Source organism: Perissodus microlepis, chromosome 16 (assembly GCF_051167445.1).
Source record: "Perissodus microlepis isolate ML-2025 ecotype Zambia chromosome 16, ASM5116744v1, whole genome shotgun sequence".
NCBI lineage: Eukaryota > Metazoa > Chordata > Actinopteri > Cichliformes > Cichlidae > Perissodus > Perissodus microlepis.
The window spans coordinates 28,021,824-28,093,444 of NC_140476.1; the positions used below are offsets into that span (position 1 = coordinate 28,021,824).

General features: G+C 43.2%; 4 protein-coding genes and 2 pseudogenes across 4 annotated transcripts; 2 read left to right on the forward strand and 4 right to left on the reverse strand.

Moving 5' to 3' along the window:
* Positions 1-9,894: 9,894 nt before the first annotated feature.
* Positions 9,895-12,845, forward strand: LOC146371107 (sterile alpha motif domain-containing protein 3-like). Its single transcript, XM_084955044.1, has 5 exons — positions 9,895-10,359; positions 10,617-11,462; positions 11,585-11,752; positions 11,987-12,082; positions 12,531-12,845. The coding sequence occupies exons 1-5, from the start codon at positions 9,895-9,897 to the stop codon at positions 12,843-12,845; spliced, it is 1,890 nt and encodes a 629-aa protein (XP_084811170.1).
* Positions 12,846-15,912: 3,067 nt separating this feature from the next.
* On the reverse strand, positions 15,913-18,180 carry LOC146371108 (uncharacterized; annotated as a pseudogene).
* A 4,823-nt stretch (positions 18,181-23,003) lies between these two features.
* On the forward strand, positions 23,004-24,969 carry LOC146371109 (uncharacterized). The gene is made up of 4 exons (XM_084908561.1): positions 23,004-23,436; positions 23,519-23,680; positions 23,769-23,863; positions 24,151-24,969. The coding sequence occupies exons 1-4, from the start codon at positions 23,140-23,142 to the stop codon at positions 24,458-24,460; spliced, it is 864 nt and encodes a 287-aa protein (XP_084764687.1). The 5' UTR covers positions 23,004-23,139; the 3' UTR covers positions 24,461-24,969.
* Positions 24,970-33,646: 8,677 nt separating this feature from the next.
* On the reverse strand, positions 33,647-34,485 carry LOC146371110 (uncharacterized; annotated as a pseudogene).
* A 2,411-nt stretch (positions 34,486-36,896) lies between these two features.
* On the reverse strand, positions 36,897-37,826 carry LOC146371111 (olfactory receptor 6N2-like). Its single transcript, XM_084907992.1, has one exon. It carries the CDS (start codon positions 37,815-37,817, stop codon positions 36,897-36,899), a length of 921 nt encoding a protein of 306 aa, XP_084764118.1. The 5' UTR covers positions 37,818-37,826.
* Positions 37,827-53,839: 16,013 nt separating this feature from the next.
* Positions 53,840-54,787, reverse strand: LOC146371112 (olfactory receptor 6N2-like). The gene has a single exon (XM_084955045.1). The coding sequence runs from the start codon at positions 54,785-54,787 to the stop codon at positions 53,840-53,842; it is 948 nt and encodes a 315-aa protein (XP_084811171.1).
* Positions 54,788-71,621: the final 16,834 nt, after the last annotated feature.

Genomic DNA, 71,621 nt, shown 5'->3' on the forward strand with positions numbered 1-71,621 from the left:
AAATTCTTCAAGGAACATATTAATAATTTTGGAAGAGTTGGATTGCCTACCAGGCTTATTTGAGGATCAATCCAGCGGCCCGAGCCAACAATTAAAATCGCCACTAAGAACCAAATAGTGGGAAGACAAGTCAGGAATTTTAGTGAAAAAAGTGCTAAAAAAATTTGGATCGTCCCAATTGGGAGCATAGACGTTGGCAAAAATGAATTTAGTGTTCAAAATACTACCACTTACAATAATAAATCTACCATTCTGGTCTGCTATAACATTAGAGGAAACAAATGGCACTGATTTGTGTATTAAAATAGCAGCACCACGAGCTTTGGATTTAAATGTAGAGTGATAGAGTTGGCCCACCCACCCCTTACGAAGTCTAAAATGATCTGAAATTTTTAGGTGTGTTTCTTGTAAAAACACAACCTGGGCGCCCAAAAATTGCAAATGATGGAGGACCTTACTCCTTTTAATAGGTTGGTTCAGACCTTTATAATTCCAGCTACAGAACTTAAACGAGTGACCTGCTTGTTGATTATTAATATTTAATTGCGATACCATGTTAGAACATAGATTGAAAAAAACAAAAGCTGACCAATGAAAAACACAGGAAAAACAAAGTCAGTGTACAGAACAGTACAACATAAAAAACAAAGAACACCCAAACTTCCCCCTAAATGCTGAAGCATCTTCCCAAACAAGATGCACGCACCCCCCACCAAACACACCCCTGAGCACTTCCTCCCAACCATTCGAAGTCCCAGTTGAGTTCAAGCTCCATGCAATACAAGACAGAGACAAATCAATGATTGAATTAAAACATATTAGAACAAGACACATCCTATAAATCAAGCTCACCTCAAATAAGCATAAGTATGTTACTTAAAAAAACTACAATAAGATACAATAAAAAATAAAAAACAGTGAAGAAAGAGAAAAAAAAATAGAATAAAATATTTCACAGAAATTAACCAAGATGGACATATCAGCCCAATGGGCTAAGACACTTATGTGCCCTGAGAGGCAGGGCCCCCCAGGATCTTATTGGCAAAGTCCGTGGCAGATGCAGGATCAGTAAACTTACGTAAAACTCCATCTGGAAGTGTCACCCTCAGTTCCGCAGGATAGAACAGGCCAAACTTGATCCCAGGACAAGAGTGCAGAAGGCGCTTGACACCAGTAAACTGTGAACGTTTTTTAGCCACTGCAGGTGTGAAGTCTGGAAAGATGGAGATCCTTCTGCCCTGGTAAAGTAGAGGAGAGTTTGCCCCTGCAAGACATAGCAGCTGTTCCTTGACATGGAAGTAGTGGACTCTAATGAGCAGTGGGCGAGGAGGCGCTCCCTCTCCGGGCTTTGGTCCAAGGGATCTGTGAACCCGATCCAACAGAGGTGCTTCATTCAGTTTCAGAAGATCTTGCAGGAGATGGGAAATAAACTCCCTAGGGTTAGAAGTCTCCAAACCCTCGGGGATGCCAATAAGGCGAATATTATTGCGCCTTGACCTTCCTTCTAGATCCTCACATTTAGCTTGCAGTTGTCTGACCTTCTCCGTTAGGACACTTACAGCAGATTGAAGAGAAGTCAGGTCGTCACTGCAGGTTGTAGCTGAAAGCTCCAAATCTTTAATGGTGGTCCCTTGAGCATTAACGGTGGCCTGTAGGGTGGTTATTGCAGCTTTAAACTCAGCCTTCACAGATGATATTTCTGACCACAGTGTATGGGTAACTGTATCAATCTTGCAGTCAAGCTTGTTGCAGATGTCCCGTTTCAGAACCTCCAATGCTCTGGTAAATGTGACTTCGCCGAGCGGTGCGCCCGCACCCTGCTCGTAGCTGCTCTCCGTGATAGCTGCGTCACGTTGAGAGTCGTGACCCAGCTCCGGGCTCTGTGAACCACCCGCACCGGCCTGGCCCCGTTTTCGACGTTGCTCCCTCTTATCTGCCATTATGCAAAAAAAGAAGAAAGGGCAAATGGTGGGACTTTTAGTGAAAGAACTTGATTGTCCGGACGCAACCGCTACGGTCACCACAGCCAACCAGGAAGGAAACTCCAAGGCCTCAGATGCGGCCTTTCTCAGAAGTTGTCAAAAGCAGGTTTCCGGACCTCAAAGAGTGAAAAGTGAAAATAAATAAACAAGCGGGCGCCCAGCAGCAAAAAGGGTTACTTAGAGCCCACAGGGCTGATATAGAAAGTGCGGATGCATCTTAAAACAATATTTTTGTCACTGCTTTGTGGAGCCCCGGGAAACATGTCTTCACACCATAGTGTCTAACAGCCCCCCCCCCCGTAGTGGAATACATTTTAAAAGTAACCTTCCCAACACTGGTCGTACCTTGAACAATGGATTGTATCCGGGCTCACCCTTTTGCTTCACATTGGTATTATCGTTCATGTGGATGTATGTACGCAGATTATCAAATCGCTTACGTCCCATGACTGTCGCAATTGGGTCGTAGCGTGTTGCCGTCTGCCAGTACATGCGGTACGATGGCATACGCACTACGGTCATCAAGATGTGCAAACCAATGAATTGCTCTATTTCAGATGGGGTTGTTTTCAGTTCTGGGCCATTCTTCATATCTGCATACAGGTTAGATTGGTGAGAAATATGTTCAAACATGGATTTGTCCATGAACTGATCAAAATACCACTTTGGACTTGGTATTTCGTCTGGTGGAGGTGAGAATGCAGGTCCTCGGAATGAAGAGTCTATGTCAGCTGCTGGGGGTTTCGTCTGCCTCCAAGAAAACTCCTTGTTGACAGGAGCTGGGCCTTGCTGAGGTGCATTGTCATCTGGAACCTCAGTGTCACTGTCTGCATGTACGTTATGAATTTCAACATCAAGGTGGTTGGGATTAGCTTTTGCTATTGCTGCCAGTGGCTCATCATCATCAAGGCTGGAGTCAGACTCGTATGCTTCAGAAGTATCCTCAAAATCTGGATCAGCAATTTTATCGTCTGAAATGGATTCTGTGTCAGATAAAGCCCCATCAGGAAGGCAAATCAACTCAATGGCTTCCCTCACTGAGTAAAATTTTCGTCTGCCTGCCATAACACACTGCAAATCCTGCAAAGAGAGTATTCTGTAAGATAGTTTGCCAAAAAATGCTTTAACACATTGATCTGTAGTAATATATGTGCCATGGAATTAGGCTACATCAGTTTTCATTACTGCACAGTAAAATGAACATCGTATTGTGCCATTGTTTTTGATCAAATCTGCCTCCAATTGTTTGTAACTTCACTCTAAATTATTGAATTTTCCAAAGGATATACCCTCAGTGACACCTCAAAGTAATATGTAAACATTGGTGATATGAAAATAACCCTAGTATGAACTGTTGCTCACAATATAGGCAAACTATTAGATAAAGCATGTGGCATCCAGTGGTCCCTATCCGGCCACACGTTGCAAATCTGCTACGTTGAAATAAAGCTGCCCCAGGGGAAAAATCCAGAAGAGATAAAATCCACTAATTTGCATTTACTGTATCTATATAAACTCATGATTCTTCTGATGCAGTTTTGGTTTCAAATTAATGGAGGTTGATAGTGATACTTACATGAAATTGACGCCAAGAAAATCAGTGTCAGTGAAACCAAGGAAGCAGAAATGTTGGAAGTGGGATAACACTGCCATCTGGTGAGCAAGTGGGAAACTTTTTGTTGCTAATGCACAACAAAGTCCTGCAGTGGTACTTCTGAGTAAAAAAAACTCATGTGGGGTAATCAGGTTGTTAGTTTTTAACTGTTGCAAATCGGCAACGCCTGCCTCGAGAGGGTTAAGGTTTCCATTAGGTAAATGTTGAATGAACTGATTCTTATATAGCACTTTTCTACTCTCCTGGAGCACTCAAAGTGCTTTAATACAACATGCCACATTCACCCATTCACACGAGCACTTTCCTCTGGATGCAACATAGAGCAACTTAGGGTTAATATCTTGCTCAGGGATTTTTGGCATGCAGACTGGGGGACCCAAATTAAAATACCAACCTTCTGATCAGTAGAGGACTTGCTCTACCTCCTGAGCTACAGCCCACCAATTTTCCTGTGGGACTCCCAGGTACTTTTAGCTATCCTCGATGTCTGCAGTGTTGCCTTCTTATAGTGCAATCCCCTCAGTTCTGATTACTGTCCCACTCTTAGTTACCATCCAACTACACTTCTCCAGTCCGAATGATATTGTGCTATCATGGCTGTAGATCCTAGTAGTGTGGATAACTGAATTGATCTCTTATTCACTCCTGGCATATAACTTGATATCATCCATGTAGGTAGTAGAGGATGGTTGACAATGGCTTCATTCCATTGTCAGTATATGGAGCTAGTCTTGTTGATGAGCTTATTGAGGGGTTCAGGCTTATGCTGAACAGTAGTGGGGACAAAGAATCTCCTCGGTAAATCCTGAATTTGATGGTGACTTGTACAATTAACTTAATTAAAGCAATGAGATATAGGTTTAAAGTTTAGTGGGGATGTGGTCAAGTAAATAAACTGTAAGATCATGAGAGGTTCAAAGAATTAAAGACATTTGGATTTGTGGTATAAGAGAAAGAGTTTTCAAGCTATCTTGGAAACCCCACATTACTTATGTTAGGGGGAAATTGGCACTGGAAAAATAAAGCAAATCTTGAATCAGAAAGCACTGCACATATTATACTGTGCTTTACTATTACCTTATATGAGCTATTGTGTAGAGATCTGGGGAAACACATGCAAAAGTAATACACAAACAATAATTATAAAGCAGACAAGACAGGGCAATTAGATTAATAAATAATGCAGGGTACCTGTACCACGTTCCCACGCTACCTTCCTGGCGAAAGCGTCATCGTCACAGGGGTAAACAAAGCAGTCAGCTGGTGAAGGTAAAGGTTTCTCTAAAGAATTGTTCTGCTGTTTTCCGACCAGGGCATGGATTATTCCCAAGATTGTTTGTGTCTTGGCATTTCCTGGATCCTTTTGATGCCTGCTTGGTGCCTGTGGTCAGCTTTGATGATGCTCCTCAGCCTCACTGCCCATGCCCTCTTAGGCTAAACCTCCGCTGTGAACATTATTGAAACCTGAGATCGCCTCGTCGGGTTTCTCAAATTACTGAACCCCGTGCTGCAGCTCCAGCGCCTTCCAGGATTGGCCTGGTAGATGCCAGATCACTTTTAAACAAAACTTTTATTCTTCTGGATTTTTTCAGTTCCCATGATCTAGATTTTCTGTGTGTGACTGAGACGTGTTGATGAGTCCAGTGCTCTATCTGTACTTTTACCAGTGGATTGTTGCTATTTTAACTCGCAAGGACGTCAGGCAGAGGCGGCCGTATAGCAACTGTTTACAAAAATGTTTACAAATGTAAGCAGTCTTTCCTACAGCTTTCATTCTCCAGCTTCGAACTTACCTCGTTTGAGGTGAGTTGCACAAACCCAGTTTTCTGCACTGCCATCTATCGCCCCCCGAAAGACAATAAAAACTTCACAAACAGCTTCTCCGATTTTTTAGCTGGGATTATGCCCAACTATGATCATGTTCTTATTGTTGGAGATTTTAATATACATGTATGTTGTCCTGATAAACCACTGGTAAAGGGCTTTTTAAGCCTTATTGACACTTTTAGCCTGGTACAGTCCGTGTTAGGTTTATATTGTTGCATTGTCATTTATGCTTCGAAATATATACTCATACATGCTTAGAGTTATATAATTGATTGCATAATGATAGAGGTCTGGTCCTTAGCAGTCTGCAAAGACTCTGTGTGCCTCCCAGAGCACTCTGGCATACACACACATCCTAGGGTCATGAGAGAGGTCATACCTTCTCTTACTGATTTATGGTATAGGGGGACACCTACTCTGTATCTGTTTAAGTACATTGTAAAAAAAAATTGTAATATAAAAGTATTTTACTGTGTATTTTACAGTTTTGTACTGTTCTTCTAGAATATCATTAAATTTACATAAATAGACATGAAATTAACATAAAATTACTGTAAATGTAATAAAACAGAATTTTCTTGTTTTTTAAATGTATTTGTCTGTACATATGCATATGTTAAAAAACATTCACAAATGTACAATAATTTCACCAATATTTGTCCGTTATTTGAAAGATTGAACTGTTAAATTAAAATGTAATGCTATGGAAAAATATATAAAATGATTCTTATAAACTTTTTTTTTTACATCAAATAATAATTATTATTATTGTTATTTAGGGCGATCGTGGCTCAAGAATTGGCAGTTCGCCTTGTAATCAGAAGGTTGCCGGTTTGAGCCCCGGCTCGGACACTCTCGGTTGTTGTGTCCTTGGGCAAGACACTTCACCTACTGGTGATGGCCAGAGGGGAATTATAAAGTGGAATTGTAAAGCGCTTTGAGGGTCTCAAAAAGCGCTATATGGATGCAATCCATTATTATTTAAACCAACTGTTAACTGTATATTTCTGTACATTTAAATATTATTATTCATATTGCCGCATTCATTTACCTTGTTTATAGGTAATTTCATTGTTTAATCACATTAAAATGTTCCTAATTTAATGTTTAAAAGCACTTGAAAAAGGCAAAATCCCATGTAAAATTAGGGCAACAAACTGTATTGTCATTACTGAAAATAACCGTATTTTCATGAGAAAGTTATTTTCTGTTATTTTATGGTATTATTTTGGCGCCCCAACTGCCGGAATATTACTGTTTTCTTAGGATTTTTTTTTACGGTGTATAAGAGCCTTTTGTTTAGGTCAGGGGTGTCAAACTCAAATACACAGTGGGCCAAAATTCAAAACTGGAACAAGGTCGTGGGCTAACATTAATATTTACTGAAAAAAAAAATCTTCCTCCAGATTTAAGAATGAATCTCTTCTTATGGACTCAAACAAGTTTTGTTGAAAAACTGAATATGGAACAAGCAAAGCTTAATACTAAACAATATATATATTAGCTGTATAATACCAGTAGGCCAGCTCTAATAATAATTTGGTATGGCTTCGCGGGCCAAATGTAATTAGGCTGCGGGCCAAATTTGGCCCGCGGGCCAGAGTTTGACACCTATGGTTTAGGTGGACCGCTGGACTCCTGGCACCAGCTTTGGGGAGTCGTTCACAGGGTCACATCTTGACACGCACACACACACACACACACATGCATACCTACACTGTAAACCCGAATGTTCAAAGTAATTAAATAGATTAAGTAGTGTATACTCAAAGTCTTTAAAAAGTTCTGTTAACTTAAATATGTCAAGTTCGTGTAACATGTTCTTCTTTTTGAGTAAATGAAACTAATAATTTTTGATTGAATTGAACTATTTCTATATTAAGTAAGCATCACTTAAAATCATAACTTAAGCACAACGTAACACAGTTAAGTTAGGACATATAAGAATGGTAAAGTCCTGTTATTTTTGTTGTTTCAAGTAGGTAGGATTTAATAATAAACTTAATGTATGTAGCACATGCTAAAATACAATAAAATCTCAAAGTGTTTCACCAAATAAGTAAAATCAAATTGTCTTAAATGCATTAGTGGAAGACAAAATGTATTTATTTTAATATTCATTGTCTTATCAATATATATATATATATATATATATATATATATATATATATATATATATATATATATTTTTTTTTTTTTTTTTTTTTTTTTTTTTTTACATTTTTTCCGTAAGTGTTGAGCAGCTGCAGGAATCAATTTTTATTCTGAGTTAATCTCTGATTCACCCTCCGAAGTGGAAGGCGGCGCTAATGAGCATTATACACTGATCGTTTACCGCTATTTGGAAAAAAATACAAAACACAGAAGAAGTAAAGGTATATGGGCGGGAAACAGCACCAAAGAGGCAACACCGACGACTGGAGAAAGTTGGACCTAATGGCAGCAACTAGCATCACTGGACTTAGTAAGTGGACTTAGTAAGTTTTCAATGTTGATATTAGTTTATTGTTAAAATACGAATATTTAGTTGTATTTTGGGTGCGTGTCGAAAAGAATAGCAGAAATGTCGGATCCGTGTTTTTTATGTGCTTTGCTGCTCTCCCCGAAGTAAACTTTGCGCTAGCATTAAGTTGTTGTAATTAGGGTCGCAGGCTGTTTAAAAAGTTAGATACTACTTGTTCTAGAGGTGGCGCCCGGTCGCCTAGTATGAAACAAAGTGTTTTAATCTCTCTAAATTTTGAAACCCCCTCTCATGACTCAGAATAGTTGGGTCCAAACAAGCCCGTTGTCCCTGCAGTTACACAGCGGAGATACCTGTCTGCAGTGAGAGTGCTTTCAAGCCGTTTTCTTGTTAGAAACGCTATATTTTAAACTATATGTGCGAATAAGTGATGCAGGTGCATTAGGCGTTTGAGCGACGGTCTCGATAGGTGTTTTTTATATATATCAGTCACTTTACGCCGTAGAATGATTGGGAAACTCATCCTTCTAATACACCTGCTCTGACGATCCACGTTGTTCACAAGCCAGAGTTAGAGGGCCAATGAAAGAGCACGGCGCACGCATCGTCTCTTCTCACTTTGCCTAATTAGTGGAATCACTTGTCAATCAACTTCTGCCAACCAATTGGCACTCTTGGATCACTAAGGTCCAAAAAACCAGAATCGTTCGGAGAGAGAAGCAGTGATGAGGAGCCTGACATTTTTGACATTAACTGTGTATGCACATTAAATAATTTCAAATAACATATGTTTGTGGGAACTTCTCATCAGTAAGGCTTTAGTTTGTAGAAATGGCGTTGTTGTTGATTTAACCATGCCGTTAAATTTCAAGTGCTGCTGCTTGTCTTCAGTATTGTAATATTTGCTCGATGGCTTTAGTATCTTGACTAGAGATGCATTCACACTTTGGGGATTAAATGAAAAGATCATTAACAGGGAAAAATTATAAATAGAAGTATTTATAATTTGTCACCGTTTGGATGCTTTTTAATTGTTCATCAGTTTATGCCTTTGGATCTCTCCCTTCCAGCTCCAAGAATTAAGACAGAGTCAAGGAAGAGAACTGGGGATGTGATAAAGATACCAGGTAATTCATTTTGTTTGTGAATTCTTCTACCAATCACCTCTCTCGCTCTCGCTCTCTCTCGAGTTGTCTTAAAAATATGTTAAACTAACTACTAAACCAACTTTACTTATGCTATTTTCCACCTATAGATTCTTATATAAAACAAATTGTTTTGAGGAAAACAGGTTGCCATTTTAAAGCAGTGTTAGCTGTAGTCCATGACCATGTCTTTGTGAGCTGATAGTAATTCACTTATTGTTATTATTTATCACTTATTAATATAACTTAACTGTTATATTAAGTTGTAAGTATAAGGAGTTCTGTTTTGTTTCCAACATGATCTGGCAGTGTAAGTTGTGCGCAGCTTCCTTCACCTCCAGAATACAGTTATTTAGACACTACAGGCTGCAGCACAGCCACTATTCCCGAATCAGCCCTCTTCCATGCCTCTACACTGATTGCATTTGTACATTTCAGACACTTAATGCACTGAGTACTCATTTGTCAAGATATCATACAGCTAATACAGGTAATGGACATGAAAATGCCACTCTGCTCCGACTTCTTCCATTGCTTGTTGGCAGTGTAGTACCAGAGGGTGATAAGGTATGGGCAGTTTTGATGGAGCTGAAAGAGGTGGTAGAGTTAGCATTGTGCCCATCATTTACTGATGAAACCTTAGACTATTTTGTGTACAAAATCAGTGATCATAGACAGGCACTGCTAGAGGTTTTCCCTGAGGTTAGGCTCCGTCCTAAACATCACTACGTGGAGCATTATCCTGCTCTAGTTAAGTGCTTTGGGCCCCTGCTGCACGTTTGGACCATGCGGTTTGAGGCCAAGCACCGCTTTTTCAAAAGAGTGGTGCGTGACACTCAAAACTTCAAAAATATTTTGAAGACAATGGCAGTCAGACACCAACACATGATGGCATATCATCTTGCTGCGCCATCATTTTTCAAGCCAAAAACTCAGGCATCCAGGGTTGACTCTGTTCTGGTTTCAGCTCTACCAGAGGTTGCTCAAGCACACATTAGAGAACAAACAACTAGTGACACAATCTACAAGACATCAAAGGTGACCATTGATGGCACAGACTATGTCTGTGGAATGTTTCTGTCTGTAGGAGTCAGTGGTGGACTGTCTAAATTTAGCAAAATAAAACAGATCTACCTTGTGAATCACAATGTATCTTTTCTGTGTTGTGACTATGAGTCCTGGTATGTTGAACATCTGCGGTCCTATGAGCTGTCAACTGCTGACACAAGCCTGTCAATCCACCTGCAGTCTGATCTCAACGATACAGTCCCTCTCTCGGCATACAAGATAGACGACTCGCTGCTGCTGACCCCCAAGCGGTTCCTTCAAGTGAGACAGAACTGAGTTCAGGTAATAATGAATGGTTCTTTTATTTATCAGTTATTGTGTTTGTATTCACTCTCTGTATAATTGAGCAATTAATATATTCTATATCGTACCTTTTAACATCCTGATTTTGTCTTTTCATTAGTACAATGGCAGCTGCACCTCCCCAACAACCAATGCTTATTCGTGTTGTTGAGACAGACCGGGCTAGAAAATTAAAACTCAGCTCATGACCAGCCTCTGTTGATGCACTGATCAAGATTATAAAAGAACAGCTAGAAATCGACCTTGACTTCAGTTTGCTTTATGAAGATCCAGACTTTGACGGGAAACTTACTTCCCTTGCAGACATTGAGGAATTGCCAGAAAAAGCTGTTGTGCACATCTCACTTTCAGAAGACTCCAGCTCTATTGCATCTACTGATCTACTGTCAGATGTGTCATCTCCAGAACGTCTCAGTAGGTGGCCTCAAGGTCCTTTTCCAGTTCCCACATTTGCATTTGATGTTGAACTGAAACTTCAACATGGAAATGCCGAATATGAGAGGAGCAACAGACACCTTAAGCTGACTAGAGACCTCAAGCACGGCATTTTAGAAAAGCTTGCATCTACTATGTATAGTTTTAAGGGTTACCCAAGTGATAAAGAGATTGCAAAAGCTGCTGAGGCTCTTGTAGCCAAACATCCCTGCTTGAAGGAAGCAGGATCTGAGACTGGCTGGAATGGATGGAAAAATAGCATCAAGTTTAAGATGGGCAATTATAGGACCAAGATGAGACGGGCTGGATGTCAGGAGGTCACTGTTAATGCTGGAAAAAGAAGTAGAAGTAATCCTGATAATGAACCTTCACATTCCAACATTAAAAGACCCAAGCGAGCAGAAGTCAACTTCCTACCAAACTTTCCCCAAGGAAAGGATCCTTCAAGCCTTGACCAGTTGAGGCAAGCAATTGTTGAAGAAGTCAAGAAGGCTGAGAAGAACCTGCCCCTCATTAGAAAGTTGATGGAGACCACATTTCCCCTGCGCAGACAAACCATAGTGATGTCCTGCCCACCAGTGAAGGAGCTCTTGGACCTCTGGCCTGCTCTAAAAATGGAGTCTGAGGTAATATGGATCAGCTCTCTTTAAAATGAAAATTGTAATTCTTACTCATGTGGCAGCTTTTTGCTGCTTTATAAAGGTGTGTGAGATTCTTCAAATTGAACTGTATTGTCCTTCTGCTGTAGTTGTATGCAGAGTTTCAGCGGATTACAAATCAGAACCTGCCCAATACATTCTACGCTGAACTTGACCGCCATCTTCCTCGACTGATGACCTTATTCAGACAGAAGGCATCAAAAACTGGGAAGACAGCAGATGCCCTGGCTGAAATTCTGAGAATTCACGATGAACAGGTAATAATAGATTGTTACACATTTCATAGGTTGAACCAGTGGAACATTGGACAGGTTCAATGATTTAAATGAGCTTTTTGAATTTTGCTATTAGTCCACTTTGTGTTTGCTATTTGTCTGACTGTATTAAAGATGTGAACAGGTTATTTGTGGACATATGTTCTGATTTGACTGTTGTTGTTGTTGTTCAGTAAACTCACCAGTATATACAATTCTGTTTTTATCTGGCAATAGGAAATCCATGATATCCACACCAAGCGCACTACCGTTCTCCACGCCCTTCCTGTCTATCTGCGTGAGGATGTCTCTGGATTTTTCAGAACCTGCACTGTGAGTGTCCTTAAGTATCTAACAGATACTATTGTGTATATAAACAGTGCATCAAAGTAGAAACATGTATTTTGATGCACCGTTTGGACTTACCTTTGTTTAGTCTACCCATACGGTTTCCATGTATTGTCTTTTCTGTCTCCTCACTACGAATGAACTGAATTGGTGTTTTGTTGAAAGTCATAAGATGTTTAGTAAAACATTTTCCTGTGTATTTCCTTTAGCTTAGTTTCAGTCTATTTCACACCACTTGATTCTCTGGTGAATTAGCTGATTTATGTGTGCAGAACATGGATCTTCTGTTTTTCACCTCTTACAGTGAGACCCAGGTCTCCCTTGTAAAAGAGGTATTGGATCTCAACGGGAGTTGGTAAAATGAGAAATTATATGTCGTCTGTTGTATTTCTTGGGTTAGATTGTGATTAGTATCTCTTTTTCATTCATTCAGGACGAATCTGATGAGTTGGAGCTTGATGGTGTTGAAGTGGCCCTCTTCACTGTCATCAGTGACCATGACACGACAAGTCCAGTTCACTACCAACCTGTGAAAATCTCTGTCGTCATTGAAAGTGATGCCGTGGTCAGTCTCCCCAGATTTGGTGAAGCCTTCCTGGTAATGTTTGGACTGATCTATGCACTTCACCTCAGCTACCCCAAAGCCCTGACCAACACTTTAGAATTTACTCAAAAGATTTTACTTGGTCTAGAAAGTGGTAAACTGTCACCCAGGTTGCAGACCCTCAAGAATGACTTGGTTATGTAGGAACTCATCTGAAAGAAGGATGCAGGGTGAAGCATTATAAAAGGCTAGTTCAAAGTTCTCTCCTTTTATCTAAATAATGCCTCAAAACGTTATTGCATTACTCTACAGGTGTTCAGCCAATAGGTCCAAACTATACAACGTGCCTTTGTTCTCATTAACATAATGCAAAGCAACACTAATGTTTTGTATGTTTTAATGTTTTTCGTAATACTATTTCTAAAACATTGTGGGCTGCGCAAGATGACCTAAATTTCACTGTTTGATACTGGTTAATGTAAAACAAATAGCATTGTAATTCACTCAAATTGCTGCCCTGTTGCCTTATTCAGATATTAGCCAGAGAGCCAAAAGCACATTTTGATATTATTTATTATTATTTGGCATTATTTTTTATTACTCTGACAGTTTTCCTGACTAAACAATTTTTGGTCTACTTATTTTAATTTATAAATGTTTTTGTTAATTATTTTTAATTTATTTAATTTTTTTTTAAAAAATGTATTTAATTTCAACATAATGTGCTAAAAGGGAGCAGGCAAGATACTGTTCAATGGCAGATGTTTATGACTTTTGCATATTAAGTTACCGATACTCAGTGTAATTGAGGCAATCAATTGCCTCAAAAATTTTAAGTTTTGGGTCACATGTTTTTAAGTGTCAAGTAGTCAACATATTTGACTAACGTGTACTTAAAATAATGACAACACAAACTAATAAACATTTGAGTTTTGTTAACATAAAAATGTTGTGGTTGTGTACTTATTTTTTATAAGTTCTGTTGACTTATTCCTTTGAATTTGTAAACTTGAAACTTTAAGTCATATTAACTGCAAATATTTGAGTTGACCATTCTCAAAAGATACAAGTACCATGTAATCCAAACTTTTATGTTCTGGAAAAATTTGACTTTTGAGTTGATCAACTTTAAAAAATTGAGGCAATCGATTGCCTCAATTTTTTTGAGTTCTGGTAACTTATTCGGGTTTACAGTGTACGCATACACACAGACGGTACTCTTTGTTCACATGTATGCCTGTGTAAGACGTCATATATTAATGAACTTATGCATATTCATGTAACCACAATAAAGAGCAATGCTACGAGGGAGCAGACGAGAGCAACTGGGGTTCGAGCGTCAGGAACAGCGCTCGTCACAGTTCTCTCTCTCGTGCACGAGTAACACAAAGAGCTCTGGTGATTTGCGTCGTGCTTTTGCCATTGCAGTAGAATTGTCTCGTTCCAGCGGTGGGTCTGTGCTAGACAGACCCATCAGTCCATGCCTGACCCCACACATTTCTGTCATATGGTCTGCCTGTCACTAACTTGGCGATTTGTGACAGATCATATGCCTTTATTATTCAATGTTGGTTTTATACATGCTGCAGTTAAAACTCGTGCTGGTGCTCAGCGCTGTCGGATTATTAACCCCTCTACTGCCACGCAGTTTTCTGCTGCTTTTAATCAGCTATGTGGCCCTTCTGACTTTGTCTCCTCTGACACAGAAGAGCTTAATTCCTGGTTTTATTCTTGGTGTCAAACCGTCTTGGACTCTGTGGCTCCTTTAAAAACCAGGCAGCCTAAGGCCAAACCTGAGTCTTCGTTTAATGAGAGTACTCGTGCTGTTAAGAGGGAATGTCATCGAGCAGAACGGAGATGGATAAAGGATAAAGACTGCTGGCATCACTACCAGAACACTGTTAAACAGGCAAAAAGGGAATATTTTGCAAATATTATTTCTTCCAACTGTCATAACCCACGTGTGTTATTTAGGACCATTGACACTGTTCTTAATACTCCATTAAATGTCTGTTTGGAAGTTTCTCCTGATATTTGCAGTAATCTTACCTTATTTTATTGAAAAGGTTGTCACCACCAGGGCTCTTATCACAGCTCCTGACTCTGACCCCTCTGTCTCTGTCCCTTGCACTGCTGTTTTTGCTCAGTTTTATCACGTGAAGCTCTCCACTTTAGAGGATGTGGTTCGTCACGCAGGTTCCTCTCGGGATTCTTTCCCTTCACAATTTTTTAAAGAAATTTTTCCTAGTATAGGGCAATATGTTCTTGACATTATTAACAGCAGTCTGTCTTCTGGTGTGGTTCCTGCAAATTTCAAACATGCAGTAGTGCTCTTAAGAAACCTGGCCATGATCACACAGTTTTAGCTAATTATAGGCCTATTTCCAAGCTGCATTTACTTTAGGTTTTAGAGAAAATAGTTTTTAGTCAACTGAAATATTTTCTAGATGATAATGGCATCCTTGAGGTTTTTCAATCGGGGTTTTAAAACCCTTCATAGCACAGAATCTGCATTATTAAGGGTTTTTAATGACATCCTTTTGGCATGTTGTTCTGGTCTTGCTTGACTAACTACTGCCTTTGACACAGTAGACCACAATATTCAAATTTCTTGACTAAATGATGTAGTGGGTATTGGTGGCACTGCACTTAACTGGTTTAGGTCTTATTTGGCAGACAGAACTTTCTCTGTCAGCCTTCTCAGTTACGAATCATCTTCTGCTTCTCTGTCATGCATTTTAGGGCCACTGTTGTTTTTACTGTATTTATTGCCTCTGGGTTCCATCCTTAGAAGACATGGGATTTTCATTGTTATACTGATAACTGCCAAATTTATTTGCCACTAAAGCGGAAGGATGGCATCTCCATAAAACCTCTCTTGACATGTCTAGATGACATTAAAGCTTGGTTGGCTCTAAACTTTTTAAATATTAATGAATAGAAAACAGAACTGTTGGTGTTTGGACCCAGTGGTCCCTCTGAGTCCTGTTCTGTTGTTTGGGACCCCCGGAAGTTTATTTTAAACCTGTTGTTGCTGACCTTGGTTTTAGGTTGGACAGTGATTTTTAATTGGGCAGCCAAATCAGAGCAGTGGTGAATTCCAGTTTTTATCATTTAACGTGACTGGCGAGAGTTAAATCTTTTCTTTCTAGGCAGCACCTTGAACAGTGATCCATGCTTTTATTTCTTCCCACCTGGACTTGTCATGAATCGCTGTGTGGCAGGCAGGAATTGAACCCTAAATGCAAGCTCTTAGACGCAAGGGATGAACTCAAAACCACAGCTTTATTTGCTGGCCGGCAACAGCGGCGGCGTGGAAACAGTTCAGGCGGCCGACCGTGCGGACGGCAACGGCGGCGGCGTGGAAACAGATCAGGCGGCCGACCGTGCGGACGGCAACGGCGGCGGCGACGACAGAGCAGTTCAGGGGGCTGGCCGTGCGGAAGGCAGAGGCGGCAGCGAAGGAGACGATAGAGCTGGTCCAGGGGCCGGCCGTGCGAAAGGCAGCGGAAGGCAGCGGCGAAGGAGACGATAGAGCCGGCCCAGAAAGTGGCCGACGCCGCCGAGGTGCTGGACGTACCTTGGACGGTGGCGTAACAACCGCTGGACCAGGTGTGGCTGACGCAGAGGCTGGACCAGGCGAGGCTGACGCAGAGATAGGACCAGACGTGGATGAGGACACAGGGGCTGAACTTGACGGCAGCATGACGGCTGCGGATGCTGCAGGCAGTGATGCTGCTGCAGACGAGGATGAAGGCTCGGAGGCTGGACCAGACGAGGATGAAGGCTCGGAGGCTGGACAAGACGAGGATGAAGCTACTGATGGCTGGGCGGGCTCCTCAGACCCCCCAGCGGAAGCTGCAGACAACGGTGATGGCTGGACGGGCTCCACGGACCCTCCGGCGGAGGCAGGTGGCTGAACGGGGCCCTCGGACCCTCCGGCGGAGACAGGTGGCTGAACGGGGCCCTCGGACCCTCCAGCGGAGGCAGGTGGCTGAACGGGCCCCTCGGACTCGCCAGCGGAGACAGGTGGCTGAACGGGTGGCTGAACGGGCTCTCCAGAACCCCCAGCAGATGAGGCAGGTGGCGGCGTGGGAGCCGCGGAGTGCTGGATGGGCTCATCCGGGTATCCAGCAGGAGCTGATGTACAGCCAAAGGATATTGGGACCCCTGGCTGCATGTTAAGCTGACCAGAAGACTGAACTGCTACAGGGGACTGAACTGAAGACGACTGAGCTAATGGTTCAGGTGCCATAGGTGACGGGGCTAACGGCTGCGTTACAGGGGGCAGAGCAGGAGACTGAGCTACAGACTGCAAAAGAGGTAGTGAAGATGGTTGTGGCGAAAGTGAAACCGGTAGTTGAGTGGATGACAGAGCTAAGGGCGACTGAACAGGAGACACTAGAGACTGAACTGGGGACAGCTGAGCTGCAGGAAACTGGACTGGGGACTGCAGTGACGGTTGTGGGGAGAGTGGAGTTGGTGGTTGAGTAGATGACTGAGCTAAGGGCGACTGAGGAGGAAACTGAGTGGCAGACTGAACTGAGGGAGACCGAAGTGCTACGGGGAACTGAACTGGTGGCAGCTGAGCTGCAGGAGACTGAACTAGTGGCGGCGCAGGAGACAGAGGTCGGAGCTGAATAGGCAAATGAGTGATGGACTGAACAGGCAAATGAGCTATGGATTGCACAAGAGGCCGAACTAAGGGTTGAACCGAGCACTGATTAGCAGACTGGGCTAATGGCAATGTAGGAGGCTGAATAGCAGACTGAGTTAATGGCTGGAGTGATAGCTGAGGTGAAAATGGAGCTAGTGGCGGAGTAAACGACTGTGCTAGCGGGGACACAGGAGACGCAGCTAGCGGGGACACAGGAGACGGAGACTGAGCTTGTGGCTGGGCAGCTAAATGAGCTTGTGGCTGGGCAGCTAAGTGAGCTTGTGGCTGGGCAGCTAAGTGAGCTTCTGGCTGGGCAGCTAGCGGAGCTTCTGGCTGGGCAGCTGATGCAAAAAATATAGCCCCAGAATAAATAGTCCCATGGCCCGAAGAAACAGAAAAAGTGTCCTTTTCACTCACCACAGCCGGCTGTTTTGACATCCCGGGGTCCGGCTGTGGGGTGACACGCCGGTGGCGCGGCCGCCGCTTCCTCCTCGGTGATGGCTCCAATGGGCCGGGCAACTCCAAGTCCGGCGGGCTGGGCAGCACATCTTTCTCCGAGTTGGGTAGGTGAGCGGTAGCAACAGAGGGATGCAGATGAAGCTCATTAAGGAAAAACTCTGTATGAGTGGGTGAAGTGAGTCCAAAAGCCAGGGGAGACCAGAAACCAGTCGCTGTAGCCGGACCTTCAAAGTAAAACAGGAATTATGACACAGAGACGCAAACTTGACACGGTGGAGACAGCAACTAAGAAACACAGAGACATAAACCATAAGGCAGAGGACTCTAAGAACCGAAAGACACAGACTTACACAGAACAGAACATGAAGGGCAAGGGATCGAAACTAGAAACCATAGAATAACTCACACAAGTACAATAATACAAAAATCACAAAGAACTAAACATGCTGGGTCAGGAGACTCAGGACCCTGACAGGACTACTGTAACTCAGTTTATGTTGGGGTCGGTCAGTTGTTGCTCTCATGTCTGCAGCTGGTTCAAAATGCTGCTGCACGACTCCTAACCGGAGCTCGTAAAATAGAGCATATAACCCCTGTGCTGGCCTTTCTGTACTGGCTGCCTGTGTCTTTTAGAGTTCATTTTAAAAATCTCATGTTTTTTTTTAAAAATGCTTTAACAATCTTGCCCCGCCTTACCTCTCTGAGCTTCTTCATCCCCACACACCCTGTCGGTCTCACAGGTCAGCTGTTCATAGAGGTACTGAGATCCAGGAGGAAGCTCAGAGGGGACAGGGCCATTTCTAGCGTGGGTCCTAAATCATGGAATAATTTGCCCTTACACATTAGAGAGGCCACTCCACTGTCCACTTTTAAATCACGTCTTAAAACCCACTTTTATTCTTTGGCTTTTAACCTCAGTGAGACTTAGTTTCTCGTCTCTGAGTTCTGGTTGTTTTAAAGTGCTTTATAAAAAAAGGTGATGATTATGAATATGATGTTTGATTTTTGGAATTCAATTATGAGGCAAAAGGGCAGAACTACTAAAACACTACAGGTTAAAGCTTTCTGTAGCAAATCTCTTGTCTTTACATTCACTCCTTCTGTTAAAATTTTGCGCAGGCATGCTAATAAAAACTACAATTTAAATACAAACATGTATTCTTTTTTTACTTCCAGACACAAGAAATGTTTCTTGAGCCCTCCATTGGGCTATCTGTGGCTTTTCATCAGACTCGCAGACCATGGTGTTGGTTTTTGTGATATTTTCCTCACTGCCAGTTTTCAAAAATGGCGGTATTGATGTTTGTGAAGGAGATGCTCTCATGACTCATCGAGTGACGCCACAGATTAACTAATTTGTCCGGATCTGTGGCTGCAGAAAGTGTGAGGTGGTGAGAGGACCCAAATGAAGGAGAATAGGAACTACTTAGCAAAAAGCAAACTGTTTATTTAGGCTGAACATGAAGGTACAAAAACAAACAAAAACAAATAACCTAAACTGAGAAAATACTAAGGGACATGGAACCTGAGAGACACAAAAACTGATGAGAAGAGACTCGGACAAGGGTCAAGGGGAGACTGAGAAAATGTATACGCAAGGGGAAGAATAGACAAGTGGAGAAAGCTGGGAAACACAGCAGGAACAAATAAGACATAATGAGAGACAAGGATTATCAAAATAAAACAAGTAACACGAACATGTGAACTTCACACTAGGACAGGGATAAGGAAACACTGGTGACATGAAAATGGAGACAAGACACTGAGGAAAAGTTAGAAAGGGAAACACTGAAGGAAACTAAATATCCTAAAATAAACCTGAATCAACATCTTCTGTCAACCTATTTAAAGGTGCAATCGGCCATCCGACGGTGCTGGATCACTGAGTGTTACTCGGTAGCACAGTCATCAAACGGGTTTTGTGTAACGGTTTACTCTTACCTACTCATCTTATTGTGTTTTTGCCTCCATGAATTGGAAGGAGGAATTGGAGGAAGCACTGTGTGGAAGTCGTGTACAGAGCTGTTGTTGTTTGTTCCACTGTAAATAAATTCACTGTCTCATCTCAAAAGTAGATCTGCGCTCGAGTCCGTTCCTTCCATCCACCTCCTCTCTCTGGCTCAGAGAAAAAGCTCCGCGCCAACGGCAGTATACACTTTTATGAGTCAAAGAAACTGAATGCTAACATGATTGGTCAAAAGAGTTGAGAGTGGCCTTAGGCCTGATACCAGCTCACGTTTCTTCTTCTGCAGCTCTCTAGGCATCTCTTTATTTGGAGACACCATTTTGCAGGCAACACTATTGTTACCATGACCACCTCTTGTCCGCTGGTCTTACAATGTGCAAGTTAAGACGAATAAAACACACACACACAAATATGCGATGCCAATCGTGAGGCATTAGCCCTAAAGAAAAGAAACATTTGATATGTTTCTCATGTTCTATTGTGAGTAAAATATGGGTTTATGAGAGGCAAATTATTACATTGTGTTTTTATTTCCATTTTACACAATGTCTCCAGTTTTTGTAATTGGGATTGTACTTTTCAAGATTGTTTTTCAACATACATCTGTTTGATCTATAACTCACAGAGAACAATAATATGTAACAAAAGATGAAGATGCAGGGCCTTAAGCAACAGTTATAAAGTGTTACTACTTATTCCATCTGTGTCGCACTTGTAGCATATTGCAAATAAGAATCAGTAATAAAGTAAAAAATAAAAAATATAAAAAGTTAAAAAACAATTATCTGAAAATGGATCAGGTTACACCTGTGTAACCAGTTACACATCAGGTTAGGTGGAGCTGATACATTTATGTTAAGATAATTCCATACATTTTTTTTTTTTAAATGCTTCATTAAAACTTTTAGTTTGGAACTTACCAAAACTCTCCAGCTCCGAAACTGTAGGCATTACATCCTATTTACATAAGTATTGTACTCATCACAACAACATACAACTTAAAAAAATGAAAAAGAATTGTGTGGAAAACAGCAGTGAAAAAATGGCTACATCAATGTGATTTATTTAATATAATAATTTAATATGTATTCTTTGGTAAGGCAGATTATGTCATGGTCCTGGGTCGGTGACCCAGCGCTTTGAGTTTATGATTATTATTTTCTAGTTTATTCTGATTTTGTATTAGTTCTTTGGGTTTGGTTGTCGTGTTTATTTTCCCTACCTGTGTCTCCCTCTGTGCTCTGTACGGGTCCCTGAGTTTTGTGTTGTAAAACAGTCTGTGTGTTTCCTGTTTTACTTTGTAGGTCTGTGTCTCGTTATGCCCATTAGTTCCAGCTGTGTCCCCTCCTGTGTGCCATTTCCTGATTACCTGGTGTGTGTATTTATAGTTTGTGTCTGCCTGTGCTTCTTGTGGCGTCGTCTGTGTTTCTCTGTGTATCTGCCATGTATTTAATGTTATTCCGTGTTTCTCCGCGTCTCTCTGCTCCTCGCTCCATGTCCTCCTTTTGTATTAGCTTTTCCAGTTTAGGTTTATGTTCAGTTCTGCCCACACCTTGGTTATTGTGCACTGTAAATAAAACCCACTTGCACCTCCGCCACTGTCTGCTTTTGGATCCTCCTTCCTCACCTCCACACTACTGCCGCCCCAGCCGTGACAGTACGATGCCACCACAAGATGGATCCAGCAGCTTTGTCTGGGGAGAGTGACCTCGCATGCATCCAACGCCTGATGGACTGGGTAACCCACACCACCAACGCAAGGGTGAAAGTGGTGGGGTTAAAAGCCATCGAGGCAATCCTGGAAGGAAATCCCTACCTCTGCCAGCTCAAGGGAGTTTCGGACTTAATTTGCAACCTGCATAAAGCCCGGGGGGTGGTGCAAGCTCGGGAATCCACAGACTTTGTCCAGCAGCAGCGGACTACGGCCGCCCCGGAACAGTCACGTAAGCTTCTCCTGCCGGAGGTTTTGCCCGGCCCGTCGGAGCTGTCCGCAGGGAGGAAGCGACGATCGCGCCGCCAGCGCGTCACCCCACAGCCAGATATTAGGACTTCAGAACTGCCGGCTGTAGTGAGTGAGAAGGACCGTTTTTCTGTTTTGGACTGTGGGACAGTTTATTCAGGGGCTTTGTTTGGTGCAGCAGATAACAAGGAGAACTGTTTGTTGCCTGCCCATTCTCCTGCTCGTTTAGCTGCCCAGCCACAAGCTCGTTTAGCTGCCCAGCCACAAGCTCGTTTAGCTGCCCAGCCACAAGCTCGTTTAGCTGCCCAGCCACAAGCTCGTTTAGCTGCCCAGCCACAAGCTCGTTTAGCTGCCCAGCCACAAGCTTGTTTAGCTGTCCAGCAGCATTCAGCTCGGTCTCCGGTATCCCTGCTAGCCCAGTCATCTATGCCATCTCCGTCTTCACCGACTCCCTCTGTACGGGAGGCTGCGTCTGTGCCTCCCATTTTGGACTCTTTTTCTAGTACGTATTTTTTGCAGAGAGACAAACACGTTAAAAATGTAATCGTTCCTCAACAGCTGGCTAGTTTAGAGACTGTTACTTGCTCCAGGGCCTCACCAGAGGTTAAATTACAGCCCTCAGCTGACTCTGGACCCCTGGAGGCTAAGACCCCAGCTGAGGACTGCACCCGGCTTTCGCTGCCTGAGCAGGGTCGGTGCTCCGCGCAGCTGCAGTCTGTTCTGTGTTTGCCAGAGGTCCCCGCACCTGCTGGTTCTGTTCTATGCCTGCCAGAGGTCTTCACACCTGCTGGTTCTGTTCTGCACCTGCCAGAGGTCTCTGCACCTGCTGGTTCTGTTCTGTGTCTGCCAGAGGTCCCCGCACCTGCTGGTTCTGTTCTGTGTCTGCCAGAGGTCCCCGCACCTGCTGGTTCTGTTCTCTGCCTGCCAGAGGTCCTCGCACCTGCTGGGTCTGTCCTGTGTGTTCCAGGGGCCCCTGTGCCCACTGGGCCTGTGACTGCCCCTGCTGGAGGGCCCGAGGAGCCCGTCCAGCCTCCTGCTTCGTCAGCTGGAGGGTCCGAGGAGCCCTGCCGCCTGCAGCCGCAGCTTCACCCACGCCGCCTGCAGCCGCAGCTTCACCCACGCCGCCTGCAGCCGCAGCTTCACCCACGCCGCCTGCAGCCGCAGCTTCATCCACGCCGCCTGCAGCCGCAGCAGCCTCCGAGCCTTCATCCACGCCGCCTGCAGCAGCCTCTGAGCCTTCATCCACGCCGCCTGCAGCAGCCTCTGAGCCTTCATCCACGCCGCCTGCAGCAGCCTCCGAGCCTTCACAATTGGCAAGGCTGCAGAAGCTTTAGTTAGAAAACATCCCTGTCTGAAAGAGAGGAATTCTGACACTGGGTGGGAAGGGTGGAAGAATAGCCTTAGACATAAAATGGGAAACCAAAGAAAGAAGTTGGCTAAATGGATGTTGCTGTGAATGCTGGAAAGCGCAGCAGAACAAACCCAGATGGAGCTTCACCAAGGGCCAATATTAAAAGACCTAGGAGAGGTGAGGTCAACTTCCTTCCTTCTTATCCTTCTGGAGAAACAAGGGAGTCTCAGAAGACTTGAGATGGTAGAGGAGTTCAAGAAGACCTCAGCAGAAAGAGACATCCCTCTCATTCATCAGCATATGATGCGCACTTTTGCACTCCGGTGTGAAGAGATTGTCACAACTTCTCCTCCTGTATCAGAGCTCAAGGACAGATGGCCAGCACTCTTTCATGAGACACAGGTAAGTACAACTACGTATATAACATTTACTGCTCATATAGTATGCTGTGTTTTGCTTATAATATTTTTGGAATTCTCCTCAGCTCTATTTTGAATTTCATCGGATCACCAATCAGAATCTGCCACATGTGTTTTATGCTGCACTGGATGATTATGCTCCTCAGCTGATTGGACTTTACAAAAAGAGGAAAACTGGACGGGTCGGTGAAAGGATGGAGCAGCTTTTGTTGGCATATGGAAAACAGGTATTTAAAAATACTAATTATTATTCTGCTTGCTTGGCAGTTGCCATTGTTATGTTTATATATATTTATTTATTTATTTATTTTTTAGGACAAAACCGACATCTATGCAACTAGAACAGCAGCTCTGGCCGGCCTACCAATGTACCTCAAGGAGGATTCTTCAGAGATTTTCAAAACATGCAAGGTACTTGGGTATTACAATAATTTGCACATTGGAATTTAAAAAAGGTTGAAAGGAGTCATCTGGACTTGGGTTGAAAGTTGAAGACGTGAAGTTGAATGACTTATAAACTTCTTTCATCCTTCATTTGACTACTTGGATGAATGAAAAATGAACCTTCACTGTCAACTTAAAACATGTTATGATATATAGAATTTGAAAAACTGAAGAAAGGTGCCTGACCATTTGTATTTATGCTTTTAACAGAGATATTACAGATGAATAATTGTGCACTCTGTATTATATCTTGGGATGAAATTGAGTTCTATGAAGCCACAATTGCTCTGGTTGCTGATATCGATGAAGAGGAGGTGCCTGGAGGAGTTCCTTTCTCACCACGCCAAGTGTTCATAGTTCTTGAAGATCAGGTTGTTATGACTCATCACTCATGGACTGATGCACTGGTGTGTTTGTTTGGGCTAATCTATGCTCTGCATCTGAGCTATCCTGAGAAGTGTACTGGCTTTTTTGAGTTCATTCAAGTAGTGTTGCTGAAGCTAGACGATGAGAGAAAGCAACTAAAACCAAAATTGCAGACACTAAAAAATGAGCTTGTGTAGATGATGTTTGTTTTTCACTGATCAGTATATTCGTGCTTTTTCAGTTATCTGTGAATGCCTTCAATAGTTTTATTTTTTCAGGGTAATTAGCTTTCTAAAAGGCAATGTGGAGAAAGCTAAGAATAAGGAGACAATCCATATTTGACGTTTTGTTTGTGATTGAAAAAAATCTTCACATGGTGTGTAATCTTAAGCTTATTTCTAAGAATATATTTTAGTTACATGGAAATCTTTTGGGAGATAACTGATAATTAGTCAATATGTACAGTATACTTTCAAGTTTTATTTTTAATTGTGTGATGAGTGCCAGTTCACTTGATTCGAGGTCTGGGCAAAACTGTTGAGAAGCCACAAATACCTTTGAGAATATTTTTTGTTAGTGACATCCTTAGTTCAGCTGTTTCTATAGTTGCATTGCTGTAGTGCATGTGATTTCATTATTATATTAAATGTTGCTTAAAATTGTGATTGTTATGGCTCTAATTGCCTCTAGACTATTGTTTTTTATGATGTACACCTATGTATCAGGTCTACATTATTAAATTTGTGTTTTGTACATTTAATCGATTTTCAAAATGCTACAAAAAACATTCAAAATTCCCTAAAAGCACAAGTTTTAAAATGCCTAATTATTTGTTATTTGATAATGGCTTTAGCAGTCATAGTTTATGACTGAAAGTATGGTTGTATTCATTCTGTATTTTCTCTGCAGTTAAAGTTAATAAAAACTGAATGGAAAGAATAATAGCTTGGTTTTGTGTTAATAGTACTTGAACCATCTGGTGCAATCGGTTTCCCCAATTAGATTAAGTTGTTTAAATACAACTATTTAAGTCAATTTAACTTAATTTGAATATGAGCATGTAACACTTTAAGTTTGAATAAATACAGCATCTTAGTACAACAAATTTAATGGTTTAAGTTAAAACATACTAAATACAATGAGTAAATAAACATAATGCATTTGAGTTACATTATCATATTTGCTTTGGGTTCTTGGGACTCTAATAAAGTATTTAAATAACCCAAAACTGTTTACGTTATAAAACTTGAATCAATTGGTGCAATCGGTTTCCCCAAATCATTTGAGTTAACTTAACTTGTCAGGTTTTACAGTGTATTAAAGCAACCACTCCAAATACAATAATTAATCTTGACCTTACACACTGAAGAGAGTAAACTGCATTATTACAAAATATTCCTTGTGCAAGCTTGTGCATTACAAATATCCAACTTATCATAAGTTTTTTTTTTTATATATTTATAGTCTAAATGAAAAGTGTTGTTATTTTTATGGCTTTTTTCATCTGTCTTCTTATGTTTTAGGAGTGATGCTAGTCAAAGAGTCATAAACACTTACCTTGGGCCAATGTGATGTGGATGACAGTAAAAAGAGAATTACTGTGGAGAGCTTGTGCTTTTAGTGCTTCTAGTGTGATTCCCAGCAGTGGGAAGTAATAAAGTACAAATTAAGTTCTTTACTTGAGCATTCTTTTTTGGACAATTAATCTGTATTTTCTACAGGATTATTACTTTTGATTTGAGACATGTGACGGAAGTTTTTATTTCCCAGCTCTAAACACCTTCAAACATCAAAGCAATTTGAGCTTAAACAGTAACACATGAAAGGCAGTCCTATTAGTCACCAGAGGTTATCGTAAAGAAATGAAAGAGGCAAAGTAATATCATTTATGCATTACTTACAGTGACTTGGTCAGAGGTAATGTGGGCTGATGTTTATTGGTACAACACCTGAACTAGTGCAGATGTCCGTGAGCTGTGGTTGCGGTGCATCGTTCTATCAGTTCAACAAATCTCAGCAAATACACAAACTATTTGTGTTCAGTTAGTGCCTGGTCTAAGAGACAATTCTTCTTAGGGAATATGAAGATCTGACTCCTGTCAAGCAAGCTGAATGTTCACCTGCTCTTGTGCAGGCAGGAATGGGAGTTTACTTTGATGAACACAGCGGGCAGACCCCCGAAAGACAGCAAGTGTAGTGGTACGGGCCAGGTACAAAGAGTAACACAGAGATGGGGAAATGAGTGACATTTGTGGTCTCCATTATCACTGACACCACTGGTGGCATTTCAATGATACTGGAGACGACAAAACTAAGTGCAGTCAATAATAAACCTGCACAGATTACTAAGAAGCTGGAGTAGACCTTCCCCTCGCTCCTCCAGCTGCCATCCACTGACCCTATAAAAGTATCCTGTTGTGAGCCAAGTACTTCTGCTTTAGCATCTACTATCTTGTGAAAAACTCCAAGTATACCACAGACTTCTGCAGCTCAATCCAAAATAAGCACATTTCTTCTAAAAGAAATGACCACAGCCAAATAAATAAGTGTTGATAAGGAGCTGGCTAAGACGATAGATAGTGACATTTAAACATTTCGACTGTGAGTACAAAACATTTCAAACTTTTGTCAAGGCCTTAAACCCTGTGTATATTCTCTCCAGCAGTAGAAAATGCATGAAAACAAGATTTTTTATGGAAATACCGAATAAAAAAATGAAGTTAATACTGAATGTATAACCATTTGGAAGCTGTAAGAGCCAGTTCTTAAGGGAGCTGAGCCAAAAGAACCAAATCTTTAACAGAAGCTGGATTTCCTATTATTATTTGCTTCACTTGTGGGGCAAATGCTGCAAGGTAAGTGAGCAGAGCAATTCTGTAGTAGTATATAAACGTATATAAACGAAAAATTTGCAGCATTGAACATTGGACAGCACCAGACTGTGACACGGTTCACGCCTACTGGCTGAAAAAGCTGACTGCACTCCACAAGCATCTGGCAGCACACATGAACCAGCTTCTAGTTGATTAGAGACACCCAGAATGGCTAACCGAAGGCCGGACAGTCCTGATCCTCAAGGATCTCCAGAAGGGACCGGTCCAATCCAAATACCAACCAATAGCCTGCCTCAGTACCACATGGAAAGTCCTGTCAGGCATCATAAACGCTAAGATGACTAGGCACATGCCTCAATACATGAGTGGGGCACAGAAAGGAATTGGCAAGAATACCAGAGGTGCAAAACACTAGCTACTGGTAGACCAAGCAATCACCCGAGACTGCAAGACTAGGTTGACCAACCTGTGCACTGCGTGGATTGATTACAAGAAGGCCTATGACTCGATGTCCCACACCTGGGTTCTGGAATGCCTGGAACTATACAAGATCAACAGGTCCCTAATCATGATGATGTGGCGTACAACACTAGAGGCCAACTTCAAGCCAATAGCACAAGTCACTATCAAGTGCAGGATCTACCAAGGAGATGCGCTGTCCACACTGCTTTTCTGCATAGGCCTGAACCCCCTCAGTGAAATCATTAACAAAACTGGTTACGAAAACCGACTACAGAATGGAGCAGTTGACAGGTGCCTCCTCTGCATGGATGACATCAAGCTGTATGCCAAGATTGAACGAGACATCAATTCACTGATTCACACCACCAGGATGTACAGCAATGAAATTGGAATATAGTTCAGATTGGAGAAGTGTAGTCGGATGATAACGAGAGAGGTAAGGTGAGACAAACCAGCACATAACAGCAGGGTGCAAGATGCTATCAAGTAGGGCATACATGGCATGCTATCACCAAGTGGCTGGCATAGCATAAAGAAATACCTTTGTTAAATATGGCGTGGAGGTGGTGGAGAATGACCGAGCTAAGATCCTGTGGGATTTCCAGATACAGACAGAAAAAATGGTGGTGGCTAACGAACCGGACATAGTGCTGGTAGACAAACAGAAGAAGACAGCTGTAGTGATAGATGTAGCGGTTCCGAATGTTTAAAGCTGTTCTGCAGCAATGGCAGTTGATCAAGCCTTGAAAGCTGGTGCTATGAATTTTTACAGGTGTTCCAACTTTTTTCTGGATTGCTTACAACTAATGCTGTCAGCGTTAATCTCATTAAAATGACTTTAACGGCATAGCCGCATTATCTCCGTTAGCAAGTTAGCGCAGATCGCCCCATGTGTGGGGCTAATTTATGGATTCATATATAAAACAGTAGTCCCAACTGCCAAAAAGTAGGGTTTTCTCTGAAATGCTAAAAGTCATGCCATAGTAATGGTATTATAACAAAGTGTAAGTGATTACAAATGACAGCAACTGTCAAGAAAACTGCATAGAGTTTAATAGAATGGGTTTCCATGACCCAGCAGGTGCATCCAAGCATCATCAGGCTCAATTCAAAGAATCAGACGCAGTAGTGTAGTACCTTGTGTGCTTTTTCTGTTGCTGCTGCATAGTACTTCTAACATTACACAAGTTAATGTCACGCTATTCATAAATCACTGACTTTGCCCACTTTCTAAAGCACGGACTTTGGCCACTTTCTTGAGTAGGTCTACCTACAAGATAATGGTGAAAAGTCTTTGCTTAAAATAAGCCTCATTATTGTCTTTTCTGGGTTATTACCTGAAAACTGTGCACAGATAATATTGTATGACATTATATGACCAATGATGATCAAGATTGACTTGATTAATTAAACTTTCAGTACATGTTTTAAACTTAGCAACTAATTATGGTGGAAAATGAAGGAAACATTCTCTGGTCTTAAGACCCAAAGGTATACTGCATGTTTATTGTGATATAATATATTAGATCAGTTTCACGGGTCATAATAATGGGAGAACCTGCTCATTGTAGCGACTGAGTCATAATTAGCTGTTTAGAGACTGGCTGTAGTCCAGCCACTCCTATGAGGCTTGGCTTGTTGTCTTACACAGTGGAGGTGGCACAGATGAAAACTCACTAATGATACTCATTAAAGAATCCTTATATCACCTGTGGACTCTCAGTTTACTTTCTGTACCATCATACAGATGCAATTGCAACACACAATTGGAAAATATTTTTTTCTCATTCTTCTAAGGCACACATGGTCTCTCACACACACACATATTACGTTGCCAAATGACCTTCTTGACTTCCTAAATGATACAGCTTTACAGCAGAGGTTAAGAGTGCATAAGTGCATCTTCAATTTTGGCTTTGATATTTTGAAGACAATTTCTTAATTGCTGAAATTTCTGAATGTCTGCAAGAATGACTTATGGGAAATTCAAAAGAATTTTTCATTCAAAAAAAACCACACCTTTCTTAAGTACTGTAAACGTGTAGCTCAGGGGTAGGCAACCTTTTTGATGACGAGTGCCATCTAAAATTTCCTCAAAGGTCAAAGTGCCATATCAACCGTTGCATTAACAAGAAATTTATTTACAACAATAACAATGACAATAACAATTGCATTAGCAATATGTAACAGCATATCAACAGTTACACACCATAGAATAACTTTATAGAACTATATTTGCTGACAGATGTTGGCAAAGTGCAGATCAGCTATTTTCAAAAAACACTTTTTATACATAACAAAAACACCATAACAGCAAAGGAACTATACAACAGAAAATGCAAATCCTGTTTATGGTCTCCTCACAACAGTGAAAAGAAAAAAATAAACTGGGCTAATATGACATTTGTTAATACAGGGATATGCATGTTAATGTGATCCCTGTCCCTGCTTTGTATTTGCCAGTTGTGTTATCTGGGGATCACATTTTGTAACTTTAAGGAGCACACAGGTCTCTGAGTGTCCAGCAGTCAGACGGCAACGGGAGGTGCTAAGGACAATTTGCTCACACAGATAGGTAGAGCCAAATACTGTCAATAGGGCCTGTGCAATGTTCTTAAGACACAGATAGGTAGAGCCAAATACTGTCAATAGGGCCTGTGCAATGTTCTTAAGACAGTTAAACTTGTCTGGTAGTGATGTCCAGCAAGTGAAGATGCAAGCTCCATGATCACGCGCAGCTGTGGATTCTAGCTGTGTTCGTAGTTCTCCAAACTTTGTCACCCACACAGTCGAGCTTTTCAGTTCAATCAGCTGCATTTCCATGTCATCTGTGTCCAACCATTTAAAAAGAGACAAATCCAGCTGCTCATTAAAGCTTTCTGGCTTGATAAGAAAAGAAAACACAGGTCCATACACCTGAAAGTCCAGAAAACGCGTTCTGAATTCTTTCTCGAGTCTTTGGACGTACCCGTGTATTTCTGTGGTGCTGATGCTGCGCTGAGCGGACAGCTCCCTGAGGCGTTTGAAGTAGCAGAACGTGGAAGTTTCAACATCGCTGGAAAAAAGTTTTTGAACAAAAGCTTCCCACGTGTCACGCATGTCTAAAACAGTTTGTCCAGATCCCTGCAGTTTGAGATTAAGCTTGTTGAGGTGTCCCATTATATCAGTGAGAAAGAAAAGTTTTTCAACCCACTTCTTGTCTTCGAGTTCGGGATGGCTTTGCCCCTTTTCTGCCAGGAATTTTTTTACCACATCAAAACAATCCACAAATCATTCCAGAACCTTTCTACAGCTAAGCCATCTGACAGCACAGTGGAGCGGGATGTCTTTGCATGAGCTATCCATCTCCTCGAGCAGAGACTGGAATTGGCGGTGAGTCAAAGGAGATCGCTTAACTATAAAGTTCACGACTTTTGCCACTGTGGCCATGACGTCATGAAGATCTGAATTTGACATCTTGGAACACAGGTTTTCTTGGTGTATTATACAGTGTAGTTTCATGATGGGATGGCCAACTTGTTCCTCAATTAAGGTAACAGCGCCCCTGTGTTTCCCAACCATAGCTGGTGCACCATCAGTTGTCACAGCAAAAATCTTTGTAATGTCAATGCCTCGCTCATCAAAACACTCCTTAAAAACTTTGGCAATATACTCACCTCGCGTTGTTTCAGGCATCGGGGTTAAATAGAAGAGTTCCTCTTGTACTGCCACATCACAGTATCTTACCATAACAGCCAAATGTGGACCGTCATTGATATCAACGCTTTCGTCCAAAGCTATACTAAACACCTGGGCTTCTTTCAAACCAGCTGTTTGTTGGGCTCTGACATTGTCACCCATTTCCTGGATGCGTCGTTCCACAGTTCTGGCTGATGCAGGTATGTCTTGTATCCTTGCTTTAATTGCATCTTTCTTTGGAAGCCCATTAAATAACACTTCTGAGCTTGAGAGAAAAGCCTCCTTAACAAATTTTCCGTCTGTAAACGGCTTTCCATGTTTAGCAATACAGTGTGCAATACGATAACTTGCTTCAGTTCCATGATGTTTTGCAGCTGTAAAAAAAAAAAGAGTACTTGCTTGCTTCTCATATCTTGACACAGACGTGTAATTGATTCAACTTTCTCTGCCTCATCCTTGAAGGTTTTTTGATGTTTCGTCTCAAAATGTCGTTTAACACTGGAAGTCCAGCAAACAACACTCTCGAGGCAAAGGGCACATACAGCACGATCTTTCTGTTGCACAAAACCCCAGTCTTCTGTCCAAATTGGCATAAAAGACCGGGGATCATCTTTTTTTGCTCGCTTCGAGGCCATAACTCACAGGACTGGCTAGCTAGCTACATTCCTCTCGTCTGTGTAATTTTTAGCCAGTTACAAGTAAAACAAGGAGGTGGGGCTATTAGCTTAGATACTGTCATTAAGACGCGCTGTCATTAGCTGTATTGTCATTAGCTCTGTGTGAGCTAATTTGTGATGTGTATTGGTGGCCCAGCCGTAGATATTTATTTTTAAATACACCTTCTCAGATTATTTTACTGCATGCTGTGCCATCACTTAACCCTTCGCGTGCCAGCTGTGGCACGCATGCCCAGGGTTGCCGGCCCCTGGTGTAGCTGAAGGAAGTCATCTAGCAATTGGTCATGTGGTCAGCTGTAGACTAGTACATGTAAACAAGCCACAATGTGAGTGTGTGTTATCGATCCACTACAAATACTACTACCACATTTCATGCTGAGAGACAGCAAATGGGTGGATAAATGAAAGGCTTTGAAATGCGCTTTACAATTCCACTATTCATTCACTCACACACTGGTGGAGGCAAGCTACAGTTGTAGCCACAGCTGCCCTGGGGCAGACTGACAGAAGCAAGGCTGCCATATCGCGCCATCGGCCCCTCTGGCCAACAGGTGAAGTCTTGCCCAAGGACACAACAACCAAGACAGACAGAGCTGGGGATTGAACCGGCAACCTTCCAGTTACAAAATGAGCTTCCCAACCCCCTGAACCATGGTCGCCCATAACTCACCCAAGTGACAAGAAGTCACTTGGATGAGTGCCAAAACGTTTCTCCCACTGAAAACGCTACCTCTAGAATAATGGAATCAACTTTTGGAGATGTACTGAATGATTGAGAATGCAACAACATGCTTTCCATTTATTTGACGTGTATTCAGCTGTAATCTCAGCCAAACCAATTTACTCACGAACAAATAAAACACTGAAACAAGCCAAAGAATAACATTTTTAAGTTATCTAAGTGACTTATATATCATGTATAACCTGACCAGTGAAAGATCGTGGGGGGTTTGAAAACGATGTGCCAGGAGTTCGCTATTCTCGCCCCGACTAACTATCGAGCTGGTGGGTAACAGACGTCTCAGAAAACTTCAGAGCACTTTTCAAGCATGTGATGTCATGATAAACCGAGCAGATATTTGAAGTTTACACACCTACATTCTCGTCTGAAAATATCTTAAAAGTTTATTTTGTGACCCACAAAGAGTAATAAGAGTAATATTAAAGTAGCTGCTGACATTGTTGGAAACTGGAATTGGCTGGGCCACGCTATGAATTCAGAGATATGGTGGTCCACGAAGGCTACACCTGACCCATCCTTCAGATCCCGGGAAAAGGAAACGCATTTATCGGCTGCATTTGGAGAAGTTTACGATTTTGGACAGCCTTTGGTGCGTCGCTGTGATGTAATCGGCCTTCAAATGTGGCCTCAGGAGAATGCAGCCTATGAATTTAGACACCCCATTGTAAGGTTTGCAGCAGCCTACAACAATAAAGAGAAACGCGAACAATCAAATGATACCCTTTGAGCAAGCGTTTGGCGATGCTCCCTTTTATCAGGAAGAAACCTCTGGCAGAACCAGGTTCTGCTGTGACTGGTTGTGGGTGAATTTTGGATTGAAAATCAAGCAAAAAGTTGAAATTGTTGAGTATATGTTTTACTTCATAAACTGTATTTAAAACACCATTAAAATAAAAAATCTATTTATTCTCTAGTGGGGTTTTTTTTGTATTTACCTTTCTATAAAAATCCCCACTCGCCCCTGCAGACCCCTCTTCAAGCTCGAGTCCTCTACCAGAGGCCTGGGAGCTTGAAAGTCCTGTGCAGTATCTTAGCTGTCCCTAGGACTGCGCTCTTCTGGACAGAGATCTCGGATGTTGTTCCTGGGATCTGCTGGAGCCACACGCCCTACTTAGGGGTCACTGCACCTAGTGCTCCAAATACCACTGGGACCACTGTTATCTTCACCCTCCACATCTTCTCCAGCTTATCTCTGAGCCGTTGGTGCTTCTCGTGTTCCTTCTTCCTGATGTTGCTGTCATTTGGTATCGCTACGTCTATCACAACGGCCATCTTCTTCTACTTGTCTACCACTACTATGTCCAGCTGGTTAGCCACCATCATTTTCTCCATCTGTTTCTGGAAGTCCCACAGGATCTTAGTTTGCTCATTCACTACCACCCTAGGGGGCGTTTCCCATTTTGAACTTGGCACTTCCAGGTCGTAATCGGCACAGATGTAGCTGTATACTATGCTGGCCACTTGGTTATTGCGTTCCATGTATGCCCTGCCTGCCAGCCTCTTACACCCTGCTGTTATGTGCTGGATTGTTTCAGGGCATCTTTACACAGCCTGCACATGGGGTCTTGCCTGGTGTGATAGACCCCAGCCTCTATCAATCTTGTGCACAGAGCTTGTTCCTGTGATGCCATGATTCATGCCTCTTTGCTGTCTCTCATTCTAGCTTTGTCCAGCAACTGGTAGGATTTTTGGATGTCACCCACTTCCTCTATCTGCCGGTGGTACATACTGTAGAGGGGCCTATCCTTCCATGATGGTTCTTCTTCCTCCTCTTTCTTGGGTTTCTGCCACCTGAAGTATTCCCTGAGCAGGTGATTGGTCATGGCCATCTTTCTGATGTATTTGTGGATGTTTGTTGTCTCATCCTGGACTGTAGTACTGAAACTCACTAGTCTCTGCCTCCTTCCTTCCGCTTAGCATACAGCCTCAGGGTGCTGGACTTGGGGTGAAACCCTCCATGCATGGTAAGGAGCTTCCTCGTCTTGATGTTAGTGGCTTCTATCGCCTCCTTTGGCCAGCTTCTTATCTCAGCAGGGTACCTGATCACGGTGTAGGTGTTGATAGATCTTGTTCTTAACTGTCAGCTGACTCCTCAGAACTTGCCTGACCCTCTGTAGATACTTGTTGGCTGCAGCTTTCCTAGCGGGCTCTTCATGGTTCGCATTTGCCTGTGGGATTTGGCAGTTACTTTTTGCTCTCCTCAATGTTTGCAATGTTGCCTTCTGATAGTGCGATTCCCTTGCTTCTGGCTACCTTCCCTCCCTTTGTTACCATCCGACTACACTTCTCTAGTCTGAACAACATTCCGATGTATATCCTGATGGTGTGGATTAGTGAATCAATGACTCTTGGAATACAAGGGGTGGCTGTGGTTCAGATGGTAGAGCAGATCAGCTACTGATTGGAAGGTTGGTGGTTCGATCCTTGGCTTCCCCAGTCTGCATGTCAAATATCCTTGGTACTAAGATACTAACCCCAAGTTGCCCTCTGATGCATTTATCGGGAGTGTGAATGTAGGTTAGTTTGCACTTGTGTTTAGGAGAGCTTGTACGAGTGGGTGTGAATGAGGCATGTTGTATACAGCGCTTTGAGTACTCCGAGGGAGTAGAAAAGTGCTATATAAGAATCAGTCCATTTACAGCTTGATGTCATCTCGTAGAGGAGATGGCTGATTATTGCTTGAAGTTGGCCTCAAGTGTTGTACGCCACATCCCCCTTGAGTTTGAGTTCTTGATGAAGGCTCTTAGCATCCAGTTGATCTGCATATGGGCATCGAGTCATGGGCCTTCTTGTAATAATCCAAGCAGTGCACAGATTAACCTATCTGGCCTTGCAGTCTGGGGTGACTACACGGTCTACCAGGAGCTAGTGTTTTGTGCTTCTGGTATTCTTGCCAATTCTTTTCTGTGCCCCGCGCATGTGCCTGTTCATCTTTGCCGCTATGATGCTTGACACAAGCTTCTATGTGATACTGAAGCAGGTTATTTGCCAGTAGGTGGATGGGACCAGTCCCTTCTGGGGGTCCTTGGGGATCAGGGTTGTTTAACCTTTGGTTAGCCATTCTGGGTGTCTCTCGACTAGCAGCAGCTTCATTTGTGCTGACAGAAAGCAATTGGCTTCTTTAGTAGTAGTACTAGGCGTGAATCATGTTGGGGTCTGGTGCTATCCAACTCTTCAGCTGTCCACCGATGCCGTCTCGTTCCAGTAGCCCACTTCTCATCAGGGTGTCCTTGGTTCCTGGTTCCTAAAAGCTGATGCAGACTGAGCCGGTATGGCTTAATATTTGTGTCTCTTGCTCATGTCTAAGGTAGGCTTGGCTAGCATATAGTATTACCACTACGCTAAAGTTAGCAGTTGGCACCCCACTTCTTCTTTGTCTTTATCTAGGGACTCCCATTGGACAGCAGTCTGCCGCCTACTGGCAGCCAGCTCTTTGCAGGCTGTTTTTATGTATACTTATTACACAGGAACTACTACAGGTGTATCCAGGTAATAATCGCACACTTTTTAAGTTTGCTTTAATGGGTTATTATATGTTAGCAAATAGAAACAGGCAATTTTTCATTTTGCAGCTCTGTTTCCTGTTTATTACACAGAATCTACCACATGTAATTGAGTGGTAATCACGCTTGTTTCTTCCTTGTTACTCTACTATTACCACGTTTTTACGGAGCTGTATTTCCATACTATTACCCCAAGTTTTGGGGCTCTTATTGTCTTATTACATAACTTTCAAGGTAATATTACTCAACTGCAACCACTGTTGCTACCATGATATTACTTGAATATTAAGTGGTTATTACTTTGGTAATCGCATAGAAAGTGCTACCACAATTTGAATTTGAAAAAAAAAGATTTTTTTTTTCTCCCTTTCATTGACATTGATATGTCAGTGACAATACTAAAAAGGGCGTTCTGCATCACTGAGAGACTGGTAGCATTTGATTTATTTTAATAAATTGTTTTTGTGCATTTACAACCAACAATAGTAAATAATAATCTCTAACCAAAAAAAAGGAAAATGTGAAATGCAGGCAAATAAGCTGTTTAGACATCAAATTTTACCACAACAGTTTAAGAAAATGTTTATCTTTGCTTTATGACCATCACTTATGTCATCAGTAGAATAGCAGGCATTAACATTTATATAAATGCCATGGCATAATTATCCATTATCTAACTTGCATTACAATTGCCAATGAAATTTCATACATTTGATAATAGGGCAGCAATACCAGTGTTATTTAACATGACAAAACAATATCTTGAGGTTTTTAAAAATTTCATTCATTTTGAGTCCATATATAATTGGATTTAAAAGAGGATGGAATAAAATTGACTGAAAAGTCAGTATTAAGCGAAGAGTTTTTGATAGATCAGATTCCAGTCGAACTATAATTACATCAAAAACAATAAAACAGGAAAAGTTGATTAACACCAGCAAGTGGGGTAAACATGTCTTTACAGCTTTTTTCCTCACTTCTCTGCAACTTTGGTAAGATACTCTAACAATCCTGATGTATGTAAAAAGTATGAAAAGCAAAGGTAGAAGGGCAATATTTATCAACATGACCACACCATATACAGATATTGCCACTGAGGTCACACACTGAAGCTTATATCCTGAATTGTTACAAAAAATTCCTGTCAGAGTAAAGCTACAGAGTTTTACTTCAGAATACAACACAACTGACACTGCTGTCTCAAAAGCAGGTATAAGCCAAGCTAAAACTAGAGAGACATATATAGTTATTCTATTCATTATAACTGGATATTGCAGGGGTTTGCATTTAGACACATACCTGTCATATGCCATTGCTGCCAACAGTAAAAACTCTGACCCAGCTGAGGTGTAATATAAAAATCCTTGGAAAAGACAAAGCGTATACGATATAGTTTGTTTTTCAGACAAAACATCAGATAAAAGCTTCGGATAGATAATCATGCTGTAAAGAACAGAGTTGATTAACAAAGCTGCAATAAAAATGTACATTGGCTCGTGAAGGTTTTTGCAAGTCCAAATAAGGCACACTATAGTCGAATTAAAGCAGAGCATCAGAATATAAAGTGTGAATATAACCACAAAATAGAGATACCTGTATTTGTGCAATTCTGCAAACCCACCAAGAGTTAACAATGTTACATTTAATTCAACATCCATTGAATGAACAAAAATGTTATTGACCATGGAACTAGATTACATAAATGGTATTCATGAATAACAAATGAAAAGACAAGTGTTGAAGTAATATATTTCTAACATTAAACTAAGAAGGTAAGTGACTATGTGGCTTTGTTTTATCAGAAAACCTTCCATCCTCTGTGGGACTCATTAAGTTCTCCACTAACATGTAAACGACTTCAGGAAATCTAACCAGTTGTCATGATTGGCTGTGTGGCAGGCAGGCAAGCAGGAGTGGTGGACCCAAAATGCAGGACTCAGACACGGAAGTGAAACTTAAAGCGCAGCTTTATTGCTGGGAAAAACCTTGTACTAACTAAACTCACCAAAAGACCAGCAAAAGTCTGAACAGAGGAACTGAGGACGGAAACACTGGAAAAGAAATACTAAACTGGAGCAGCTGACTAAACACTAGAAACACTAGAAACACTAGAAACACGGAAGCAGAACACACAGCTAGTTGAGGGTACGACGCGACAGGGAACACAGGAAAACACAGGGCTTATATACACAGGGGAGTAATCAGGGAATGGAAAACAGGAGGGAGACACAGCTGGGAGGGTTCGGGCTAATGAGACACGGGGAGCAAAGCTAGACACACTGAGATGAGGCAAAACCTTTCACAATAAAACGGGAAATAAGAAATGTCTGTGAAGGTTCTCAGTCATCCAGGTCATCGTAGTCAAAGGAGCTTGCAAAGAAAAGCGTCTGGACTTCTTTAAGTTACTTGAATACGTTTCACCTCTCATCCGAGAAGCTTCTTCAGTTCTAAGGTCACCTTCGCATGATAAGGTGGGGCCAGGTTTCACAATGAACTCACCCGAAACTCTGACTGATTGGGACCCACACCCAGTTTCACACCTTGGCTCAGGCGATTAGAGGATCATCAGGGGGTCCTTTTGTCCCTCTGTGGGGGGATACTCCCACTAGGTTTATATCTGGGACTCCCCACCATTTGACCTTAGAACTGAAGAAGCTTCTCGGATGAGAGGTGAAACGTCTTCAAGTAACTTAAAGAAGTCCAGACGCTTTTCTTTGCAAGCTCCTTTGGGAAACAAGAAACAGACACAGACTTGACTTGACTTGTAGCTTGCCATTGCCAGTGTGTGAATGTGTGTGTGAATGGGTGAATGACTGAATGTAGTGTAAAGCGCTTTGGGGTCCTTAGGGACTGAGTAAAGCGCTATACAAATGCAGGCCATTTACCATTTTTACCATTTGACACTGAACTTATACTAAACGAGAAACAGAAACAAAACAAAACACAAGGAGCCCAAGAACAGAGATACAGGAATAACTCAAAACAAATCCCAGTGGGTCAACCATGAGTCCACTAATCAAAAAGTTCAGGAACCCGACCCGGAGGCCGACAGCACAAAAGTCAAACACAGGGTACTCAGGGGGCCGGCCACGTGAAAGGCAGTGGCAGTGGCAGCGGCGACGCAGGCGAACGAGGTCCAGAGGCCGGCCGCACGGAAGGCAGCGGCAGCGATGACAGAGCTGGTCCGGAGGCCGCCCACGACAGCGACGACACCCAGCCAGTGGCCTGGAAGGCGGCCGGCGATGTTGAGGGGCTGGACGTACATTGGACGGTGGCGTAGCAACCGCAGGACCAGGCAAGGCAGGACCAGGCAAGGCAGGACCAGGCGAGGAGGGACCAGGCAAGGCAGGACCAGGCGAAGCTGAAGCTGAAGCTGGACCAGGCGAAGGCGAAGCTGAAGCTGGACCAGGCGAAGGCGAAGCTGAAGCTGAAGCTGGACCAGGCAAAGGCGAAGCTGAAGCTGGACCAGGCGAAGGCGAAGCTGAAGCTGAAGCTGAAGCTGGACCAGGTCCTGGTCAAAATGACCCAGGACCGTGACACCAGTTGACATTTATAGTCCTATGCCCTTCATTGTGTTTGCCCACACTGCAGAGAGCAGTGTGGGCACAGCAGAGAGAGGTCTACTGGAGGAGACTGGTCTAAAAGAGTACCCTGTGATCCTGATGCTCCTTGACGTCATCGCCAATGATGGGCAGAGAATTGGGACACTAATTGATCTAGCATCTGACACAAACTACATAACCCATAAAGCTGCAAGTAAGCTCAACCTTCGCAGTGAAGACGTCATGCTTGTCATCCAGGGTGTCGGAGGTATGAAGTGTCTGTGGCAACCAAGCGCTACCTTCTCAAGATCCGTGTCAACACCTCAAGAGGAACTTTAAAGCCTCACCAGTTAGTCTGCTATGGTCTTGACAAGATTGCTGAAGTGAGAAGACATGTTCCACCTCAAAAGCTACAGAAGATCTTCCCTGACATCCCTCTCCAAGACCTCATCAGACCCAGAGAGATCCAGCTTCTAATCAGCCATAAAGAAGGCCAGCTGGTGCCCCAAAAGATCCGCTCCATCGGTGACCTGGTGCTCTGGGACGGTCCACTTGGCAAGACAATTGGGGGCACGCATCCAGACCTCTTTGAGGAAGTCACTTTGATGGCCCACACCTCCAAGACTCATTTCGCAAGATCAATGAGAGCTGCTGCATTCAAGTACCAAGAGTTCACTAAAGACCTAGCTTCCTGTCAGCATCCTGATCACCCTGAGACTCTATCCACCACAGCTACCAGCAGCAGAGACTTTCTGAAGTGGTGGAGGTGGGAAAGCATCGGAGCCGCTTGCCAGCCGAGATGTGGAGGGTGTCGTTGTGGGAACTGCCAGCCAGGGGGTAAAGAAATGACGCTTGCAGAAGAGAGGGAGATGGAGATCGTGAGAAATGGCCTGACTTATTCAACTGGAGATGACCACAGCAGTGAACCGCATTGGCATGCCAAATACCCATGGGTAGAAGATCCAGCAACCTTGCCAAATAACAGGAAAGCGGTAGAAGCAACATTCATCAGAACCGAGATGAAGCTATCTAAAGAACCTGAATGGAAGACGGCCTATGCTGCACAAGTTCATGAGATGGTAAACCGCAGAGCTGCAGTGAAGCTGTCCAAAGAAGTCCTGCAGAGTTGGACTGGGCCGGTATGGTATATAAGCCCTATCGCGCCAAATCCACACTCGGTCTCTACCCCAGTGAGGTTGGTGTGGAACAGCAGCCAGAAGTACAGAGGCCTCAGCCTGAATGACATCCTTATCAAAGGTCCTGATGTCCTGAACCCGATAAGAGCTGTCCTGCTGAGGTTCCGAGCTGGTGTCTACGCCGCCCTTGGTGACATCCGCAAGATGTACAACTCCGTCTGGCTGGAAGATCGAGAGGTCCACTTGCACAGATTCTTGTGGCGTGACACAGAAGATGCAGGCATAGAAGACTATGCCATAACAAGAGTCAACATTGGAGACAAACCTGCTGGTTGCGTAGCCCAAGTCGCCATAAGAGAAACTGCAAACCTACCTTCATTCAGTCACTTCAAAGAAGAGAAACGTGTGCTGGAAGAAGATGCTTATGTCGATGACATTCTGACATCACACAATGACCTCGACCATCTGAGACGCCTAACAGCCAACATCGAGCACATCCTGAGAGCTGGAGGATTCTACATGAAGCCTTGGGTCTACTCCAGTCAAAGTGGGAGGGAGGAGTCAAAGAAAGAGTTGCCTCGATCAGAGCCAAAGACTATGATCCTGCCGAACCAGCTGACAGAAGATGACAACAAAGCCCTTGGCCTTGGCTACACCATCAATGATGACAAGCTTCATGTCATGGTTGCAGTGAACTTCTCAAACAAAAGGAGGAAAATGCGCCTTGGTCAAGACCTGCTCAGAGAAGAAGTCAGAGGGCAAACACCTGATCCACTCACCAGGCGAGAACTGCTAAGCCAAGTCTCCGGCCTATATGACCCACTCGGTCTTCTGACTCCCGTCAAACAAAAGGGTGCCATCCTGGTAAGGAGAGCTTTCCAAGAAGCAAAAGTAAAGCACTGCCTCGAAGACACATGGGACACAGCCTTGTCTGAAGGTCTCCGAGAAGACGCCATAAAGCTTCTGGAAGAGTATGCTGACCTGAAGAAACTGCATTTCACTAGAGCCCTGACTCCACCAGATCCCTGTGCAGACCCCAGTGCCATCACGTTCTCTGATGGCAGTGAACATGCATATGGCGCAGTGATGTACCTTCGCTGGAGCTGCAGCCATAGTGTCATTGTGAGACTAGTAGAGTCCAAAGCCAAACTGACGCCTCTCAACCACAAAGGCGATCCTGTTAAAGCAGAGATGTGTGGCGCAGTCTTTGCTGCCCGTCTGAAGACCTACTTCCACAGACACTGCAGAATCCAGGTCAAAAAATGGTACCACCTCGTCGATAGCCAGACCGTCTTGGGTGCAATCCAGCGTGAGAGCTACGGTTTCCAGACCTTCTTCGCAAACCGCGTTGGTGAAATCCAGAGTAGCACTGATGTCCAAGATTGGTGGTGGATTCCCGGGTCAGCAAACATTGCAGACATTCTCACCAGAGGGGCCAGTCCAAATGCCCTAACCGAGGACTCCGAGTCGGGTCCAAAGTTTCTCCAACTTCCTGAAAATGAGTGGCTGAAGAAATCCGCCGGAGAAGTCGCTGCCCAAGCTCGAGAAAAGGTCACAAAGCTACAGAAAAAGACTTTTGTTGCGGTCCTTACCAGAGTCCACATCAAGGGACTTGACGGAGTGGCAGGAACCTTACTGCGGATGAGAATGAAGGCTTGGGTTGTCAGAGGAAGAATTATTGCCCAAAAGGTCGTTGACCAGTGCATCATCTGCAAGAAGGCAATGGCAAGAACCTGTAAGCAAGTAATGGGAGACTTACCTGAAGAGAGGTCAAATCCTGCTGCACCATTCGAATTCATCTGTCGACCTGTTTGGACCCTATCATGTGAGGGATGATGTCAAGAGAAGAGTGACCATGAAAGTTTGGGGAGTTGTGTTTTGCTGTATGGCAAGCCGAGCCATTCATGTCGAACTAGCGAGCACACTATCAACAGAGAGCTTCCTGCTTGCCTACCAGAGGTTCACTTCTGTCCGAGGCCATCCCCGAAAAATCTGGTCAGATCCTGGCACAAACTTTGTCGGCGCCAAGCCTGTATTAGAAGAAATGTATGCTTACCTGAGACAACAAAACAAGGAGTTGCTTGAAGAATACTCTGCCAAAAATGAGACCACCTGGGCATGGAAGATTCTTCCTGCTGACTCACCTCACCGAAATGGGGCCGCCGAAGCTGCTGTCAGAGTTACCAAGAGAGCCCTTCATACTCTTGGCAATACAGAGGCTCTTACCTTCAGTGAGTTCCTGACAGCACTCCAGCTAGCTGCCAACCTTGCAAATGAGAGACCCATTGATGCCAGAATTCAGAGCCGAGAAGATCGCATTGACTACATCACGCCGAATAATCTGTTGCTTGGTCGAGCCACACAAAGTGGGGACTTCAAGACTATCGACTTCACAAATTATCCTTTCAAAAGGCTGAAGGAAATACAAACCATGGTCAACAACTTCTGGAGGTCCTGGAGCCAACTTGCTGGACCAAACCTGTTCATCCGCAGTAAGTGGCATACTGCAGAGAGAAACATTGCTGTTGGAGACATAGTTTGGCTCTGCGACCAAAATGCCCTTAGAGGGCAATTCAGACTCGCAAAAGTCATCAGCGTGAATCCTGATTCCAAAGGGATCGTTCGAGATGTGCATGTGAGGGTCTCTCCAAGTTCCAGCATTGCAATCAAGAGTCCAAAATCTGCTACCACAAGTCCTGAGCTGGGCACCGTTTTACATCGGGACATCCGGCGTCTTGTGGTCCTTTTACCGGTGGAAGATCAAGCAAGGGACCAGCCCACGTGAATGTGATCTTTCCAGGCAGTGCTGAGCAAAGATCGAGTGGGAGGTGTCGCGCTGACCTAGTAGGTGTGGCTGTTACTCCTCTCTTCCTCCTCCTGCCCACTACCTGCTCTGTGCTGTTGCTTGCGCATGGCTGCTGATTAGACCTTGTGTGCAATCTATAACTAAGCGTGGCCTGGTGCGCGCCGCTCCGCCAGCTGAGCTGAATTACAGCAATCAAGGGCTGGCATGCCTAGTAGACCTTAAAATGCATGCAGCAGTCATTTGACCCGGGTGCGACATACTGAGAGGACAGCAAACAAAGCACAATCCACGTTCCACTGTGAGGAAGACTTTGAGCTAGACGGGCTATTGGTTTTTCACTGTCAAGTGTTCTCTATCTATATCTATCCATCTACTTACCAGCTATCAAACTAGCTGGTCAAAATAAAGTGAGTGAAATTCAAAGTCTGGTCTTTTTCAAGTGTGGGCACCTCACAGACAGAGAACACTTGACACACACATTTTTTTCAATCTATGGGACTAGTAAAGGCTTAGTAGCATAGGCAAAAGGTCGGCGTTATGACAAAAAGGCTAAAGAAACACCTTAAATAAGAAGGTCTTTTTTTTTCTTGTTTCGATATGTGAATGAGGATGATCAAAGTCTTATAGCTGCGGGTTGGACCTCTAACTCTATTCAACCTGCGAGTCCCCTCAAGCTGGGGTCTTCTACCAGAGACCTGGGAACTTAAGGGTACTATGAAGTATTTCTAATGTTCCAAGGATTCCGCTCCTCTGGACAGAGATCTCAGATGCTGTTTCGCTATCTGATCATTGCCTTGAGTGCTCTGATTATCACAGAAACAACTGTGGCTTTCAAGCGCTACATCTTCTCAAGTTCCTTTCTCAGTTTTTTACTCTCAAGCTTATCGTGTTTCTTCTTCCCGATATTGTTATCACTTTGTATAGAGAAATCTATCACTACAGCTGTTCATGTATATTATGTCCGCCATCTGGTTATGGCATTCCATGTATGCCCTGCCTGCTAGCATCTTGCACCAAGCTGTTATGTGCTGAATTGTCTCAGGGGCATCTTTGCACAGTCTGCACATGGGGTCTCTCCTGGGTTGGCAGACCCAAGCCTCTATGGATTTTGTGCTCAGAGCTTGTTCCTGTGATGCCATGATTCATGCCTCAGTGCTGTCTCTCAGTCCAGCTTTGTCCAGCTACTGGTTGGATTGTTTTGAATGTTAGCCACTTCTATCTGCTACTGGTACATACCATGCAGGGGCCTATCCTTCTATGATGGTTCTTCTCCTTGCTCCTCTTCTTTCTTGGGTTTCTGCCGCCTGAAATACTCACTAAGGAATTAACAACCCTAGTCTGTAACAAAGTCAGCAAAGAAGGACGTAAAGCTATAAAACTCCACTGTATTATTCACCAACAAGCACTCTGTGCTAAACATTTAAAATATGGCCATGTTATGTAACCGGTGATAAAGGCTATTAATTATATTCTCTCCAAAGCCCTGTGCCACCGCCAGTTTGAACAGCTTCTACTCAACATCCAGAATACGGAGATGTTGTGTAATAAAATGACGTAAGATGGCTCAGTTGGAGGTCTGCACTGCAGCGGTTCTACTGTCTTATGGAGGAAATCGGACAATTATTTTTTTGAATTTCACCCGTCGTATCCCCTGATGCAAAATGTTCTGTTCTTATTTAAACAGCTGACTTTGAATTAAATATAATATTAAAAAATAGTTAAATTCAAGGGGAAACATTTTCATAATCTAACAGGTGAAATTCAAAATATACTGACAGCTCTCCAAGTAAGACTTCAGTATTAAATAAAACGGTCTAGTTATGAAGTTGAACTTTAATCTGAGCCAAAACCGATTTACTCAGGAACAAATCAAACACTGAAATAAACCAAACATTGACATTTAGAAGTTATCTAAGTGACTTATATATCATGTTTAACCCGAGTAGCGAAAGACCGCAGGGGGGTTGGGGGGGGGGGGGTTGAAAACGATGTGCCTTGAGTCTGCGCCTTGACCACCTGGTCAGCTGGAGTGGGACAAAAAAATCGGTCTGGGCATTTTGACTAGAGACAAGCCCACCAGGTATTATAGGAAAAACCATAAAGCTTTTGGATGAAAACAAACGCTGTTGTGACAGTGATGTACACTGTCTTATTGGTATATATGCATGAGTTCTAAACAGTTTACATCAGATGACCACTTAAGGACATTTCCTGGTTTCACCTTCATGTTTCCCTCTCACCAGATATCAAAACCGACATCATGACAAGTAGCTTTTATGGCTGTGGCTCCAGCAAACATCAGCTGATACTAGAAAGTAATATTAAATTAATTCTAACAACAGCTTATCAAGTAGTACGGTCCCTGGTGGTGGAGATGAAGAGTGCTTGAATGGAAAAGTGGGAGTGATAAAAACTAGATTTAGCTGGCAGCACCTGGGAATGCACAGATATGAATATTCACCTATATCTTGTCGTGGAATTTTTTTAAAAATAAAATACAAACACTTGATGAGTGTTTTTGAAGTGAGTTTTATTCACGCTGCAGTCAGGCACACAGACACACAACTCTCATAACTTGTAGCACAACTTCTCATTTCCATATAAGGTGTTGGTGGTTTATACCTCAGTTCTTCCTTGGAACACACACAGCCTCTACTCCCTGAAAGCAGTAAAGCAGTAACAGTCATAGCTAAAGAGGGATATGTTTTGCAGATTATCATGTCTTACTAGTGCTATATATTTCATCCTGTGCAACAAATAAACCCAAGGATGTTTGTATCTTGCTGAAGAGGAAATTCGACTTGGCCATCAGGTATAGCACAAATGATGAAAATGGCTGGCTGGCACTTATCACTGGCAGTATTTTAAATCACAAACTAGCATTTGTATCTGTATACTTTACAAATGAGCCAGACAGAGACTTTTTTATCTATATTGCTAAGACACTATTAGACATAGCTGGACTGGCCATCGGGCATACCGATAGTGATTTTTCTTTTTCAATTTTTCAATTTCTTTTTTTTCCTTTTTTTTTTGGGGGGGGGGTGTAACGGTATGAACGATGAAAGGTGGTGGATTGGCCAGATGCTGGCCGATGTGTACAAATAACTCAGTTGTTTGATGGTGGCTATGGCAGAGCTTCCATAAAGGCCAGCAGGTGGATGAGGGAAAGGGGAGGCAGGAGGAGGAGAGACCAGAGGCGGTCGCTGGTCCGAGTGTCAGGTGAACTTCAGGTAAGAAGTTATGACCTGCAGTCTATCAGGGGCAGGTATAAACCAAGTTTAGGTGTAGTTTATTTTCATTGTGCTGACTTTTTACCGTCAGTTACTATAACTCAAACCTCACAAAAGTTCAACAACCACCAAACAGTTAAGACAGTAAATGAGAGCAGAAACACGGATTCTGCACAAAGACGTAAACACACAGCGCGGACCCGCGGATCAGAATCAGTGAGATGTCGCCTTTCTCACCCGACGGCACGGACACGGTCGGGGCTGAAAGTCAACAGCTCGCTGATTCTGATCTGTCGGCGGGTCCGCGCTTTGTGTTCACACCCTTTTTGCACTGATTCTAAAGCTGTTAGTTTTATCTCTCTCCAAACAATATTGACCGAACCAGCAGCAAAAGAAGATCCAAACTACGCTTCACATTAACATCATCATGAATTTCCTCTGACTTTTCCTGTTGTGCTTCCACCTCGATAAAATCACACTTCATACACAGCTCTCTCTCTCTCTCTCTCTCTCTCTGTACTTCAAGAACAGTTTCCCGTCTAAAAATCTGTTTTCTGCATTTTTCTCTTGCTTGTTACGCACAAGTCTACCGTTGTTTACAGCCTGTCGGACGCTGTTTGTTTCCTTTCACTTACTTCCGAAAAGAAAGCCTCATTTCTGCCGTTCAATACTGAACAAATTTAAACTTTTTAAAATTATGCAAAATGCAAAACGCTTAGCCGTGTCTCTAATAAAACCTCTGTAACTTCAGAGGTGATGTTCATATGTTGATTAATGGTTTTCTTTCGTTTTTGATGTACTGCAGAATATTTTTATAAAATCCCAGGCCAGGAAAAATCACCTTCATGTTTTTCTGTGTTTTATCTTCAGCTACTTTGACACAAAGGCATCTGCTGTGATGCTTACACCTTTGATAAAGTCTTGCGTGTGTCAGCTTCCTTTTTATAGATACAAAAATATGTAAATGTACTGATCTGAATTATAATATTTCTGACTGTCAAAATTTCCCAGATTCAAATCGAATCGAATCGAATCGAATCGAATTGAATCGAATCGTGGATCAAATCGATTCGGGACCTTGTGAATCGGAATCGAATCGATTCTAGAAATCAGTGACGATACCCAGCCCTAGTTTCAGGCAGGCCTGGTGGGTGTGTCCCGTCTGGAGGCTGGCCACACCTGAGGAAATGATCACACCTGCAGCTGATCAAGCCTAGTCAGAGGAGCTACTTAGAAGTATGGTGGAGCTCTCGCCGATGCTGGATCATTGCGTAAGACTTCCCATCATTTCTCCAGCTTGTCAGTTTGTGAGTGTGAGCTTACCAGTGAAATTAATGGTACTAACGGCTGCCTCTGTTTTCCCAGGAAAAAAACAGTGGTGCTTTTCGGTACTCTCAGTCTCTCACTGAACGTGCTCCTGTGACTGACCAGCATGTCATGGAGTGGGTGGGAGGTGTTATCCAACATTGTCTTTATTTTGGACAACATCCGCCTCTCCGACACCACCTTGAGGGAGTCCAGCTCCATCCCCACAACATTACTGGCCTTACGGATTAGTTTATTGAGTCTGTTGGCATCTGCTACCCTCAGCCTGCTCCCCCAGCATGCAACAGCATAGAGGATCGCACTGGCCACAACAAATCCTGAGCATTTTCTGGCAGATGTTGAAGGACCTCAGTCGCCTCAAAAAATAGAGACGACTCTGGCCCTTTCTGTAAAGTGCTGTGGTGTTTTTAGCCCAGTCCAGTTTATTGTCAATGGGTACTCCAAGGTATTTATAGTCCTCCACAATGTCAACACTGACCCCCTGGATTGAAACAGGGGTCAAGTGTTTCCTGGTCTTCCTGAAGTCCACTATCAATTCCTTGGTCTTTGCCACGTTGAGCTGCAGATGATTCTGCTCACACCACGTGACAAAGGAGTCGACCACAGCCCGGTACTCTGTCTCATCATCCCTGCTGATGCATCCAACCACCGCAGAGTCATCAGAAAACTTCTGAAGATGGCAGGTCTCTGTGCAGTGGCTGAAGTCTGTGGTGTAGAGGGTGAAGAGGAAGGGGGAGAGGACAGTCCCCTGTGGTGCCCCTGTGTTGCTGATTACTTTGTCAGACACACACTGTCGGAGACGTACATATTGTGGTCTTCCTGTCAGGTAATCAACAATCCAGGACACCAGAGAAGCATCCACCTGCATCGCTGCTAACTTATCACCCAGGAGGGTCGGCCTGATGGTATTGAAAGCACTAGAAAAGTCAAAAAACATGACCCTCACAGTGCTCGCCGGCTGGTCCAGATGGGTGTAGACACGATTGAGCAGGTAGATGATGGCGTCCTCAGTTCCGAGACGAGGCTGATAAGTGAACTGAAGGGGATCCAGATGTGGTCTTGCTATGGGTCGCAGCTGGTCCAGGATGAGCCTTTCCAGGGTCTTCATGATGTGGGAGGTCAGTGCCACGGGCCTGTAATCCTGGGGGCCACTGGGACGTGGCGTCTTTGGTACAGGGACGAGGCATGATGTCTTCCACATCACTGGTACCCTCTGCAGACTCAGACTCAGCAGAAACAGTTTATGAAAGACTCCACACAGCTGGGGGGCACAGGTCTTGAGGACGAGGGGACTCACTCCGTCTGGTCCAGCAGACTTGCCTGAGTGAAGTCTCCTCATTTGCATCTCAACCTGGTATTGAGTGAAGGTGATGGGTGGGGGAGGGGTGTCAGGAAAAACACAGGAGGCAACAGCGCCATGTGAAGAGAGAGGCTGGCACAGTGGTGTGGCTCTGGATTCCAGGCTGACTACAGGTGAGGTTGTGGGGGTGGGAGCAGACACTGTAGTGTCGAATCTATTGAAAAACAGATTCAACTCGTTAGCTCTATTCTCACCTCCCTCAGCTCCCCTGCTGTTGGTTGGCCTGAATCCAGTGATGGTCTTCATGCCCCTCCACACCTCTCTCATGCTGTTCTGCTGGAGTTTCCACTCCAGCTTCCTCCTGTAATTGTCCTTAGCCTCTCTGATCTTGTCCTTTAGTAACACCTGGACCTTCCTCACCTCCTCTTTATTGCCCCCTCTGAAAGCCCTCTTCTTGTTGTTGAGGAGGGCTTTGATGTCCTTAGTCACCCACGGCTTGTTATTTGGGTAACAATGAACAGTCTGAGCTGGAACAATGGAGTCGGTGCAGAAAGTTATGTAGTCTGTGATACACTCAGTAAGCCCATTGATGTCCTCGGCATGAGGCTCACAGAGTGTTTCCCAGTTGGTCACCTCAAAACAGCCCTGTAGTTCCGCTAAGGCCTCCTCTGACCACCTCCTAACGCTCCTCGTGGTCACAGGTTCCCTCCTCACAATTGGCACATAGCGGGGGGTGAGGTGAATCAGGTTATGATCTGACCTACCAAGTGGGGGGAGGGAGGAGGAGCTGTATGCATCCTTGACATTAGCATACAGTAGGTCTAGAATTTTTTCTCTCCTGGTCAGACAGTCCACATATTGTCTGAATGTTGGTAGTGTATTGTCCAGTGATGCATGGTTGAAGTCACCCGAGATTACAATAAAGGCACTTGGGTGCTGAGTCTGTAACCGGGCTATGACAGAGTGGATAGTGTCACATGCAGCTGTGGGGTTAGCAGAGGGAGGAACATAAACAGCCACCAAGATGACATGAGAGAATTCCCTGGGTAAATAATACGGCCTGAGTCCAACAGCACACAGTTCAATGTCCGGGCAACAAATCCTTTCTTTGATTGTTATGTTGGCAGGGTTACACCACCGGTTGTTAACTAAAACAGCAAGCCCACCTCCTTTCCGCTTACCGCTAGCGATGCTGTCCCTGTGCGCCCGAACAGTGTGGAAGCCTTCCACGGAAGCATTCTCGTCGGGAATGTCCTGGTGCATCCATGATTCAGTGAAACACATCAGGCTACACTCTCGGTATTCCCTCTGACTCCGTACCAGTGCTGAGAGTTCGTCGATTTTATTCGATAACGATCACACATTTCCCATTACGATAGACGGCAGACACGGTTTATACCTCCTCCTCTCTTCGAGCCTCCGCTGTCTCACCGTCTCCTTCTTTCTTCTCTTCTGTCCTTGACCTCTGCATCCCTGATGTGTTTTCCTCCAAATTTCAGCTGGTACTTCTGCGGGTCTGGCCAGCGAGCCGGCCGACATCAGGGCGATCAGCTGATCTCTGGAGTAAACAGTCCGTGAGTGTAGGAGATGTGCCGCGGTCCCGTTCCTTGATAAAAGTAATAGTTCCACGGCCACCAGAAGAACAAAAACTCTCTCAATCCACATGATTGAGTAAAAGATAATAAACGGATGAAAATACAAGTCAGAAAAAAAGAATACGTAAGAAAACAGAGCTAAACTAAGAGAAAAAGCAGGAGCGACTGTAACAGGCTGCACGCTGGTTGGCGCATGCGCACTGAAGCTTCATCTGCCCAGCTTCATCTGCCCATCACTACTGGACGAGCCCCCACTTATGTTACGACCAGGCTCAAAAGCCACAACATAAAATAAAAGATGAATACCAGAGTGTTAGTGAGAAGAGGTTTTATCTTAAAATGGAATACCAGGTTGGCTAAAATGGCTGGTGCCACCAAGGCAAAGACAAGTGAGCTCCCCGGGAAGCTCGCCTCAGGTATGCTTTTATCCACACCTGACTAGGTGTGGCCAATTAGCACAAGCTGAACACATTGAGATGATTAGGGGCTGCAGAGGGACGTAACGTATTCCATTAAGTTACACAATCTGTGTGCATTCTGAATACTTTGGATTACTTAATATATTGTCATGCTTTTTACAACTACATACTATTGTTTTGTGATTTATTACTATTACTGAAGACTACTCACCACTGAGCTAACATTGTTAGCTGGTGTTAGCTGAGGTTAGTGCTTACAGAACTGCAAATAATTATTTGCAGCTAGCAGGTTGTTCATGCTCTCCATCAAGTCTAACAGTCTGCAATCTAGGTAGCTATAACAACTAAAACAAAGTAACTGTAGTAGGCTAACTTTAGTTTTTAAAATGAACTTACTTCCTGATATTTCTTTAGGTTGGAGGTGGAGTCTTTTGATGCTGAGAGCAGCTTGGTTGCTGGCAAACAGAGTTTGTGTTAAACAATCAGATTTCCCCCATCCCTTTCTTCTTTAAATATCAAGAGGTGTCTGAATTTCTAAGTAAGAAATGAATTCCTGCCCGTGCACTGCTGGCTCTGTTATGTTGGCTATGGGTCCATCGTGTAACTGACACCATGAACATTAACAGTACACTTACATCTACACCAGAGACTGCACCCCCTGACATCCCTGCAACATCACCATCAAATTTGCAGATTATACCACTCTGATGGGGCTCATCACCAACGATGACGACACCGCCTACAGAGATGAGGTCCACTGTCTGAAAGAATGGTGTAACTACAATACCCTTACCCTAAACACCAAGAAAACCAAGGAAGTGGTCATGGACTTCCACAAGACAAGAACTGATCCCCCTCCTCTTTCCATAAAAATGTGGATAGAGTGCCCTCCTTTAAGTTCCTCAGTACCCATATATCTGAGGACCTATTTTGGTCGACAAAAACATCAGTCCTAGTGAAGAAAGCCCAGCAGTGTCTCCATTTCCTGAGGGTTCTGAGATGGAACATCAACAGACTGACATACTAATGTCCTTCTATCGAGCCACAATTGAGAGTGTGTGGTGCACGCCAACCCTTATTTATTTATTATAATATATAACTGGCCTTGTATATGGCCCCACAATGTTTCTGGTTCAGTGTTTCTACACACACACAATGCATATAGTTTACACACACACACACACTATGTATATATATATATATATATATATATATATATATATATATATATATACATACATACATACATACATACATACATATATTGCTTTTTTCTTATCTACTTTTGCACCTCTGTGGTCCTGCTGCCCAATTTCACTGTGCAAGAAACTACACAGTGACAATGAAAAGTTCTAAGTTCATTAGAGCCTCTTATTTTGTCTTTTGTTTTGGTTTCTGGGAATGCATGGAATTACCAAAATTGGAGAGGGGATAGCCTAAAATGTGAAGCAGGAAAAGACTGCCATGTAATCCATTTATTTCAACAAAGTAACTGTCTCCTAATTATCACCTATTTAAATGGTAACTGTAACGGAATACAGTTACTTATATTTTGTATTTTAAATACGTAACACCGGTACGCGTATTCTATTACCCCCCAACACTGTTTATGCTTATGTCATTTTTCATGTTGGCAACAGGTTTATTGTAAATTCAACATCACCGAACTGCTGTTGATATTAGCACATAAAACAACAGAGAGCCTGTATCTGCTTACACCAAATGCATATTGGTTTTTCCATTGTTTTAGAAATAGTAATACACCGATTCAACAATTATTCAGGGGAATTTATCTATTTATAATTGTATGTGTGATGATTTCAGTAGCAGCTAATATGAAACATAAATGTACTTCTGAAGGGCACCTACTCATCTGAGCTACCTTGGATCTGACTGAAGAACTGGCATATACACAGTTTCCATGTTATATATCCAGTGATTTGTTCAGTTTCAAAATTTGCTTCCAAAGTAAAGTATTATTTATTAGTCCTAAATATACTAATGAAAAACCTCATAAATAATTAGAATAAATAATTTTGGTGGGTATGTTAAGATTTTTTTGATTAATTCAATCGACTCTAACAATAAAAATACAAGATGCTATCAACACATATCATTATTAATATTAATATCCAGAAACTAAATAAATAAATGCCAGTGCCATCTCTTCAAAAACACAACAGTGATATGTTTTAAACTTTACATTTTCTTGCATTTCTTGTTCATACATAAAATATATAAACATGATAGTTTGGATGATTTCATGTTGTCATATGAAAAGTGTTTTAAGTAACTGCAGCCAAAAAATAACAGCAATGTTCTACTAGGCATTTACTTTTAATACAAGGATTGATTGTGGCCTGGGAAAGAACCTTTTCAGGTGTTTTGAAATTTTTTTCATTTTGAGTCCATAGATGAATGGATTAAAAATAGGATGATACAGAACTACTTGTAATGTCATTACTATCCGTACAGTTTTTGGAAAATTTGTTTCCACCCGAGCTATGCTTACATCATACACAAAAAACACAGAGGCACTGATTAAAACTAAAAGATGGGGTAAACAAGTCTCTGCAGCTTTCTTCTGAATTTCTTTACATCTTTGATAAGAGACTATAAATATTTTTGTATAAGTGAAAACTATGAAGAGCATAGGAAGTACTGCAAGATCTAGTAAAGCAACCACACCAAAGATGGTAATTAATCTTGATCTTTCACACAGAAGAGTGTAAACTGCATTGTTACAAAATATTCCCTTTATATTAAAGTCACACAGTTTAATGTTAGCACTCCCTATTGCTTGGACTGCAATATGACAAGCAGGTACAAGCCAAGCTATGATCAGAAAAATACTCACAGTGGTTTTTCTCATGATAATATGATATTGCAGAGGTTTACATATTGCCACATATCTGTCATAGGCCATGGCAGCCAAGAGAAAGAACTCTGAACCACCTAGAGTGTAAAACATAAAAAACTGAAAGAGACAGGCTGAATATGTTGTGACTTGTTTTTCAGATAAAAAGTCAATCAGGAGTTTTGGGTAAATAGTTGTACTGTAAAGAACAGAGTTCAGTAATAAAGCTGCAATGAAAATGTACATAGGCTCATGAAGGTTTTTATGAATCCAGATTATGTACACAATAGTAGAATTAGTGCAGATTATTAGACTATATAATGCAAACATAATAAAAAAGAAAACATATCTGTACTTGTTAATGTCCACATACCAGTCCAGAGTTACATATGTAAAATTTAACTCTTGATCCATTATTGTCTTCAAAAACTATTTAATAAAAAAAATAAACTGAATAACCAGACTACATAAAACAATTTAAAAAACCAAACCAAACTAAACAAAATTACAGTAACATAAACCCTGTGTTGTGTGTCCTGTTCATAAAGATATCTGAACTTGAATTATATCTTTATCATTCATGAACCACATATACATAATGAATCATGTGAGTCTTGAGAAGGTTTTTATCAGGTTGATTCATTCTCCAGAGAGGAGGAGGTCTAAAATGGCATTGCTCAGCCTCTTCTAGTTGACTGTACACGGTGTGTACAATTGATGTGTCCAGCTAATGAGTTCACTGTGGGCATTTAGGATTATCTGCTCTACCTTGTGTTTTATTTCAGTGCTGTACTGACCACACATACCTTGGAAATGCATCAGCTACTTTTATGTTTTTTGTCACAGTGAAGAGTTCCATACTCAGCACTTTTGCTTGTACTGGCTGCATCTGACTCTGGTCCACAAATGTCCAATGTGTGTTGCTTTTACACAGGTAAACCCACATTTTGTCAAGTTAATGGCCAGTCAGTCTACAAAGAGATGTTCAATAAAAGAATGATTGTGCAAGTACATTGTCCACCTAAACAGCATGACGTTCCAGATCACTAACTACAATCTTCAAAATCTTTTACAAAGTTTTGAATTCACTGTGGAGGACTATTCTCTTGCGTGCCTAAGTTACTGATCAATGCAATTAGTCCACTATTAGTCTTGTACATTGCCAAACATTCCAGTATCCAGTATGTTTGGGAAATTGAGCCATAGGCTTTCTTGTAGTCTGTCTCTGCTTTTCTGGAGTTTCTCTTCACCCTAGCAGAACGAGCTGTGAACCATTATTTGGTGGTTTCAAGAGACTCAGTTATGAACATCTTGTTGTACCTCTTTTTGATCCCGGATCTGTCTCACATGACCTGCTTTCTGCACCTGAGTTAACTAGTGAACATCCATCTAGGATTTCCTGATTTTAGCTTACAGCCTTCTTCTCCATGGGGGGGCTTACTCTACATGCATGCTTGACCCGAGTGCTTCTAGGATTACTGTGAAAGTGACGAATATGAGCTCATTGGTTTAGTGACACTGGCAGTAGAAATGATACATAGAGCACTGTTCACATCTGCAAAGGTGGGAAAATAGCATCTTGGTTGATCGTTATCTTGAGTCTAGGCACAGTCTTCATCCTCAGCTCAGAAAGTGCACTTGCTATTGCAGGTCACTAGGCGTAATCTAGTTCAGTTTCACTGCTCTTTTCTGCCAGGGTTGGCTCATTGTTTAAAATGCTGCTTACTACTGTTCCCATTGCACTCTAGCCTGTGGAGCTCCAGCTTTTATAATAGCTGCCTTCACTTTCCCTATCTTTTCCAGCTCTGCCTTTGGTATTTCTCAAGCTTTAGTCTTCCTTTTTCCTGATGTTGCTATCACTTGGTATAGCTACATCTGTCACTACAGGCTTTATACTTTGCCTTTCCACCCTCCGGTCATGTTCACCTCCTGCCCCCTACTTTAGTGTTCCCGGTCAAAATCGACTGGTCCATTTTAACTGCTCTTAAATTAACACAAAAAACATTTTTAACCACCAAATTCAGTTCAGTGGGTCGCTCACTGGGTTGTTCAGTGGGTTCTTTAGTAGTCGTTCAGTGGTTGTTCAGTGGGTAATTCAGTGGGTTGTTCAGTAGGTTGTTCAGTGGGTCTTTCATGTGGTTGTTCAGTGGGTCACTCAGTGGGTCGTTCAGTCAGTGAGTGAGTGAGTGAATGCGTGCATTCCCATTCATATTCTATGGTGGTCATTTTTGACTGGGAACACCACAGGTGTAACAAGGTTGATTAAAACACTCAAAATTCAATGAAAGAGGTAATCATCACTTTTATATGTTCAAGTGCATAGTGTGGAGGATATCATAAGGCTTTGAGACAATAAGGCCTTGAGACAATATTTATGAGTGTGTTAAGTCTTAAATCGGTCAGGTTTGACCCGAACACGACAAGAAGATTACTATGTCCGTTGGTTAACAGCCAATAGTTTGTCTGTTTCTATTTGCAGTTCCTTCGGGATCTTAGCTTGGACATTCTCAATAACCTCTGGGGATGTACAGCGTGGGCCATTTATATGGATACACGGGTTAACATGGGTTATATGGTTGGTGATATTAAAGTTCTGTTTGTGGCACATTAGTGTATGTGAGGGGGCAAACTCCTCAAGATGGATGGTGACGATGGTGGCCATTTAGAAGCCGGCCATCTTGGATACAACTTTTGTTTTTTCAATAGGAAGAGGGCCATGTGACACATCAAACTTATTGGTAATGTCACAAGAAAAACAATGGTGTGCTTGGTTTCAACGTAACTTTATTCTTTCATGAGTTATTTACAAGTTTCTGACCACTTATAAAATGTGTTCAATGTGCTGCCTATGGTGTTGGATTGTCAATGCAACCCTCTTCTCCCACTCTTCACATACTTATAGCAACACCGCAGGAGAAATGCCAGCACAGGCATCCAGTATCCATAGTTTCAGGTGCTGCACATTTCGTATCTTCACACCATAGACAATTGCCTTCAGGTGACCCCAAAGATAAAAGTCTAAGGGGGTCAGATCGGGAGACCTTGGGGGCCATTCAACTGGCCTACGACGACCAATCCACTTTCCAGGAAACTGTTCATCTAGGAATGCTCGGACCTGGCACCCATAATGTGGTGGTGCACCATCTTGCTGGAAAAACTCAGGGAACGTGCCAGCTTCAGTGCATAAAGAGGGAAACACATCATCATGTAGCAATTTCAAATATCCAGTGGCCTTGAGGTTACCATTGATGAAGAATGGACCCACTATCGTTGTATCCCATATACCACACCAAACCATCTCTTTTGTTGGTCCAACAGTCTTGGAGGGATCCATCCAATGTGGGTTAGTGTCAGACCAATAGCGGTGGTTTTGTTTGTTAACTTCACCATTCACATAAAAGTTTGCCTCATCACTGAACAAACTCTTCTGCGTGAACTGAGGTTCCTGTTCCAATTTTTGTTTTGCCCATTCTGCAAATTCTGTGCGCCGATCTGGGTCATCCTCGTTGAGATGCTGCAGTAGCTGGAGTTTGTAAGGGTGCCATTTGTGAGTAGCTAATATCCGCCGAAGGGATGTTCGACTAATGCCACTCTCCAGTGACATGCGGCGAGTGCTACGCTGTGGGCTCTTGCTAAATGAAGCTAGGACAGCCACTGATGAAATGGCCACCATGGTCACCACCCATCTTGCCGAGTTTGCCCCCTCACATATACTAATGTGCCACAAACAGGACTTTAATATCACCAACCATTCCCATGTTATTATGGTGTATCCATATAAATGGCCCACCCTGTACAATGCCAATTCCAATGAAGTTGGGATGTTGTGTAAAACTTAAATAAAAACAGAATATAATGATTTGCAAATCCTTTTCAACCTCGAGTATATTCAGATGAATACACTACAAAGATTAGTTATCTGATGTTCAACCTGATAAACTTTATTGTTGTTTTGCAAATCTTCACTCATTTTGAATTTGATGCCTTCAACACATTCCAAAAAAGCTGCGACAGGGGCATGTTTACCACTGTATTATGTTACCTTTCCTTTTAACAACACCAATAAGCATTTGGGAACAGAGGACACTAATTGTTGAAGCTGCATAGGTGGAATTTTTTCCCATTCTTGCTTTATGTACAATTTCAGTTGCTCAACAGTCCGGGGTCTCGGTTGTCGTATTGTAACACATGCAGAATGTCCTTCTGAAGTAAGCAAGGACGTCCCTGAAATAGACCTTGCTTGGATGGGAGCATATGTTGCCCCAAAACCTGTATGTACCTTTCAGCATTAATGGTGCCTTCACAAATGTGCAAGTTACCTATGCCATGGGCAAAAAAACACACCATACCATCACAGATGCTGGGTTTTGAACTTTGCGCCGATAACAATCCGGGTGGTTATTTTCCTCCTTGCCCCGGTGGACACAACATCCATGATTTCCAAAAACAATTTGAAATGTGAACTCGGCAGACCACAGCACGCTTTTCCACTTTTTGTCAGTCCATCTCAGATGAGCTCAGGCCCAGAGAAGCCGACGGCGTTTCTGGGTGTTGTTTGTATGGTTGAGGTGTAACTTGCACCTGTTAGACAAACTGTGTTAACTAACAATGGTTTTTCTGAAAGTATTCCTGAGCCCACGTGGTAATATCCTTTAAAGAATGATGTCGGATTTTTAATGCGGTGCTGCCTTAGAGATCGAAGGTCGTTTTATACCCAGTCATGACAAACACCTATTTCCAATTGACCTGTTCACCTGTGGAATGTTCAAAACAGGTATTTCTTGAACATTCCTCAACTTTCCCAGTCTAATGTTGCCCCTGTTCCAGCTTTTTGGGAACGTGTTGCTGGCATCAAGTTTGAAATGAGTGATGATGTCATGATCCTGGGTTGTTTGACTCAGTGCTCTGAGTTTGGATATTTTTTATGGTTTGTGTTTAAGTTCAGCTCATTCCTATTTTCCCTAGGTTGCTGTTTTAGTTCTGCTTCTTATATCCCTTTGTGTCATTACCCCCTGTGTTTTAGTCTTCCTCGTCATGTTAAGTCTGATTGTCTTAATCTGTCATTGCAGTGAGGCGTGGTTGGTGGTGCCATGCGGATGCACCTGCACAGCATCCGTCATCATGCCGGCCATGTTAAAACTTGGGGAATTAGGGGTTGGGCAGAGTGGCAACCAGTTGTGTATTGTGGTGTGATGTATATGCAAATGCCAGCCGAGAGCTGCAGCCACGGAATGAATAAGGTTGGCTCTGAATAACAACCTGTGGACCTGCCGTGTCTCAATCACACCACAGTGGTGCCAAAATCCCGGGACGCGGTACGATGGGGCACAAACCAGAGCCAGGAAAGGGGGGAGCTGGCCCAGATGGTGGCCAAAATGGCAGCCACCCAGCGGGAGCAGGTGACGGAGGCACGCCGCCAGTGCGAATAGTTGCGGGACCAGGCTGACCGCCATCTGGGGCGAATCGCAGAGCTGCAATGCTGCTCCAGGCGTGGTCCACACCGCTGCCGCTAACCCCACCGGTGGAACCTGGTGGTGGGGAAGCGGTGGAGGAGCCGTGTGGGGCACCTCGGCAGCCAGAGGTGGTGGACGAGGCGCACGGGGGTCCACGCTAGCCAGAGGAGGGGGAACAGCCGGCTGAAGGGCTACTTCTGTCAGGAGCGGTGGAGTGGTGGAGGAGAAGCTCCAACCAGAAGTGAACGAGGGGCAAGAGGGCCCATGCCTGCTGGAGGGGGATGAGCCGCCGTATGAAAGGCTGCTCCAGCCGGGAGCAGTGGAGGAACCGTGTGGGGAGACGGAGGTCCCTGTGGCAGGGGAGCCTGCTCGACCTGGGTCCGAGGTCAAGGGGCGAGCTGCTCCAGAGCGACGGATGACGGCCCCAGCCGGCCATGAGCAGGGTTGTGCCGGCTATATTATAAAGACTCTGGTGTTTCCATGTGCATTGTGTTTAGTTTCACGTCCCCTGTGATGTTATTATGTTCATTCGTATCAGCTGTTTCCCACGTGTTTCCACTTCCCCTCATCTCCTCCTATGTGTATTTTGTCTGTGCGTTTTCATTCATTCCTTATCTGTTTTTCTGGTTTGTATCCATGTCTCGCCATATTTCCAGGTTTATAAATTCATGGCAGGTTTTCGTGTTTCAAGTTTCTCATGTCAGGTTTCTATGTTCACGTTCACATTGCAGGGGGTTTTTATGTTTAGACTTAGCTCTCCCAGTTTAGGTTATGGTTTAGTTTGGCGTTTTCCTTTTTAAAACTGTTTTATCAGCCTAGAATAATGTTTACTCTTTCTGTGTCAGCACTTGGGTCCTCCTTCTTACTTCTACACAGTCATCTTCTCCGCTAACTGTGAAAGAAGATTTGCAAAACTACAATGAAGTTTATCAGTTTTAACATTAGATATCATGTCTTTGTAGTGTATTCAATCAAATCAGTGCACCTTAGTATTCGGTATTAGGTCATGAAATCATTTTGGCCTTACTACTGGAGGCCTTGGCCTTACTAAGGGAGATTACTCTTTAATTTCTGCATTCCCCTTATTCTACTAGTGTACTTCTAGTGCATTGTTAACACTGTCAAAGTATCAAGATTTTGGTTTCAAACCTACATGAGGCCTGTAAGTCCAAAATACAGTACAAGATAGGCTAAGTTAAAGGTTAATTCTTAATTGGCTGAAGATGAAGAGGTGGGAGTGAAATGCCAAACTTAGTTTGGCTTATTCACATGGGCCTCTATGGCTAATGCTCTTAACTCTTAAGGAATCTTAAATCAAAATTAACTTGCAACAAAATGTTTGTGCTCTACGGATGCTGAAACTATTGATTGCTAAATAGCATGTAAAAACACTGAAAGTACCATGAAGAAATAACTTTTGTTATTTGTAAATAAAACATAAATAAACATAAAACAGTTCTTATTTAGTGGTAGTATATTTCCTCCACAAAAACATCTTGAAACTCCACACAATGCTTATTTAGTTTGAGTTACAGTAAGAATATTGCTGTATACAGTTAACTGATAAAGAAAATTCTCTTGGAGGTTTAACATAATACCTGTCACTTTAATTTATACTACTGGAGTTAGTAGATTTTTTACTCTTGAGTTCTTGTAATTCAAAATATAAAGCATAACATATTTATGTTACAATAAACATGTACCAGAGAAATCGTGATCAAAAAACAGGTAAAAACAGGTTTAAATTCTGCAGATTAAATTTCTAACAATGATGCAAAAAAACGGAGAATAAATCAATTTCAAGACTTTAATATTTAACAAAACTATTTTTAAAATAGCTTAAGAATCTTAACAATTCAGAATTAATGCATCCAATTTTTCTTTTGTGTGTGTGTGTGTGTGTGTGGGGGGGGGAGAGAAAACAACCTTTTCAGGTGTTTAAAAATTTCCTTCATTTTAAGCCCATATACAAATGGATTGAACAAAGGATGATACAAAGCTAGTTGTAATGTCGTTATTAAGCGTGCAGTTTTTGGAAAATCTGATTCCACTCGGGCTATAACGACATCATAGCAACCTAAACAGGAAAAGCTAATTAAAACTGTAAGGTGGGGTAAACAGATCTCTGCAGCTTTCTTCCTAATTTCTTTACACCTTCGATAAGACATTAAGAATATTTTTGTGTATGTGTAAAGTATGAATAACAGAGGGAGTATTCCAAGATCTAGCAAACAAACCAAACCAAAGGCAGCAAAAAATTCTGATCTTACACACTGAAGAGTATAAATTCTATTGTTACAAAATGTTTCATTTAAATAAAAGGAACACAATTTAGCTTTAGCACTCCCTATTGCTGGGATTGTCATATGAAAAGCAGGCACAAGCAAAGCTATGAACAGGAAAATACTCACAGTCTTTTTTCTCATGATGGTTGGATATTGAAGAGGTTTGCATATAGCCACATATCTGTCATAGGCCATGGCTGCCAAGAGAAAAAACTCTGAGCAAGCTAGACTGTAAAACAGAAAATACTGAAAAAGACATGCCGAATAGGACATGACCTGTTTTTCAGATAAAAAGTCAATGAGATATTTAGGGTAAACAGCTGTAGAGTAAAGAGCACCTTTTTTTACACCCTCTCAATTGACTAAAGTGTCTGTTACGCAACCATTACAATCTCTGGAAAAACAGGCCTAAATTCCATCAGTTTATGACTTTCCCCATCAGGGGAAATAAAACATTGGACGACTGCTACAGCAACATCAGAAATCCCTTTTCAGCTGAACCAAAATCCCACTTTGGAAAGTCTGATCACAGCAATCCGGCTCAAACCAGTTTACAACAAAAGGCTAAAGACAAAGCCCTACCCCAGATAGCAAGGAGACGTTGAACAGATGTTGATTTTCCATCTGAACCATCAGAATCGTCAGGATTGAAATGTCAACACAAAACCAATGTTGAAACAACACTGAAATACTGATGAAACCTGACACTGACATTGAAATAACATTGATTCACTGTTGTTCTGTCATCGTTGATTGTTGATCTATTTATAGTTGACAAGGTGACAACAATCACGTTATGGTTGAGCGGGAAATTAAAGCTGCTACCACTTGGACTATTCCATAGCACCCCCTCTCACAGTGGTACATCCCTCCAGGTAACCATTGTCTTGTACAGTAGAGCGGGACATTAGATTTACTCTCAGCAGAATTGACCGGAGAAGGCATCAGTTCATGCACTGCACTGGCCTGCACCACGATTAGTATAAGGTAAGAATGAATGACTTTTGTTCTATTCGTTATTTCCACGGTTGCATTTGAATAACAGTAAAAAAAAACAAACAAACTTGTTAATGTAAAGTTTCGGACAAAATGTGGGAGCCCGAAATTGTGTCTACTTTCATCTTACAATCCGGCAACAAATAAATTGCACTGCGAACAAAGTCTATCAACAAAGAAAACATTTTCGTTTCATACTTTTCCGTTATATTCCCTTACAAAGCTAGCTTTAACGCTTCGAGGGTTCCTTTGTTCTTGCCGTCGCCTCGGCGCTTGACCCAAACTTTCGCTCTGTAGTTGCTTTTTAGCATAGTACTACAAAAAATTGTAAATCTGTGATATATGATTGATAAACCTAAAGGTAACTGTATAAATGTGTTCAATGACTTTGTTACTTTTAATGATTGGAGAGCACCCGCTTCGATTCGCAGTCAATTCAAACTTTACGTTGCACGCTCACCTAACTTTACGCTGCACGCTCACCTAACTTTACGTTGCACGCTCACCTAACTTTACGCTGCACGCTCACCTAACTTTACGTTGCACGCTCACCTAACTTTACGTTGCACGCTCACCTACCTTGCGTTTGCACCATTTGTCCACACGTAAACTGCGTTTTATTATTTATTTATTAGTTTTTCGCCTCTTACTGCTTAAGCCATTAATCTTTCTAGAATTGTTTTTTTAAACAGATGCGACCTCACAAAAGATATTAACTATGCTGTCAGACCTGACGAGAGCTGTTAACGAACTCCGTGAGGTGGTGAGAGCCATCCGCCATCCCTGCTGCAATGAATCGGTAGATGCTGGGGTACTGCCTCTGGATTTGCCCTTGCACAACATTGAGGAGCTAAACAATGCAGAGGCAGCTCTTCAATCACAAGAGGCAAATAAGGCAATGGTAAGTATATAAAGGTTATGTACACTTTGTAACTATAAAGTGTAATAGCTGTCAGATGTAATTTAAATACATAACAACGGCCTGTTGATTAAACACACAAGCACTTGCATACACATTTAAGACATGAGACACGCTAATTCCATCTCTTAAAATGTGTCTATAGGTGAGACGCTTTGCCTTGATTGGAGGGACCACACTGGAGGTGCGAGTCCGCCGTGTAATGGCTTATGCCATTACAAACGAGCTGGCCTCGGTACTCAACTGGGCAGGGAAAAAAAGCAAAAAAGCAAAAAATGGCATTTAAAGATACAGCGCTCTGCAAATGCATATTTGGTAAGTTTTACCGTTTTTTTGCTATATTACTTTGTCTTTCTTAATAACAAGACTTTCATGTCCGGTTAATCTGGAGATGGAGTCTTTGGTCTTTGGCTTGTTTAGTCCTCGGGTTGTAGTTTGTACAGCCCGAGGACCCCATGTTTATTTTGTTTTAAAGGATACACGGCACACCATGCTAAGACTTATCACTTTTTCCGCTCATAGCTCTTTGGGAATCAAATGCGGCAATTTGCAGATTTACGCCTGGTGACTTTCATGTTTATCAGCCTAGGAGTTTACATACTTTCTCCCCGCTGAAGACAGTTAACAAGAGCTTATTCATGTGCTCTAATTCACTTTTTTTGTTTGTGTGTGTGTGTGTGTGTATTTTTGTCCTAGATGGCCTGACGCAGCAGTTAGGGGCAAACTCTATGTCCGAGTTTGTCTTTGCACAAGCAGTGCAGAAATGGCTCCGATACGCCCCGGATCGTTTGGGTGGTGCAGGACGCACATCATGCATCCCCATCCCGGAGTAAAAAATTACAAACTTCTGTGAAACATATAAATGTAAATAGGAAACTGTCTTTTAATAAAGTATTTAGCAAACGAAACATGCCTATTGACCTTTTTTTGTTTATTTTTTTTCTCTGTTACATCACATGCAATGCTTTCTTATTTTAGGATATTAATATTGACATGATACATTGTGAGACATTTGTTTTTTTTTTTTTATAAAGGGTGTCCAATTTGAGGAATAAGTACAATTATGTGTTTAGGTGGTTTAAGTATTGATGGAAACATGCAGTAGTATTAGTATTGGTTAAAATACCTATAAAGAAAGGTAGATTTCCAGTCATGATTTAACTGTTGTTTTAATAAAAAGCAACTGTGCGAAAGAGGTGGAAAATCAACACCATAGCTCAACAGTGTTTCAATATCAGAATCTGACATTGTTTCAATGTCAACAGTATTAGAAAATATAACGTTGAATCAATGTCAGGTTTCAATGTTGTTTCAACATTAAAAAAGGGTGCAAGAGCGATGTTAGGTCAACGTCACACTTCAACGTTGATTCAATGACATCGCCTGATATTGACTCAACATTGTTTCAATGTTTCCTTGCTATCTGGGACCTGAACTGAAAGTGCGAAAGCTAGCCTGCAGGGACGCTTAGAGGCCACAGACTGGAGCACTTTCAAAGAGGCCCCACAGGCAAAAACTATGAATACATAGAGACTGTGAGTGACTACATTAGCTGGTGCATGTCCATAGATGCCCCTCCCAGGACAGTGCGTATGTTCCGCAACCAAAAACCCAGGTTTAATTGTGACGTAAAACAGAAAAATCAGGAAGAGAGAAGGCAGAATGAAACCCCAACTTTGAGGCAGCAAGCCAAAGGGAAACAAGGATACCCACCCCAGCCTGCCGCCTCTCACCCATGGCAACTGCAGCCTGTGACAGAGTCCAGGTCCTCTTCAGGGGACTGGTTCCAGAGCACAAGCCATGCGTTGAGGTGAACCACACTATATCTAGCCAGTACCTCTCAAACTCATGCACTAAGTCAGGCTCTTTCCCCACCAGAGAGGTGACAGTCCATGTCCCAATTGCTAGTCTAGGTAGCCGGGAATCGGTCCGCAAGGGCCTCTGCTCCTGGCTGCCACCCGGCAGACATTGCACACAACCCCTACAGTGCCTCCTGCCAGTGGTGGGCCTACAGAAGGATGGGCCCATGTCCCTTTTTTGGGCTGTGCCTGGCCGGTTCCCATGGACTAAGGCCCAGCCACGAGATGCTTGCCCTCAGGCACCATCCCCGGACATGGCTCCAGAGAAGGGCCCCGGTAACCCTGTCCCGGGCAGGGTGAACTGTTGCCTCAATTTTCTACTCATAGGGGTCCTTTGAATTGCTAGTTGTCTGGTCTCTCATCCAGGACCGATTTGCCATGGGAGACCCAACAACATAGCCCCTGGGATCCCTGGGACACACAAACCCCTCCACCAAGATAACGTCCGTAGCCAATTCATGGAAGGGTAGCCACAGTGTTCAACAGCTAAAATCAGCTGGCTCCAAGTCTTTAAAAAAACCTGTTAAAATATTTAACTGCACTGTCTGAATGTAGTTTTTAGGAACACCATAAATAGGGCTAAAACAAACCAATTTATGTGCAGTGCATAGAGATGTGCTTAAAAATCTCACTTTGGTCATTTTACTGACAAGTTATTAAACATGATATAACTACAATGTTGAATATTGAGGAGACAAACAGGACAAAAAAAGACCAAGACTACAGAGAAGATTAATTTATTTAGTGAAACATGATTTCCTGTGACAACCCCACAGCTGCAATGTATCCAGTGTCACCCTGAAGTTATTGAGGGTAAAGCAGTACTTATGATACAGTTACAATGTCTCCAGTGTAACTCAGCTGTTAACTCATAAGGTCTATTTTAAAGCTTCTTATGCATGATATTATTCTAATATTAAATGTAAAGAGTGTGTCTTTCACAAATCCAAACTGGAAGCTGGATCCATACAAGATGGGCCAGAGAACTGAAGACTTGGCCTCCTATTCTACTTTTAAAGACACCAGGTTATTGGACCACATGTAAGCCTGCAGTCTGAAAGGGAAGTGCTCAGAGTTTGTATGTGAAGGAAATTATTTTAAATTAAATTCTGGATTTGACTGGGAGCCAGTTAAGAAGAACTAATAGCAGAGAAATATGGTCTGAGAACTGGACAGTACGCACTACCAAGCTGGATGGTCCCGGATTGATATGTTCACACTATTAAAAAAAGCTCTTATCTCTGCTAAATTCTACACACACAGGTTATTGAATTTACAGCATTTACCCACAAGGAATTTAATTGCTCCTGTAAAATTAAATTATTTGCTTGGATTAAGTTTTTTCTAGTGTGTGACTTATAATAGAAAAATAATTCCATAATCCTGTTCCTTCTAGTACAATGGAGCAGATACCAGTCCTGCTGGAGGTATTGAACTACATGTGCAACTAGTTTCCAGGTATTGTCTAATGCTACCAGTAGTGATACTGACTGTAGCCAAAATCAAAACTAGTGAAAAAATCACTACCTTGTCGTGGTGGAGGTGTTTGTGTGTCCCAGAGATCCCAGGGGCTATGTTGTCTGGAGGCTTTTGTCCCCTGGTACGGTCTCCCATGGCAAATTGGTCCTGGGTGAGGGACCAGACATAGAGCGATTTAGAAAACCCCTATAACAAGACCATCAAGGGAACAGTTCACCCTGCCCAGGAAAGGGTTACCGGGGCCCCACCCTGGAGCCAGGCCTGGGGAGGGTGCCCGAGGGCGAGTATCTGGTGGCCAGGCCTTAGTCCACGGTGCCCGGCCGGGCACAGCCCAAAAAAGGGACATGGGCCCATCTTCCTGCAGGCCCACCATCCGCAGGAGGCACCGTAGGGGTCGGGTTCAATGTGAGTCTGGCGGTGGCCAAGAGCGGAGGACCTGGTGGACCGATCCCCGGCTACCAAGACTGGCAATTGGGACATGGAATGTCACCTCTCTGGTGAGGAAGGAGCCTGAGTTAGTGGGTGAGGTTGAGAGGTACCAGCTAGATATAGTCGGGCTCACGTCAAAGCATGGCTTGGGCTCTGGAACCAGCCTCCTGGAGAGGGGCTGGACTCTGTCTCAGTCTGGAGTTGCCCCCGGTGAGAGGCGGCAGACTGGGGTGGGTATCTTGGTATCCCCTCAGCTTGATGCTGGTATGTTGGGGTTTCTCCCAGTGGACGAGAGGGTTTGTTCCCTTCGCCTTCGGGTCAGGGAACGGGTTCTGACCGTCATCTGCGCTTATGTGCCGAGCGGCAATTCAGAGTACCCAGCCTTCTTGGAGTCCCTGGGTGGGGTACTGGAGGGTGCTCATCCTGGGGACTCTGTTGTCCTACTGGGAGACTTTAGTGCTCACGTGGGCAATGACAGCAAGACCTGGAGGGGCGTGAATGGGAGGAACGGCCTCCCAGATCTGAACCCAAGTGGTGTTTTGTTATTGGACTTCTGTGCAAACCACAGTTTGGCCATAACAAACACCATGTTCAAACACAAGAGTGTCCATAATTGCACGTGGCACCAGGACACTCTAGGCCACGGGTCGATGATCGATTTTGTAATCCTGAGGCCATTTGTTTTAGACACTCGGGTAAAGATAGGGACTGAGCTGTCAACTGATTACCACCTGGTGGTGAGTTGGATCAGGTGGCGTGGGAGGCGCCTAAACGTACAGTGAGGGGCTGTGTCCCAATTCAGGGTCTGCACGCTTGAAGTATGCGCACTACGCGTACTACGTACTATAAGTACGAGAAGTGCGGAAGTGAGAGGCTTGTGAAATGGGACGGTATACGCTTCGTCGCTTTGTGTGAGCGTGATCTGTGAGAGCCGCTCTTGGTGCATTAAGTTAGCGTTTAGGCACCCTTAGGCTGAAGCGGAAGGGGTGAGCCGCCTTTTTCTTTGGAACAGTTTTCTCCTGTTTTCCGGGTTAGGGAGCGAGGGTTAGTATTGTCATTTGTTTGTTCTGTTTCTTTCTTAGGGTTTAGTTAGTTTTCTGGTGGGACTTAGTTGGTTTTGTTTATTATTTTGGCCTGGGTTCACCCTGGAGCTATGCTTCATTACCTTCAATAAAATCACCTTTTTTTTACTCACAACTGGTTTTGGATGTTTGGCTTGGGAACCAGGGCGGGTATTTGTCTCTCTCTCCTCCAACCTTATGTGCGTCTCTACATGCCTAGACTAGGGGCGTAACATAAATGGGGGCTCGTCCCTTTTTGTTCGTGTGATTGGTTCGTTTCCTTTTTGCGTTTGCGGTGGGGGGAAACGTCGTGGAGGGTGTGGGTAGTCGGAGTGTTTCGTTCGTCTGTGCGGTAGGCGCGAGTTGCGGCTCTGGAGTGTGCGGATGCGGTTAGTTGTCTGCAGAGTTGTGTTTTTCTTTGTTGCTTTGCTCGTGATGTCGTTTGACATGGATGATTTTGCGCAGCAGCCCTCCATTGAAAAGTTGGAGCGGTGCACAAAAGCAGATTTGTTGGTAGTGGCTAATTTATTCAATGTGGATGTTCCATTGCATTCTAAGAAGGCGGAAATTAAACAATGTTTGATAGAGAAACTGGTGGACAGGGGAGTGTTTGGGAGGCAGAAAACCTCGCCGAGTGGGTCTGGGAGTTTGGAGACGGCAGTGGGGGCGGAAGCTGCTGGGGCCGTCCCGAAACCTTCCAAGGGGCGGATGACGTCGGGGGCGGAAGCTCCTGTCGCCGTTCAATCTCCTAAATTTGACCCGACTGGTCAGGTTGCGGCGGGTTTGGTGACGGAAGAGCTCAAGCTTGCCCTTCGCTTGAAGGAGGTGGAGCTGGAGGCTAAGGCTAAGGAAGTTGAGCTCATGCATCTCCGCATACGAGCTATGGAGCTGGATCATTCTCGAGCGAAAGACTCTGTTCCCGTCCCTGTAAGTACACTCCCCGACACTTCCACCGTAGACCAGTTTAACGCTAGCAAGCAGATTGTTTTGGTTCCTCCTTTTAGGGAGGGAGAGGTTGATTCATATTTCACTGCTTTTGAGCGCATCGCAACCACTTTAAAATGGCCAAAGGATGTCTGGAGTCTGTTGTTGCAATGCAAATTAGTAGGAAGAGCGCAGGAGGTTTGTGCGAGTCTTTCCATTGCTGACAGTTTGGATTATGAGATTGTCAAATCCACTATTTTGCGGGCTTATGAATTAGTCCCGGAGGCGTATCGGCAGAAGTTTCGTGCCTGTCGCAAGTCCGACAGTCAAACGTTTGTGGAGTTTGCACGTGAGAAAGCTGTCTTATTTGACAAGTGGTTGGCTGCCAGTAAAGCAGAGAACTTTACTCAGCTGAAAGAGTTGATCCTGCTGGAGGAGTTTAAGACATGTCTCCCTGAAAACATTGTGGTGTACCTTAACGAACAGAAGGTGGGGTTATTGTCTAAAGCCGCTGTCCTTGCCGATGAATTTGTGTTAACTCATCGTGCCGCACTTTCGACAGCACGCCGTGAGTACACTTCCGCAACTCATCCTGCCAAAAGTTATAGGGTTTCCCCTAAGCGCCAGACACGTTCTGCTGCTATTCCTGTGTCAGATCGCAAATGCTTTTATTGTCATGAAATCGGGCACCTCGTTGCTGTTTGCCCATCATTACAGCGCGGGGAGCAGGTCCATACGGTAAAGAAGCCGAAAAGTGTGGGTTTCGTTCGTTCTATGTCTGCTTCCACTTCACCTAGCAATGAAGTGGGAAGTGAAAGCTTTGATGACAGCTACCGTCCCTTTGTGTTGGAAGGATCTGTTTCTTTGAACGGAAAAGAGGAGGATCCGGTGCCGATCACGATTTTGCGTGACACTGGAGCTGCGCAGACACTCATTTTGAGGGGTATTCTACCTTTTTCTGATGACTCTTTTTGTGGTTCGGATGCTCTTGTCTGGGGAGTAAAAATGGATGTGCTGCGAGTACCACTACACAATGTGTTTCTTCAATCGCTGCTCGTTTCGGGTTTGGTACCGGTTGGAGAGTGCGATCAGTTGCCAGTGCCCGGAGTTGCGATGATTCTGGGGAATGATTTAGCGAACGGGAAAGTGTTTTTTACCCCGAGAGTGGTTGAGAATCCTGTGCCTGATACTTTGTTATCTGACCCTGCCGCAGAGCGCTCCCCCTCTGTTTTCCCTGCCTGCGCTGTAACTCGCGCGCACAAGCGCAAGTATGGTGATGTTGATTTGTCTGATTCTTTTCTCTGCGCTGGTGGTGAGCCGGAGTCTGAATTTAAAACCTGTGACCCGCTGACGGGCGACTCTGAGGCGACGCTGCCTATTAGCCCATCAGTGACATCTCAACTGCCTTTGGGAGTTAACAAAAAGGATTTTGTTCTGGCACAACACAGTGACCCGACTCTTGTGGGTTGTTTTTCAGCTGCCAACTCTATTGACCAGTATCCTCGCGTTTATAGTGTTGAGGATGATGTGTTGATGCGTACCTGGTATCCGCCTACAGCTGGTGATCTGGGCTGGAATGTGTTTAAGCAGGTTCTGGTGCCTCAACAGTACCGACACAAAGTTCTTAGTCTTGCCCATGACAGCTTTTCTGGACATTTAGGTATTAGAAAAACCTACCACCGTATTCTGCGTCATTTCTTTTGGCCAGGATTGAAGAATGATGTTGCTAAGTATTGTCGTTCTTGTCACACCTGTCAGATTAGTGGTAAGCCTAACCAAGTCATTCCACCCGCTCCATTACACCCTATTCCAGTTTTAGGGGAACCTTTTGAACACATACTCA

Excerpts from the sequence above, each read along its gene's own strand:
- LOC146371107 (XM_084955044.1), top strand. The coding sequence starts at position 9,895 with ATGGCAGTCAGACACCAACACATGATGGCATATCATCTTGCTGCGCCA. Across the intron at positions 11,463-11,584 it reads CTCTAAAAATGGAGTCTGAG|TTGTATGCAGAGTTTCAGCG; the intron begins GTAATATGGATC and ends CTTCTGCTGTAG. Across the intron at positions 11,753-11,986 it reads TGAGAATTCACGATGAACAG|GAAATCCATGATATCCACAC; the intron begins GTAATAATAGAT and ends ATCTGGCAATAG.
- LOC146371112 (XM_084955045.1), bottom strand. The coding sequence starts at position 54,787 with ATGGATCAAGAGTTAAATTTTACATATGTAACTCTGGACTGGTATGTG.
- LOC146371109 (XM_084908561.1), top strand. The coding sequence starts at position 23,140 with ATGCTGGAAAGCGCAGCAGAACAAACCCAGATGGAGCTTCACCAAGGG. Across the intron at positions 23,437-23,518 it reads CACTCTTTCATGAGACACAG|CTCTATTTTGAATTTCATCG; the intron begins GTAAGTACAACT and ends AATTCTCCTCAG. Across the intron at positions 23,864-24,150 it reads GAGATTTTCAAAACATGCAA|GGATGAAATTGAGTTCTATG; the intron begins GGTACTTGGGTA and ends TATTATATCTTG.
- LOC146371111 (XM_084907992.1), bottom strand. The coding sequence starts at position 37,817 with ATGGATGTTGAATTAAATGTAACATTGTTAACTCTTGGTGGGTTTGCA.